Below are 72,089 nucleotides of genomic sequence, written 5' to 3' on the forward strand. Positions count from 1 at the left end.
AGAGATTTTTGAAGCATCTTTCATTGGTTCTAGGGTCTTGGGTCAAAGTATCTATCTCTCTACAATGTAGTCTTTGGGCTATCCAAAATGACATTTTTGAAGGAATTTGGAGTTGATCTACTGGGTTCTTAGACAACTATTCATAACAATAAATGGTCAGATATACCTTCTCCGATGATTGAGCTTATTATGTTTGGGATGAGATGAAGCTAATGTATATGCCTCAAGTGTATCTATAGCAAAGATTTAATCCATAATAGGTATTTAATGCTAAACCTCTTTTTCTTTAGTCACTACAAGGTTTTGTCAAACTTTAAAAAGAATAATGGGGCAACAACTAGTCTATCATGCAAGGTATTGATCTTGACTATCAAAAGAGGGATTTGATGCATGCTTCTGCTATCATAAACAAGGAATAAAAGAGTTTGTAGGCCATATACAACAGATATACACCGAAGTTCTTAATCTACTACTTGTACTAGATCAATCTCTTAGAGTATTTGCTTGCATACAGAAAGTAGATGCTTGGTCTATGCTTTGAGCATACTTTGAAGACTTTTTGGGGCAACTTGGGAGTGATTTTTGGCTACTATAATAAATAGAACATATAAGACTGAAGTGAAGAACAAACACCCATACAGAGTTTTCATTAGAGTCTATGCATATCAACTCTTGGTCTTATACCTGAATGTCCATAGCCTCTTGATTTGCCATGTTTTCTTCGATTAGCCATGTATTTTGAGGTGCTTAGTATTGGATTAGTTTATGTATACTAGAGACTTGAGTTGTATTAGGGTCTTTACTAAGTAATATTCTCAGAGTGTTTTAGGCAAAAGTCTCGAATCAGCATTCATGCTTATGCACTGGATAAATGTATGGATGCAGGAAAGTTTCTCTAGTGAACTATACATGAATTAAAGCAACTTGATTGCACCTCTATTCGTGTTTCTTTAATCTTCCACTCTCTGCAACCTTCTTAAGGCCTACTTACCTATATGCTCATATTTTGGGCATATTTTCCCAAATCAATATTCATTTTTATGCACTAAATATATGTATTGGATGTAACAAAGTTGCTCTACTGAACTATACATGAATTAAAGCATCTTGCTTGCACCTCTATCCATGTTTCTTGAATCTGAAACTCTTTGCAACCTTCTTTACCTAAACCCCCATGGTTTAAGCCCTTCTTCCCTATATGCCCCAACAAGGCCAAGCACTAGATAGTGCAAGGTAGATAGAGTCATTGTTTAACAAAATAATTTAGTGCAAAGATAGTTCAAATATAGCCAAGATCTATATGTTGGAGATGTAAATGTTTATAGCACTTAAATACCACTTAAATACATATACACCTAGGCATAATAACCACCTCCGACAAGGTCATAGTCAAAGAGGTGACAAGGTCCGTTGTAAGCTATTGACATGCCCAAGGTTTGGGTTGTGCTAGCCATTCTAGATGCTAGTGAGATCAAGAAGATATAGAATAGAATAAACACCTCTTGTTTGAGTGGTTCATTATTGTAAAAAATGAGGAAATTTGTGTTTACAAACCACACTGCATATCATGATAAGTTATAATTACATGGTTTATCATTATGAATAATGATGACTTTTTGTAATTTGAACCTAGATCACGAAATTTTTATATGACTAGTATAGGCATGGTTTATTATTATGAATAATGAAAAATTTTGTGTGATAGTTCTTTGATACACCCATCTAAAAAACTTTATAAGAGAGCACAATCACAACTTCCAACCTTGATAATTAAATACTTTTGTCCTCAAATAGTCTCATGCATGTTCCCCTACAATTTGAAAGCTCCAAAATAGCTCCAAAATACTCCATAAAATTTGACTTTCTCACTAAAGCTCCAAGTGTAGCCTCAAAAACTCCAAATGAAAGACTTGCTTTTTTAAAACCCCCTTCATCCACCACTATGTGAATATGACTCTTGCTTGTTGTTGGAGTTTCATCTATGTCTCTAGATAGGAAGAGAAGCATAACTTTGTTCAAGACTTCTTAAACATATTATGGACACAAATAGAATATCAAATGCAAGTTTATTAGGACTTCTAAAACTATTGCATTTGCAAATACAAAAAGAAATTAGTACTCTTAGTGTTCTAAACAATACCTCAAAGAGTTTCTTGCTTCTTACAATCCAAATAGAGTGAATAGTCTTTTACACTTGGAGCTTGAATTGTTAGTTGAGTTTGTGATGTTGTTGGTGGGTCCTCCATCCTTTTCCATCCAATTGAAGGTCATGTCCCTAAAAGTAGCTTGCTACTCCTCCATAAGTCAAGGATGGGGTGATTAATTGACTTCTAGAACTAGAACTTCTCATTCTCTAAGTCAATCACCAGCATTCAAATTGAGATGTAAACAATAGAGAATTCCTTTGATAGGAGAGAGAAGAAACCTATTGGCAAAAATATAAAAAGATGACAGGTGTGCGAGAAGGCCATTACTCTACATGGAATGCTTTGAACATTCAACCAATAACATGTTTCAAATTTTCTCGTCCACTTCTTTAAAAAAGTGAAAACTAAATTGGTTTAGGAAAATTAGCATCCCCTGTACATGGGCATGTCAAACAAAGAACTTAAAAGGAAAGCTTTAGGTGGGTAACTGCATTAGTAGAGCTTAGAAAACATGTTTCAAAGGCATGTGGCATATGATCTCCATGCTATTATCAAGTTGCCAAAAAGCCTAGGTTTTGGCAACATCAAAACCCTCTAAAATCTCTAAATGTATGTGAAAATGAAATTAAAACATTGTATCATAAGATAAAATCCCAATACATTATACTAGAAACATAAAACTTTGAGGTCTAGAAACCTATTAAATCCTTTGACCCACAGTGCATAAAAACTTGCCTAGTTTTGTTTCTACATCCTTCTATGACAATAATATATTTATTGATCAATCTTTCACCTTAAAGAAAAATTTTGAGTATGGGACATTTGATTATTTGATCAATTGTTATTATTTTACAAGCTCCTTAGATCTTTTTTAACCATCCCAAAGGTGACCTATACAAGCTTTCAAGTAGTCTATAGTTAAAAGAAAGCCTTGTAACATTACTTACATAAGGACTAAAGTGTATCTCCATTATAAAGAAAACACTTGTAGGATCAAGAAATATGTATCGATTACCCTCATTTCACAAGGTTATGAAAATCATCTTTTAAAGTGTAGAAATTTCAAGGAAATTTAGAACAAATTTGTATAATATCTTTTGTGAATCTTATAACCAAATGAAAAATTCAAAGGATGTAGAGGAGCTTGAGATGGTCCAAATTTCACTCTAAACTCATCATGGAAAACAAGCAATAGACAAAAGAAAGGCATGCATCAACACAATTGCAAGTTTGCTAGACTTGAGCAATACCTTGAACTTTTGATAGGATGGACCATGCTATCAAACAAGACTATGCTTGCCTCACTTTTCTTGGCCACCCAAAGAGGAAGTGAAAAAGGTCTTGTTTACAATGGGTTCACCCAAATGTTTTTGCCACATCCAAATAATCATAATGACCCTAACCTTCTTTCAATTACAATATCACAGAAAATTATTCAAATTCAGAGATGCTTTGCTCTAAATCTTTACTTATAGACAATAAAACCAATACAAGTGAATATAGATTTAACATTTCTAAGTTACACAAGTATGTCATTTTAGCTTAGAACTTTTCAAAAAATGAGCCAATTTCTAATGAATCTTGACTTGATGGGTCAAACACATGATCACATTGATCACGTGTTTTGTAAGTGTGGGGAAGAACGCGAGAATGACAATACTTTGAATTTAACCAACTTGATCAATTATCACCATGAAAATTATTAGAGAGAGAGAGAGAGAGGATAGTTGAACACCACATTGAGAAGGGAGCTGGCCCCTCCCCCTTTATAAGAATTTATTGAAACAAACCATGGGCACAAAGTGCCTGAACCATATACAAAGGGTTGATTTGTTGCAATTCAAAAAATTAGGATTGCATACTCTAATTTATGTATACTACGGGCAACAAGCTAATTTTCTTATTTAGGGCATGGACTAGATCAAGGTATGGAGAAAGTGCTTCTTGGATCCATGATAAATAGGAGAGCACAAGGTATGTGGCTAAAATTTCAGCATGAGAGCTTATTGGAAATGAAAAGAGAGACCTCCAATATACATGTGTGGGCCTTGGGTGTTCAAAAGTGGAAAGTACAAGCTACAAATGACAAGTGTTATTGAAAACAAGAGTAAGGTCACTTGTGGACACTTGTCTCTTCAAAATGATGCATATCTTATTTTAGATGCCACATGTCACCTTTCAAGAGGAAGAAGTTTCTAAATCTTCTACTCTAGAAATCTTTCAGATGGTTAAGAATTTGAGATAGCCACCGTTGAAGACAAAATTGTTCCAAAGCCTTTTGATGTGAAGAGAATTCATTTGAGTAACTTCCAAAAATAATAACCTCCTAAATTTTAGGAGTTTCTAAATTTAGATTTTGGAGAGCTTAATTGTATAGGTCCACTAAGTCATGGTTGTTTCTTTAATCATGAGCATCTTACTTCACTTTTTGAAACGACTCATTATATGGGCTTCTACTCAATGTGACTACCTAAGTGTAATAATTTGAGTTTTCTGTTCAATTCAACCACCCAACTAAACTTTTCATTTCTTATGGGCATCTCATCAATGATGACCCAAGTATAATTGTAGGGTGTTCTAGCCATTGGCCACCCTTCAATAGAAAGATAAACATTTAATCACATATTCAAAAGACTTAAATAATACAAATCACCTTTCAAAGTATATGAATATCAGAATAATTTGAATCATTGGGCCAATGTGTCTTGGTAACAATCAATTTACAAAATTTTGGTTACATCCCTCCCTTGAAATTTGTCTTGTCCTCAAGACTTTGCTTGAAGTATTTATGGTCCAATAGCTTCTTCATAAGAAGTATTTCGAGATAGTCTTTAAAATACTTTTTTAGCATCCATTTAGAATCTAAATTAGAGTACTTTTTAAATGTCAAAAGGAAGTTTCTAGAAATGTTTCTTCCTCATTTTCTAATCATATGATAGACTATCTACTTTGGTTGAAGTATATTTTTCTATTTATCTACTTAAGTGGATCCTCAATTACAAGTTCCAATGGTGGAGGCCCTTCATAAGACTTTAGAATATGAATATGAAAAGCATTGTGAATTCTCCAATGTTGTGGAAGTTGTAACATGTAACAAACATTATTAATATTTTTAGTGACTTGAAATGGCCCATAATTTCGTGTTGCAAGCTTAGTAACTTGGGATAAAGACTTGTTTGAGCTTTTTAGATGAGCTTTGTTAAATTTTTGCCACACCCAATCTCATTCTTGTAAATCAAGTGCCTTCAATGCTTATTTGTTGATTTCTTTACTTTCATTAAGATCTTTGGATAACTCATTTAACTTAGGAAACTCATGTATCCATATCATGCACAAACTCATCTACATAAAATATCTCCTCCTTTATTTTAAGAATATGTGATAAGAGTTTTTTTTCATATATGATTTTAAATGGTATATGAACTATGTTGTTACAGGCATATTCTGCCAAAGGTAAATACTTTTCCCATTGTTGATTGGCTTCATGACAATAGCACTTCAACAGATCAAATATTTTGAGATTGGCTATCTCACTTTGACTATCTATTTGGAGATGATAAGAAGAAGAAAAAGTAAGATTTGTTCCCAAATTTTCAAAAAGATCCCACCAAAAGAGACTAGTGGTTCATGGATCTCTATCACCCACAATGGATCATGGCAATCCATGATACTTGAAGATTTGTTGAATAAATATTCTAACCACATGCTAAGACATTATGGTCTTCTCCAAGATATCATTAATTCTTGGAATGGAAAACCTATTCCAAATTATAATTTTATTGAGGGCTCTATAGTCCACATACATGCAACAATATCAATCTTTCTTCTCCACCAAGAGGACTAGAGAGCAAAAAGGTGAGGACTTGGATCTTATTAGACCCTTCTTCATCAAGAGCTCATTCACCTGATTCATAATCTCCTCTTTTTGTATTGGACTTATATGATAGGGTGGTCTATTTGGAGGTGAGCTCCCAGGAGTGAGGTCAATGTAGTGATCTTCTAGCCTCTCTAGTGGTAACTCGTCGGCTCAAGTATTTGCAAAACAATCTCCATACTCCTTTAAGAAATCCATTCTAGGCTGTTTGTTAGACCCTTTGCAAGTACAAGGAAATAGACTCTTTCATTGCTTTACAAATGTGTACATGGGATTCCAATCAATGGTTGGATCTATTCTTCTATACTAAGGTATTCCTAATACAACATCATGATGACAAGATCTCCCATGAAAAAACGCTCATGATCTACATAATCTCCTAGCTCAATTCATAGTTTCTCAAAAATGAGACTAAATTCAAACTCCAATCCTTGAAAACCAACACCTAGCATTTCTAGTGTTCAAAACCTCTCTTTTGGTAGATGTAGAGCTTCAACAATTTGAGGATGGATATAATGTTACATAGTCCCTATATCAAAATGAATGAGAATAGGCTCATTAGAAATCTTATCCCAAGCCATAAAAAGCTTCCTTTTCTCTAACAGAGTTTCATCCTATTGCAAGGATTCCTTAGATATAGCATTCACTTGAGGTGCTTTTGAGGCTGTTTTTTCTTATTTGCCTTGTTAGGACATTAACCAACCATGTGTCCTATTTCTCCACAAGAGAAATATCGCCCTTCTCTTGTATATGTTGCTAGTACTGATATGTTAGCTTCTTTTTGGATGGCAAAGGTAGTGTGCCTCCATCCTTATGCTTTGGTTCTTGTTTATCTAACTTCTTTTGGTCAAATATGTTGGCCTTCTTTCTTTGTGATTCTTCTTTTGAGGCTTTACCAAGCATCCATGGCATATGTAGCCCTTCAACTTCTAGGGCCACATCTTCGGTAGCTTCCAAAGTATTAGGCTTTGTCATCTTCACAGCTCACCTTATAATTGAATGTAATCAATGGATAAACTTTCTCATCTCCATATTGGAAGGAACTTCATTAAGATATGTAAATTTAAAATAAACACCTACAAACATGTTGATATAAGTTTAGATATGTAAATTTAAAAGAAACAACTACAAACCTATTGATATAAGTTTCAACATTCTCTCATTGGCCTTGCTTCAACTCGACCCATTCTTGTTGCACATCAGCTTCAAAGGATGAAGGTAGAAACTTCTCATTGAACATCTCCTTAAACTCTTTCCAAGACTTGGCTTCCTTTCCCTCTTGAACAACTTTAAGCCACCAATTTAAAGCAACATCCTTCAAATTTAAAAGAAACAACTACAAAACTGTTGATATAAGTTTCAACATTCTCTCATTGGCCTTGCTTCAACTTAACCCATTCTTGTTGCACATCAGCTTCAAAGGATGAAGGTAGAAACTTCTCATTGAACATCTCCTTAAGCTCTTTCCAAGACTTGGCTTCCTTTCCCTCTTGAACAATTTTAAACCACCAATTTAAAGCAACATCCTTCAAATGCATTTTAAACATCCTAATTTGATTTTTTTGTATAACCTTCACCACCAAAAGCACCATCAAATTATCTAGTAAAAGACAACATTTTGAGAATCTCTCTTGCCATAGAAAATATCAAACTTTATGCTTTTATGTCTAGGCTTGAAGTCTCTTTTAGCATTATTTTCCTTTGCTAAATGCATCTGTGGAGATTCCGCTACCATGAAAATAGCCAGCTCTTTGACTTTCTCCTTGCCCTTCTCCATGGTGGGATTCTTTTTACAAGGGAGGTGGCTTGTGTATGATGAGAATTTGAAGTCACCACTTGTGCGGGCCCTCAAATGATAGGTGATGTGTTACCTTTCATAGACTTAGTTGCATTGATAATATTAATACCTTCATGCTAAGGTAGGCCTTCGCAACAGCAATACCATCTATCTCAAGAGCCTTCTTGGTAGGAAAATCTTCAAAGATCTTTCCTTGAGTCTGTACTTTAGCCCTTCTCCCCATCAAAGTTTAAATTTTTGGACCCTCTTATAGCTCCTTATATCTTTGTATTTTCCCATAATTAGAGAAGCATACAAATACAGAGTGTTGGGAGCCTTCTGGTTGTTCACCAAAATTCTCATCTTCACCTTTTGACATGGTGAGAAAGTTGAGTCAAAATATTGTCGCGCAAGAAAAGTTATTGCAAAGAAAAATTCATTATTCTAATACCAATGTAAGCATAGGGAAGAATGTGAGAATGACAATACTTTGAACAAGTTGATCAATTATCACCATAAAAATATGTAGACAAAGGGAGAGAGAGAGAAAGAAGAAAGTGGATACCACATCGAGGGAGGAACCACACATGTCCTTTACAGGAATTTGTTGAAACAAACGATGGGCACCAAGTGCCTGAACCATATACAAAGGTCTAATTTGTTGCAATTCTAAAAATTAGGGTTTGAAAACCCTAATTTCTATATACTCCGAGCATTAAGTTAATTTTCTTCTTTAGTGCTTGGACTAGATCAAGCTAAGGAAAAGTAATTCTTGAATGAGTGATAGATAGGAGATTATAAGGCATATGGCTGAAATTCAGCATGAGAGCTTATGGGAAATGAAGAGAAAGGCCTCCAATATAAAGGTGCAAGCCTTGGGTGCTCAAAAGTAAAAAGTAGAAGCTATAACTGACAAGTGTTACTGAAAATGATAAGTGTAAGGATAATTGTTCCTTCAAAATGACACATCTGATTTTAGATGCCACATGTCACTTTTCTAGAGAAAGAAGTTTCTAAACCTTCTACTCTAAAAATCTCTCAAATGGTTAAAATTTTGAGATAGCCACTAAAGATAAAATTACAGCCTATGAAATTTCGAAGCCTTTGCCATAAACAGATTTTTCATTTGAGCAACTTTCAAAAATAGTAACCTCCCAAATTTTAGAAGTTACCAAATTTAGATCCTAGAGAGCTTACTTGTATAGATTCACCATTTTATAGTTGTTTCTTTGATCATGAGCATTTGGTTTCACATTTTGAAAGTGCTCATTATATAGGCTTCTAGTCAATGTGACTACCCAAGTATAACAGTCTTAGTCATTTGAGCTTTTTGCTCAATCCGACCGCCTAACTAAACTTTTAATTTCTCGTGGCATCTCATCAATGACCACCCAAGTATAATTAAAGGGTGTTCTGTATCCTTGAATAGAAAGATGAGCATTCAATCATATTTTTGAAACACTCAAATAATAAAAATCACCCTTTAAAATATGAGCATCAAAGTAATTTGAATCATTGAGCAAATATGTCTTGGTAACAATTGATATACAAAAGGTTGGTTACATTTAGCACATTTGCTAAAATCTTATATTGACATGATACTTTTATTTTTTCAAAACCATAACCATACCAAAACATGCTTATATAACAGCATTTTGGTTGTTATGCATCTTAAAGAGACATATGATTTCAAACTATTTCTGTTGGCTCAAAGGAGGAAGAAAGGTCTTCATACCTAATGCAATTAGCTTTGAACATGCATTCCCTATAAAAATCAAAGAGAAAGGTGGTAAATCTACCTATATTACAATAATTTATCACCTACTCAAATAATCCTTTGAGAATATGGAATAATGTCTTGAATAACATTCAAGTAGGGTTACTTGTGCAAACATTAAGAGAGGAGAATGAATCAAACAATTACTTTTGGATAATGTCTTAAAAGCTAATAAGGGAAACACTTCATGTTCTTCTCATCACACTAGTTTTGAACAAAATGTAAAAGCTCTAAAAGAAAGCAAACAAGGTCAACTACATGCACTAGCACAATTAGAAACCGATGAGGTTAATATATGGGTGTATCATTTTAAACTTGGCAAAAAAACTAGGGTATGTGAAAAGTCGATCATGTCAATATTAGACAAATAGTTAACATATTGCAAAAAGATGAAGATAATGAAAAATTTAGGTGCAATAGATGTCCTCATGGTAATTCTTTAGATTTAGCGACACATGGCCTTCATCTAGATTAAAGAAATGTCATTATTGAAGGTAGTAAGAAGATACATGATCCAAAATGGTCTCAAAGAAAAGAGGAGAGCTTATGATAGCTTGTGAAAATCAAGAATGTAATGTTTTTACACATGCCCATATATATTGTATAATTCCTTAGGTTTTTAATTCCAAAGATGGCCTCACGTAATCATTTTCATGTTTGAAATTATTTATCAATAGTACATTGCATCAAAAGGCTATTGGAAGCCATTTTATGGCTTCCTTCCATCAAACTAAAGTGAACATAATGCATAAGGACTCCCTTCATCAAACCAGTGTAGATGATGTTGCTGCATGACCCAAAATAAAAGTTTGCACTATTTCACATTATCAAGTTTTTACTACAAAGGATTTTGAAACCTCTATTACCTTGATAGGTTAAGTCTCTATGATTGAGTCCTTTTATTATTAGCACCTCACCTTTGAAGATGGTGGCCAAAGCCACAAACGTGTTCTTGTATTGGCAAAAAGAGGGTAAGAAGATACATTCTAGATTATTGGTTTATATTGACTTCCTAGGTTGGACAAGTTGCAATCTCTTTAATTGGTCTTATTAGTTTGTGTGTAGCATTCTTCACATGAAAACCAAGTTTAGTGTCAAATAAATAACCAAGGCCATGAAATAAAGAAATCTTTGGAAAGAAATTTTCATTTTGAAATGTAGCATTCAATATGACTTATGGAAAAACCTATGACATGCAATTAATCAAGGTTGAAGACATTTGCATCAACTCTCAAATATGTGTTCTATGAACAATTGTTTAACTATGAAAGTGCACATCTAGATACAAATAAGCATAAGATTATCACTATTGTCAAGTTATACAACTTACGAGAACAACTAGACTAAACATATGATAATGTGTCAATGGAAAGATCAAACATGAAATTGTACCATTGTGTCATCAATAAATGTGAATCGATTAATAGGCTTTAGGCTCAATATAGTAAGCATGTATTAATGTGGCATATAACCCCCAAATTTTCAAGGCAAAAAAGAGGCATGTTCATGAGTGTAGACAAATGCATTGCCATTGAGGTTGCACTCAAAAGAGACTCAAAATTACAATTCCCGAGTTCATGATGCTAATATTGCCAAGTAGATAGAGATACAAGAACACTTGAATCATTCATAGAGGGGAGAGTCTTTCTTAGCTCTCTAGGATACATATACTTTCTTCTAGTGAAGACCGTTCATGATATAGGTATACCTCATAAAATTTCCTTTCCTTTTTTGAAAAAAAATCCAAAAAACATTATAATCAATTGTGATGTAATGGTTAGAAGTATATTTTCCTAAAAGAACATGCAAACCAATTGACCACTATTCAAAGAAAACGTAAAAAAACAAGCTCTAAATTTAGGTCTTTGAACAAACTTTGCACAAACCTTTGTTTACAATTAGATAGATTTAGCAAAACTAAACAAGATGGTGAGCGATGTGGTGATCTAGACCAATGTGTATCAAGTATACATATAGACAAGATGATGACCTAATTATCTCAAGTGAAATCCAAGTGCAAAAACTAAAGTTTACTCTACCCTTGCCTTCTAACAAAGCAACCTAAGAGGTTAAACAATATTAATTGGGGAGGTTGATAGACATACATGTGCTTGCTTCAACAAATCCATGGCTTCATTACCTTTGTGACTTGGGCATTCTATGCTTTCTCATTGTCGTTCATTCTCTCTTTTGCTCTAATTCACTTTTTTACTATCTATTCAATTATATATTCTTCTTCCTCAATAACCATCTTTCCAAGCAAATTAAAGACACACCATCCATTACTCCTTGGTGATTCAAAAGTAAGAAACTTGTGATAGTTTGTTGTGACATGACCTGTATTCACTTAACTAGATGTAAGTGTTAAATGCAAATAAGTTTCTAGTGATAGAAATTCATTACAATTAAAATCCTTTTTCAATGGTCACATCTCATCATGTCAAAAACTAGCGTTGCAACATCTACATCATCATGCCGCATGGACAAATTTGACGACCATTAAAAACTATTAAATCATGGGCTTTACACAAGGAGATACAAACTTTGTATCATCTTATAATAATTTTCATATGGATAGATTTTATACCCATACTTCCATATCGGTTTGATCACATCCACACGTCTAGTTGTTATACCTCAAAGTCCTAAAGAATACCCAAAAAAGTTCAAATGAGCATACAAAACACGGAAATTCCATTGCCAAGGTAGTCATTCCTACATCCTACTATTAGAAAGAGAACCGTTACATAGTGGGTCTTCACAGAGACTGAAAAACATACACATACCACATGATGAATGGATAGGGATGATCATCATCACTCCAAGTTCACTCATTTACTTCTATATTAGTCCTAGGTCATCGCTGCTCCACTCCTTCACCATCATGCCATGTCAATCCATTGAAGAACAGCATATCATAGCATTACTTGAGTATCCTTCACATCATGTGATTAGGAAAGATGGCCTCTTTCCTAATTTTGCATGGCTTAATGGGGACCTTGGGAGGGTAGGAGTAATAAACGACGGAAGCTATCAAGGATCAAATTAGAAACAAATCAATCATAGCACAGGGGAAAGGAGAACAATAGTATGGCACTGAAACACCTCATTTTTGTTCAGTTGTGCCTCATATGTATTGTTGCATTGCTTGGAATGTTTTCCCTACCCCATTTGCTACTAGACCTTATTATCCTACTTGTAAATTGCTTACCAATTTTTGAGATTTTCTATTAGCTGTACAAATCAAGTTTTGTACAAGTCTACAAACACCATGATGCCTAGTATACATACAAAAGGCAACCAGGCAAACTACTGTACTTTCAATACCAGCAGGCAAACTACAAATATGTACATTCAATACCAAATCAATCAGGGGTACACAGTTGAATTCAACTGATCTGCCTAAGATGAGTCATTCTCTGATTCGATATCTGCTTCTCCAGTTATTACTTTGATATAAGCCAACTGTGCCAACAAAAGAGAGAACACAATCCCATAAGATGCCAACTTTGAGGCACGCATACATGTCCCTGCCATGAAAGCTGTTGAGGAAAGACATTAGAGGGAGAATATACAAGAACAAAAAGGAAACGATCTACATAAAAACAAGAGACTCAGAATCAAATATGATTGTTCTTTTCAAAATAAAAAGTAAAAAGCATATTTTCCTCACTAGAACAAACCAACAAGCCAAGTAAAAAGCATTGCATGGAATACATTCAATGAAGCTAGTAAAAACCCTCTTTAAATTATTAACGAATACCACACAATTTTGCCTTCAGGGCAAGAATTCTGTGCATCAGCTCCTATTGCCCATGTGCTCCAAGCTGAGATGAGAGTCTTAATTTATTTGCTTGAGCTGCATAGTGTTTCAACCAAGAAACTTCAGCTTATCATTTCCCCTCTAACCTTAAAGAAGGGATCAGTGACCTGTTCTCTCTTTGTAAATCCAATTTGGCATATTTGCTAACAAAACCTCATGCCAAAGCAATCACATAATCACTTGTAAATGCAATCAACATGTGCAAGCACAGTCAACAGCATCTCATGACTCAGAAATTCTGTATTGTTACTGTTCCTCTTTCAGAATCTCCAGCTTTTCCAATACTTCTCTAGCTTAGTTTTCCACACTGGTATACAAGAAAACCACAAAGGTCTACCAGGAAACCATTTAAAAAATGTGCAGCACTGGTGTGATGATCAAATTGACCTTTCAATTTGACATCAGATGTTAGACAGTAAGCTTGAAGATCTTGGTCACATTGGGCAGTTAGACGCGAATAAATACCTGAACCTGAGCTCCATAGAAAGGAGACCATCACAAGAGAGAGTCCTCCATAAAGTAATTGGCGATAGCTGGAACTCGATTCGCTTATTGAGCTTGTTGAAGCGGCTGCTACTTTCTGCACATTTTGTAGAACAAAGATTGATCAATACCAGAACTGTTTAAAGAAATAAGAATCCTGAATCTGTACAACAACGAATATAAGGCCCAATTACTAAGGACCACAGAATGGCTTCAACAAGTTGAGTCACTGTCAAACCCGTGTCAATCTAAAATTTGTTGCACACAACCAACGGCAGCTTGATGGGACCACTAGCAAAAAACACACACACACACACACAAACCCAAAAAACAACCCCTCCTTTCTCCTTCCCGGGGCCTAGATATGAAATTAATGTTTGTCATATCCTTTTTCAAAATTACTGGGCTTTGAACCATTGACTTCAATTCAACTTCTTATCCAGACTACATGTCTATATATCATCCATCACTTCCATGTTTTCTATTTTCACAATAACAGTGGCAGCCTAATCAATACCTGGAACTCAATCAAGAGATTGGCCTACATGAATGACCATCTGTGACCATTCCATTCAACGCCGGGGTCAAATTACATCAGCTCAAGATCAATCAAGATAGGGCAAAGCAGGTTGGAATAAAGAGGAAAGAACCAATCCATTAGATTTTCTGCTTGAAAAGGAAGGCTTGGTAGAGTTAATGACTATTCAGACCAGACATGCTGAGAACTCTTCCTCTCGGAGATCCACAGACATAAAGAAGCTCTTGTCCTAGCCTTAGTCTCATCAGTCATGTATTATGGAGAGTTAATGAGTGAACAAACAGAGGAAAAGGAAGAGAAAAGTTGAATACAGCAGCATGTCACCCATAGAGAGATGTTGGACATGTTTGAAAGGTGATGGAGCTCATTGTAAATCTCTGCTGTGCAATTTCTCCCTAGAAGATAGCCCTGTAATGTCAAACAGTATAGTATGCACCAGAATGTGGTGCCATTTGGGCTCAATCCCTTTGATCCACCACAGATATATAACCACATTGGATCGTGATGCTGTCCACCAAGTAGATGTAATCGCATTGGGTCATGATGCTGAAAGAGGTGATACCATAGTCAGTAATAGTCTTGGTCCCACTAAGTGCTTCAAGCCTTTTGTAAACATGGTATGTTTTAGCCAATTTTGTTCTTCCCTCTCATATGCTTAAAGTTTGCCGCTCAGCTTGAAACAAGTGCAAGTATAAGTGCACTGCATTCAATTTTGATAGAGATACAACCTTCAAATGTCAAGGCAGAGGTCATAGTCGTGATCAGATCTGTCAAATCTGACTCAGAATGCATGGCAGAGCCACAACGCAGCCTGCAATAGAAGATTGCCACATGACACAAGACAGCTGTCATCTGCTTCAGTACAGCTAACTAATCCTTTTGCCTTTGGGCATATCCATAGTTCTTTTTTTAGAGTGCTAGATGACACAGTTGGATTCCTCTCAACTGGCCAGACGTTCCTTTCTCTGTTGCTGCGGTTTTACTGATCTAAGCAAAAGGGCTGCATACAAGTATAGCCCCTGCAGATGTGGACTGCACCATGTCAAGGAGGGCACCAGACTGCACCAGGACAAGAAGAGATCTGACTGAGGAGAGAGGAGAGAGGAGAGGAGACAGCAGTCAGAAGACTGCAAAACGCAGATGTCGCTGGAAAGAAAGGCCTGTGTACAGCAGGATGATCACGACCAGCATGTAAATTGGATGAGCACGTGATAATAAAGCAAAACTGGAGGCTCCCTATAAATAGGGATACAAGGCAGAGGGTCGACGTGCTAAAATGCTGGTCAGACCAGTATCTACCAGCCAACTCCCACAAAAGGTGCTGCCAAGTAAAAAATATGGGCTCAAAGTGTCCACCCTGCTGGAATCTGCCTGCCTAGCCTACAAAAGGACCGCCCAGCCTACAAAGGGCCAAAAAAGAAGAAGAGAGCACACTAGAACTGCTGGATGAGCAGTGGGCAGAGCAGTGGACAAAGCCCAGCACAGCCATGGTCAGATCTGGAAGAGCAGAGGACAATTCTGATAAACCCTAATGTCCATCTAATTTGCCAAGGGTGAAGGCTGCTGTAATACGCAAAGAATCATCCTTGCCAAACTCTAGAAAGATTGCATGGCGCAACATACAGAATCTGAACAAGGAATAGAGAGTACACAGCAAATAAGAGAAGAACAAAAAATTGATACAAACTTCAAAGATGGCTCTATCCACCTGAGCACACTATGAAGATTAGATAGCAATCTAGACACATGAGAGGTGAAGAGCTTAAGGTTAGCTAGAACAACTCAAGAGATAGATGATCATGGGTTCTGAAAGGGTCTCCCTTTTATAGCCTGTGAAAAGCTATCATGTCAACCTAACCAACCTATAATATTATCATTTATGGACCTTCATTAGTCAGCCCTTCAACACCCACTAGGCACCCTTATTTTTTGTGGGAATAGGGGAGCTTTAGCTAAAGACCGCTTTCTCGACCTGTGGACCCCGAAATAAGGATCCCTAATAACTCCCACACCTTGCAACGCGATGTAATGTGCCTTAAGTTGTTGCTAGCTTAACTACTCTATCTAATCCAAAGGTTAAACCCCCAACGGTCACCTTTTTGTCATCCAATCACATAGCCTTATCTAGCATACAAGTCACAACCCAACCAATGTCCAGGCTCACACATCGCTTCTCCTCATGATGGGGGACTTACAACTTTGAGCACCATGGATCATTGGTGGCACCTTTCAAGGGCAGGGTATTGAGCATATCTAATACCCCCCTCAATGTCCACCAATGGGTATGACACATCTTAGCACAATTGGTTCTCCATCATGCACTCCCATATACCACAAGATCCTCCTTAACCATACTGCTTTGCATACAGCAAAACAAGCTGCCTTGTACTCTAGTTCAGTCAAAGACAATGTAGTATTAATTCAAGAGAAATTTTCTAAAATCAAAAAAAACAATAACCAAAAACTGACTTCTAGAATCAGTGTCTCTACCCAGTCTGAGTCACAATCCCCTACCAAAAAAAGTTCTAGAATTATATGCAATACCATAGTCGAGAGTTCCTTCAAGTATCTAAGCATCCACATCCCAACTTTCCAATGACTGGTTTGCTTGAACTTTGAGAACCTGCTCAAAACCCCAATAGCAAGATTATAATATCTAGCCTAGTGTTGCACAAATAGATGAGACTATTGACCGACCTCCTGTACCTCCCAATGTCTACTAGTCCTAATATATCCTCAATGAATAACTTTGCATTGGTCTCCATAGGTGTAGCTATTTCCTTGCAATTGGTCATGCCAAATGCTTTCAAGATCTCCCATGCATACTTTTTCTAGGAGATGAAGATTTTTCCTAGCTCTTGCCAATCTTCAATTCCCAAACAACAATGCAGCAAGCCTAAGTCTAACATTCAAACTCAAAGATCAAAGCCTTACGAGTCTAATGAATATCCTCAGAGTCACCAATAATAAGAAGATTGTCCACATATAAGACAATCACTACAAAATTTTCACCATCCCTATAAACATATAAGTTAGCATCTAAGGCACAAATTTTGAATTTTAAGCTTAAAATAACTTATTTATCCCTTAGTACCATGATCTAGGGGCTTGTTTCAGCCATACAATGCATGTTCCAACTTACAAACTTTGTTCTTGGAATGCAGGCCTCAAATCTTGGTGGCTAAGCAACATATACCTCCTCCTTGAGGTCACCATTCAGAAATGTTGATTTAACATCTATTTGTTAAACTAGCCACTTCTTATGAGTGCCAACTAAAAGTTTTATGTGAATAGTAGTCATTCTAGCAATTGGAGTAAATGATTCTTGAAAATCAAACCATTCAGCATATGAAAATTCCTATGCAACCAATAGAGCTTTGTACTCTTCTAAGGTTCCATTAGCCTTGTACTTTACCTTCCAAGCCCACTTGGTATCAATAACCTTCCTCTTAGCTACCAATCTACTAGCTCCCAAGTATCATTCTTTAATATGCTATCGTACTCAACTTCCATAGCTGATCTCCATGCGAGATCTACAAGTGCTTCTTCTAAGTTAGCTAGTTTCTTTACTTCTCTCATAATCTCAGCCATCAAGGTCATCTTGACTACATGGACAAAAGCCTTTCTTTGCTCTTCTATTCCCTTTAACCTCCTTGGTCCATCTATTTTCTCCTCAAAAAATATAGACATAGGATTATTTCTTTTCAATAATAGAATTGCTCTACGCATCACAACAATGGCTCTTCCGATGGCATGATAGCAAATTGGTGAACTTTCTTTCCATCATCTAAAGACAATGCTTTCACATTCTTAAGGATAGGAATAGCTCTTGAGATAGGTTCATAGTGGACGACTTCTTCACTTGATAAAGTGGAAAAACTTGCATTTTCTTCCACTTTATGTGGATATTTCTTAAACACCACATCATGGCTTCTACAATCCTCTCTACCTCTTGGTCATACAATTTGTAAGCCTTTTGCTTATCACTATAAGCAAAGAAGATACATTTTATGCTTTTTTATTTTAACTTGTTCCTACCTATCTCGAACGCATGCCAAGCATTCACATCCAAAAGTTTAGAAGTGTGAGACAAATGGTTTTTTACCAGTGTAGGCTACATAAGGTGTTTTTCCCTTGAGAGCATTTGTATAGCTTCAATCGAGAATACAGATTGCAATATCAACAATTCCAGCCCAAAACTAGATACGCAATTCCTTGCCCTTAAACATACATTTTGCCATTTTCACAATGGTGCAATTCTAGCATTCAACAACACCACTCTACTAAGATGTGTCAAGCATTGTCAATTGACGCTTGACCTCTTTGCTCTTACACAAGACTTCAAACTCGTTTCCGTTGAACTCACCACCACCAACTGTTATTTCTTCACATTTTCCCCTATTTTATTTTCAGCAAGTCTTAGTCATTCTTTAAACTTGCCAAAAAGATTGAGCCTCATCATGAAGTACGTACATCTATATCTTTCTATCGTAGTCATGGACGATCAATATGAAATAAGAATATTCTCTCCAGGCTTGTCTAGGTTATTACCGCATAAGTCAAGATGCACCAACTCTAGATAAGCCTTTTCTCTATTCTTGCTCTCTTGTGGAAATATCTTTCTCTCTTACTTACCTATCATACAAGCTTCATATGGTTTCTTCATTTGAGTCTCACTATAGATAGGTAAGTAATCATACCTTGCTTATGCATCTCCTTTGACACTACAAGCCCAACGCGACTAAATCTTTTATGTCAAAGTTTAATTATGTCCACTCTAGTAGTGGTTGTAAGAGGACTTTGGGTCATACTAGTTGTTCAACCATATTAGTCCTTTTCTTCCCTTTACTTTTTATGGTATCATTATTTTCATATATCTTATTGACATGACAATCTGCAATTGCACGTCCTAGGTTCTTGCAATAGAAACATTCTCCTTGAAACTTTTTCTTACCACCCTTTTCCTTTTTATCACCATCACTTTTGGTAGAGAAACCATCCTACAACATCTCCACTCATATTTCCTCGAGCTTTAAGCTACAACTCATGATGCACAAAACTCCTCAAATATCAAAGATTTAGATCTCACTTAGGTATTAAGAGCTGCTTCCAATCCATTACACTTTGGTGGATAAATCCAAAGACACCACCAAGCTAGCTCCTTACTAGTCTTTTGTATCCCAACACCCGCCTCAATGTTTGAATTACCAATATAGCAATGTCACTTCCTAATGTGGTAGAACTACTTTCTAGTGCGCCAAAGCTACTTACGGAAATCTGCATCGCTCCTTGCTATTGAAGCCCTTACCTCTTGCGCATACAATTCTTCCAATCTAGCATATGCAGAATCCAAACCTTCAATGTTGAAGAGCAAGGCATCAGAAATCGATAGCTCTATGGTTAAGCGTGCAAGCTCATTTAACTCATCTCAATCATCTTGATCTATGTCTGCGGGCTTTGCCCCTTTGGTTTTGATTGGCTTCGCCTGCTTCTCTTTTCTAACAGGATATTGTAGCACTGCTTTTGCCAAACTGCAAAATTATGTGCGCCTTCAAGCTTCTTTATGTGCATCAGATTACTGTTGTCATTGCTGCCAGCCATGATTTTCAGCCCAAATGTGACCAAAAAACCAGTAAATGCAGGCCCAAACTGTCACCCAAGTGACCAAGGTAAAAACAAGTACCAATCAGCAATAAATGACCACGTAGAAGCACAAATTTCAGATCTGTAATTAAATTTTCAGAAGCACCAAACCATGTGCTACAGCATTATCCAACTGATAGCTGTTCCAAGGGCATGTGCATCACATTACATGAGGGATCCCAAAATTTCAGCTGCAATTTCTGTTGCACATGTACCCACGGGCATAAAATTTGACATGAACGGTTAAAAGCCCCAAAATTTTGTACTCAAAGCATCAATCACACATCTGCATTTTCTCTGTCATGCATAGACCAGTCCAATTTTGCCAAAATAGAGCAATTTCAGCAAAACCCCCAAATTTTACCAAGTGTTGATGTCCAAATTGCATGGAATTCAACCTGCATGTACGTAAAATGACCAAATGCTGCACAAATTTTGCCCAAACTACAAAAGCCCCAAATTGCACAGGGTCCAATGTGCATCAATGTCGAGAAATTGGGTAAATTTCAGCTCAATTTCCACATGCACATTAAAAGCCCCAAATCTCGAGGACAAATTGTCACAAATTCCTGCAATTTCCGAGACATATATCACTGTTGCATCTTGCTCGCATCAAATTTGGACAAATCCCCAAATTTTCCAAGTCCTGTGTGCACTAATTTCAGTGAAATTGAAAGAATTTCACTAAAATGTGAAAAGCCCCAAAATTCCCGAGCAAATGTGCACCGACTTTGCAATTTCTGAGTCAAATTGTCCAATTTTGCATTGAGATCCCCAAATTCGAAAAAAGCCCCAAATTTCTGGCTCAATTTGGCACAAATCTGAGGTCTATGCCTCCAACACGTGAACCCTCGATAGGGGGAGAGGCCTTTCAAAAATTTTGAAGAAGAAAAAAAATGAATGACGGGCCTGTTGACCCATCAATTGTGCGTCGTGAGCCCTGCTGATGGTTCCGTCCGTCGCGCACCTGCCATTGCGTCTCGTCAGTGCCCGCTGGTCAACACCCCACTGACAACTGCCCGCCGTGACCAATCTCGCCGACTACTACCCATCACGTTTCTGCACAAGTCAACTGACTTGCAGACGCCGTCCGTCAGCTCGCCTGCGACTACTCTTCAACAGTTGCTGTTGCCTGTCCAGCCCGCCTGAACCTTTGGCAATCTGCGCCTGCCTGACGCCACACGTTGCCTTCTGCCTCAGCCCAACACACAGGACGTCAAGAACTCCAGTTGTCTGCTGGTCTTGTCAGATCTCGGGAAGCGCACAAAACCTGATGGCTCTGATACGAGTTTGTAGGGGCCGATTAGGCACGAAGATCGAGATAGACTGTCCTACGCGCAGTGAGAGCCAAAGAGAGAGAGAGAGAGAGAGAGAGAGAGAGAGAGAGAGAGTAGAGTAGAGAGTGAGCCCGTTTTCAGGTACAATGACGAGTGTGTACCTTTAGGTTTTTAGATAGATATATATGTGTAAGTACAAGTGCTAAGGGTGTGTTCACACCCGAGCACATTTAAAGGGCAGGAGGCCTTTATTCCCAACATGAGGTAGGAATGCACTTGTAAACAGCTCAGGATATTAGAGCTATGCAGGACAAAATATTGGCTCAGAAATTCAGTCTAGTAAGCAAATTGGTTGTTAAAAGTTTATCACGTACAAAATCGATATGGAAGCCATTATATTGGGCAGGTGTCGCAAACTCCTTGCCACACTAGAAGGGGAGTGGTATCTGTCCTCGAATGGCTGTTTGCAGAAGCTCCTTGCTCTCCCCTGCAAACATCCCTTCTTCACAACTTCTTGATAATTAGACATTCTTCAAACTCCATTGCTCCAGGATCGCATCTTGCATTGCAAAGATCCTTGGGAAGTCTATCATTTGGAGCCCCCATGATTAGAAATGAGGAGTAGATGCTAGGACAGATTTGTTATATGGAGGGGTTATTCACATGATGTGGCCGCACAACCCCTTTTTTCCCTGGTGGATGGCCCCATTTAGCAGGCTTGGAGTTCCCCCTCGTATTTGAAGGCGGTACGGAGATTTTCCGAGCAAAAGTGTTTCTAGTTCACATGGTAGAATATGATCAGGGGGTAGTTTGACATCCTTAGAGATACCTCTACAGAGAGTTAATAGCAGTGAGCACTCATTACTGCAAGAAGTTTATTCCACCCAACATCTGTACAACAAAGGAACTGGCTAAATAATGATCAGCAATGAAGACCCTGAAGAGAAGTTTTGAATTGACAAGAAGCTCTACTAGGACTTACACAGTAGGTCAAGGACAATTGACATCCTTAGAAGATTTCATACATCTTTTAGATCTCGACTGATGGGTGTTCTTCCAATTAATAGTTGGCTTGTTCAACTAGTAAGGACTGTAGCTGTTATGATTGCCAAGATTCCATCATGGAGATGAACCAACATCACTTGTGAAGCCATCCCGCAGCTTAGTATATCTAACATGCAAAACAAAAGATTGCTCAGAGGATTGCTCAGAGGATAAGGATTGTACTGCCATGATTGCTAAAAGAGTTGGCAAACTTAAGCGTGGGGAAGGTACTCATGGACCAAGATCAAAATTCACACTCACCTGACAGCTTTGATGTGCGCATGCAGGCAGAGCTTTGAATGGACTATAGCTTCCATCTGGCTAGGGATTGTTCATATACATAGTCCCAAAATCAACAAAGTGGTCCGCATAGATTTTTCCTAAAGGTAGCAGCATGTCTTTTTCAGCTAACCTTAAACTGGAATTATACACTACCCAATATTTGTTTGAATCTATTCCGTGTGAAAGGATCTCTAAATTCCATCCATAATGGCTGTAGTTGCATCAAACAAATCCTTTCTTTGCACAATGTAAACCATATTTTGAATCTCTTTCATCTCCAAGGTGAGTCTACTTTCTGAGGAGAGCTCTCATGAATTTGTAAAGCAAACAGAGGCAAGACAACAAGGTAATTGGTGTTCTTGACCACCAATGAATGAGCTCTTAATTTCAGCCACCTGATGGCTGGCCCCACGTGTGCTGTGCTCAATGATTTGTATGCAAGACTGTCAATCTAAAGGAAGCCTCTGGTGGCCCGCACAGTGTCTAGGTAATCAATGTGGGGTTTTAAATCTCTCCCAACAATGTCATATAGATTCAAAATCTCAGTTCATAGTATATAGCTTTTTGGTGTTTTACTTAAAATGTACCATTTGATGTTTCCAAATTATCTCAATGGCATCCCACTTCTTCTCTCATAATTTTTCACACATCTTCCACTTTAATATCAGTATAGAGTTACTGTGATCTTGTAGGCACTTAAACTTCTGCATGGGCTCACTTATCTTTGACTTGACGGACTGGGACTAGAAACACACCAAAAAAAAAAAAAAGAGAGCAAGTATAAGTTCTCATTTAAATGCTAAAAGAATGACTGTAGTGAAACTAAACATCAAAACACGTTGTCTCAAAGATTATCCCTGCAAGTCGATCAGCTATAGCTTCAGCACTATGATATGATCTATTTAGATTTTTGGAACAGACATAAATAGTATGCATGTTCCATTCAGCGCAAGAAACAACTAAAAGAGTCAGTTATGAACATTCAGACAAGCCAAAATCTAGGTTTTTAGGAGCATCAACAGATAGAAGTGTCTAATTAGTATTGAAGATAAAAAAGATGGTAAGTTTGCCTTACGTTTTCAACCTTGTTCATTGATGAAGCAGAACGATACAATAAAGTTCTTGGAGCTTTGTACAAACTTTTAAAGAAAAGACCTTCATTCCTTGAATATGCCATACGAATTTGATACTCTTCAAAATCTCGAGATTCTGCCTGTAAGGTTCGAGGGGAAAAAGGAAGTCGCTCAGCTTGAAACCCAAACTTTGTAGCCCAAACAAAAACACAAACCCCCTGCTCCCCCTTTTCCTTGTGCCTTTCCCACCCTCGAGGAAATGTTAGAAATACTACATTCAAAAGTAGTAAGTACATAAGGACATCAAGCACATGTCTGCAGAGACTGCCAATAAGAACTTGACTGAAAACTGAATACACACATAAGATGATGCCATTTAGTTGAATAAGTAACTGAAGACTGCCAAAGGTGCCTTAGGTTGACTGAAACCTGAATAGAACATGCCTTGCCAGGGAAAGCCAGAAAAGCCACTGTGCTATGAGAGACAGAATTACTCTCTCTTAACAATCAAATAAGTGCTCAAGCACATCAAAGTGGGAGGAGAATGTATGCAATGCAATATGCAAGCTGTCCAGACTCCAAACTGAAGACATAATGATTGCATACTTAAAGCAGCATGATGTTTTTCCAAAAAACTGAAGACATGATGATTGGCTGTCCAGACTCCAAACTGAAGACATGACGATTGCATACGTAAAGCAGCATAATCCAATTTCCAAGAACTGAAGACGTGATGATTGCATATTTAAGCAGCATAATCCTTTCATCTTTTCTTTGAAAAGGGATTGTGCAACATAATATACAAGCCATCTAGAAAGATCATGCAAACAATGATAGCCTATGAAAATTTCATAATCCTTTATTTTGAAAGATAGTGTGCTTTGCATCCACTCCGAGACCATGGACCCTGAGAAAAGACAGAGGGGACCAGGGGTGAGAATGGGGACAAGGGTAAGAAAAAGGATGGAGACTGCAGATGTGGAGATGGGGACACATAGGAGAAGTTCTAAAGTGCATTATGCAGGAAGAAAGTGCATGGAACCAGAAATCTATGCATTAGAAATCTAAATTGTCATAAATGACAATCCATGCAGAATGGAGAAATCTGAAATTATTGCTTAGTAACTTTCTTGGAATGCATGATATACTTGCAAAAACTAAAATGTGTGCACATATGTATAGAAGGATTCACGCCACAGTTACAAGAGACAGGGGATGGGGATGGTGATGGGGACAGGGGTCCGGGACAGCATTAAAAAATTCAAAGTGTTTAAAAGATTAACAATTTTTTTCCTTAACTTTGAAATTCAGAATGTGGATCATCAAAGTAACATAGAAAGGCATAACGTCAACAATTGTAGCCAAGCTTGGAACCAGCTTCTTGCAATATGCAAAGAATTATGTCTAAGAACTAGTGGACTAGGCTATGAAAATCAAAAGCCACCAAAAGAACATCAGCTCTCAAAGGGTCTTGAAACAGTCTCAATAGTCAAGGGCCTAGCTGTTTTGAGGGGTTTGAAATAGTTTTAGTAGACAAGGCAACAATACTCAAACAGTTCTGAAACAGTCTCAATAAACAAGGCCCTGCCAGCCTTGATAGGGATTGTGTTTCAAGACCCTCTGAGATAAGGCCCTAGTTTGCCCCTCAAACAGTTCTAAAACAGTCTCAATAGACAAGGCCCTGCCAACCTTGAAAGGGACCAATCACCATGGAAGGGACTACTGAAGAAGAACAAGACAATGAGGAAGAGGATAAGGATTTTGACAATGATGACAGAAGTGAGAAGGGGGAAGATGATGATGATGATGATGGGTCTGTCACCCGCCCCAAATCCGTCACAAACAAGCATCCCGTCACATTTTACATCCCTATTCCATCACTTTGTGATACATGCTAAAGTGATGTCACTTTGTAAGTGACGCGTCCTATCACAGATCTTTACGAGGACAGCATCCCAACATCCCAAGGGTCCCGTCCTACCTATCACTTGACTATGATTCGCACATTGGGTGTGTGCGTGTGTGTGTGTTGTTGGAGAGCTCAGCTGGGGATGTGCAGTAGCAGTTCGAGTGTGAGAGTCACGGCAAGAGTCAAAGAGAGAGAGTGAAAGTACGATTGATTTTGATGTACCAAAAATGTGTTGGTACACAAAGAATAAAATGTATTTATACTTAGGGCACATAAGGATGCATTCACATGTACAATTAAATAATGTGCGTGTACTTTACACAGAGGTCAAACAGGCCTTTATCCCAACAACCTCCCACTTAAAGGTCCGAAGTGAACCTCTAACCAACACCCACTAGTCGTATGCAAAGCTCATGCTAAGCTTTGCTTAGACTTTTAGTGAGAACATATGCAAGGTTGTCATGTGTTTTGATCTTGGTCAATGTGATTTGACCATCTTCCACAATCTATCTAATAAAGTGATATCACACATCTATATGCTTTGTGCATGAATGATACATGGCATTCTTAGCCAGATACACAGCACTTTGGCTATCACATCCCAAAACTACAATACCCACAGACATGCCAAGATCCTCTGCAAGTTTGCTCAACCATATAGCTTCCTTAGAAGCTTCAGTAGCTGATATGTATTCAGCTTCAGTAGTACTCAATGCGACGATGTTCTGCAACCTGGAACACCAAGAAATAGCCCCACCAGCAACTGTAAAGACATACCCGCTGGTGGACCTATGAGTGTCCAAGTCACCTCCAATGTCTACATCACAATAGCCCTACTGTAAACGCCCCGAACAACGTAGTATGCTTAACAATTATGATTTTCGCTTGTTTTCGAGATTTAATATAAAAGAGAATGAACACTTAAGCTGAAAATGAAAATTACTCACAAAATTACAGCCATGAAAATGTAAAAGTAATGGAGACAAGATTGAGGGTTAGATTGAGGGTTGAAGATGGGCAAAACCCCCCCCCGAAGGAATGTATTTCTGCTCAACCCAAGTCCCTTAGGGAAGAGCTCAGTTACAATCAACCTGAGAGTGAGGAGAAGTAATTCTCACTCTCACAAGATCATGCAAAGATGTACAAACACACATGCATTATCTATTATGCGATGATAAGAACTGATTTCTTTACAGTATGAGAGAAGAAAGAGGGGAAAACAGCCTTTCTCCATCATTGATCAGCAATACATGGATAGGGCTTGCTTCTTGTTGCTAAAATGAAAGAAAGAGCTCGAGAAGGAGGTACTGTAATGAATTTACAGGCTTGCTGTCCTGTAAAACAGCAGTGATAGAAGAGGGAATATGGAGGAATTTGATAATGGAGAAGTGGGGGATGATGATGGGGATGGATGGGGCAAGTTTCTCGCTATCTGTGGGTGTTGTACATGAGTTTACAGCAAAGAAAAATGATGCTGAATGAAGAAAAACGACCTCTTATTTTTAGGAGAAGGAAGAGCTAGTACAAAAGGGGAAAGTGGAGTAGCACAAGACAAGTGTCCAGCCACATGTCATGAGATGTGACAAGTGGTGGGACACTTGGAAACTTGTGTGACAAGTGTCTTGACATTTGTCTCTTCTCTATAGCCTTCCTTTTTGGGCTGAATACTATCAAGAATAGAAACAATCAAATTTAGTAAGCACAGTCAGAGTACAGAATTTACTATTTTTAGAATGACATCCCTATTTTTTTAGGACTAGCATTTTTAGGCTAATTCGAGGCTCCTAAAATTTAGGGATCTCCTAAAATTTAGGGACCCCCCAATATGGGTGACATATGAAAGCTTTTTCCATGTACATCGCAAAAACGGTATCAGAATCTTCATGTGACTTTCCTATGCAAAGAAATGTGCATTTCAAGCTTTCAACCCACACATGCACTTTGTACAAGCATTTCATGATCATGCCATCTTGTTGATTGTAACTGTCTGTTCTGGCGGATCTAGCCCACACTTCAAGGCATCAATCCTTTCTGTGTGCGAGTCTAACCCTGATATGCGTAAGTTCTGGTCACATGCGTCCAATCGGGCCATATAGGTGAAAGTGTGATCTATCTTTTCTCTAACCCACCGCGTGGGTCCACCATAACCTGTGACCACTCATCAGTGGCCAGCTCCAATGCACTTTTCTTTATATCTAATTAGTGCAAAGAAAACAAATTTAATAAATCATTATATAGACAAATTAATGAAAAATGATACAAATTCTGTTTCTATAGAGTTGTGATGTGTGTGTATATATATATATATATATATATATATATATATATATATATATATATATATATATATACAAAGAGCAAAAAAAAAAGAAAAAGAGAGAGAGGAACCTTATTTTAATTAAACAAAAAGTTTACATTAAAAAGTTTAATGAGAGAGAGAGAGAAAACCTACGTCCTACGCATGAGAGAGAGGAGGGAGGGGGAGAAGGAAAATGTTTAATTAAAAAAAGACTATTCTCTTTTCTCTTTCTCCCCCTTTTCTCTCCGTCTTCTTCTTTTTATCATTCTTCTTCTTCTTCTTTTATCTCTCTCACTCACTCACTCACTCACTCACTCACACTCTCTCTCTCTCTCTCTCTCTCTCTCTCTCTCTCTCTCTCTCTCTCTTATTTTATCTCATTGTGTGAAAAATTATGTTCAAATAATTTTAAATTAAAAAAGATTTTAAAATGTTTAATTAAAAAAAGTTTAAATTAAAAAATTAAAACTAAGAGAGACACCTACAAACTAAGTGCACCCTGCCCATAGCAAATACACTTTCTTTGTGTACCCTTTAGATATCGAAGAATACACTTGACAACCTCCCAATGTGTTTTGCCAGGATTTGACATGAACCTGCTAACAACTCCCACTGCATGAGTAATGTCTGGACGAGTAGCAACCATAGCATACATAAGAGAGCCACAAGCTGATGCATAAGGGACTCCCTTCATAACAGTTGCTTCCACGTCATCTTTTGGGCTATTGGCTTTACTAAGCTTAAGGTAAGGAGGTAAGGGTACCCCAAAAGGCTTAGCTTCAACCATGTTAAATCTGTCCAATACCTTTTCAATGTACTTTTCTTGAGATAAAAACAGCAATTTCTGCATTCTATCTTTGCGAATCCTCATACCCAAAATATGCTCTACATTCACCAAATCTTTCATGTAGAAAGCTGATTTCAACTGATTTTTTAGAGCATCCAAGCTAGTCTTCCTTTTCCCAGCTAGTAACATATCATCCACATACAAAACAAGTATGATGGGGCTGCCATCTGTATCCTTTTTCATGTACAAGCAATGATCTGCATGGCTGCATGTAACCTCATGACTCATGAGATAGCATAAAAGCGTCAAACTTTTTGTACCACTGCCGGTAAATTTCCTCATCAATGTCACCATGCAAGAAAGCTGTTTTTATATCCATTTGGTTCAGCTCTAAGTCCAATACAACAGTGAGAGCAAAAAGCACACGTAGAGTAGTCATCTTCACAACAGGTGAGAATACCTCTTGGAAGTCAATCCCTTCCTTTTGTGCATACCCTTTAGCAACCAGTCTTGCCTTGTACTTGGGTTTCCCATCAACTGTCTTTACTTTGTAAACCCATTTGTTTGGAAGAGGCTTCCTTCCTTTCGGCAACGACACAAGATTCCAAGTATCATTTGCATATAGAGATTTAATCTCTTCCTCCATAGCTAGCTCCCACTTATTGCTGAATTCGCAGGACTTGGCCTCTTTGTATGTAAGAGGCTCACCCTCATCTATAAGCATCACATAATGCAAGGAGAGGTCAAACCTATGCAGTTGCCTTCTTGCATGTGTAGACTTGCGTACCCAATGATCAGCATTTTCAAGAATTGGGTCTACATCTGGAGGTATGTTATTTTCAGCATTTATTGGTTGCTATAAGCCATTTTCAACATGCTATTCATGCTGTACAGCACCTTCATTTTCATTACTAGCACCTGCAATTTCATAATCAGCAAGTCTATTTTGCTGTCCATGACCTCCTTGTGCTCCTATTTGCTGTCCATCGTCATCTAGCTCAAAAAATAACCGGCTGATCATCAGTTTCAGCCTGTGGTACAGCACCATGAGGCTCATTTTCTGAAGTAATAGGTGGCTGCAAACTCTAAAATTTGACCTTTTTCATATCTTCATTAGAGACTAAAGTAGCTTTCAACAATTTTGCCTCATTAAACACAACATTACGACAACGAATAATTTTCTTGGACTAAGGTAACCACACTCTGTAGCCAAATTCACCCTCATCACCATAGCCCATGAAAATGTAGAGGAGCTGAATGAGATATTGGTATCCGAGCAAATTTTGGCACATAAAGAGAAAAGGTCAAAGGTAAACCTTCCATAAGCTATTGGGTGAAGTTTCACAACTATTCACCAATGGATGCTAAATGGATGAAAGAGGATGACTTGGCAGACCATCGTCAATTGTTGCAGCTTTACCTTGATGCCTTTCAGTTAGAGCCGACTTTGGATCGGGCTCTTTCAGGTTCAGCAGGGCAAGGGACTAGAGTACCACCTGATACTCAAGGGGAAGGTAGCACTTCCACTCCTCTAGGAATGGACTGCTCTCGTGTATAGTGGATCTCGGATGTATTCAGCATGCATCCAAGGTACTGTGCTGACAGTATGTTTGCCATGAGGTCACTATTCAGTATACTAGTCACTGTAGTATGTATGCAAATGGGTATGGTTTTCACTGCAACTCTGAAACTATACATTGCATCAGGTTATGATCATGAGAGACTGATTACCGAGTGCTGGTTTTTAGTGTATGATCATTAGTTTCAATGGTATTCAGTTGGTTCTATGGACAGCAGCATGTGTATTGAATGCCATTGACAATTCAGCCATGGTTTCAGCTCGGTTTATGCTTTACTATGGTTGTGTAGTCAGCACTGTTGAGTAACAAGAGTTTGGGATGCATCCGATGAGTTTCTGGCAACAATTCTTGACTATTGTTGAGCTTTATGCTATGTTTATGCTGGCGGGAAATTTTCAGCAAATGGTGGGCATATGAGATAGTTAGCCAACAGTGGCCAATGTTGTGTTGAATATGATGCCTTGTGGAAATTCCAGTGCAGTATTGTTTACTTTGACACATTACAGTGCAATCGAAGATGATTGCAAGGATTTCAAGGGGATGGTCTGTCACGAGGACATGAAAATTTGATGCTTTGTTTATGTTTAATTGATATTTGATTAAAGGATTAATCAAATGTGCAATTAAAAGATGCACATTTGTTGCACATGTGAGGTGCAAGCTACTTTTTCACAGTTGAAGGCCGATGGATCCTATGAAAAAGATGGGTGTCAAAGGCAAAAGTTATAACAAGTTACACTTGTTAGATTCTAGGTGAATTTTGGTGCCAATTTGCCCCTAGGACCATTAATTGGCCATTAAGAGTCAATAGTAACACTAGGGACTAGGCATTAATTAATGGATTATTGCTTGTCCAAGGGTCAATTAATGCATGGGACCACTTTGGGTTGCAAATGGCCTAGCCAATTAATTTTTGGATGGGCAAGGTCAATTTTCTGGGCATGGATTAAGGGCTGAATTCAGAATTAATTAATTCTGAAAATTAATTAAATGACTAGAAATTGCTGAAAATGGATTAAGAAAGCTGCCACTTGGCAAAACTTTCCCATGCAAGTGGGGGAAAGGCTAAATAGGGCTGAAGGGAGAGGGAAATCTCGTTTTTTCATTTTGGAGCTATTGGGAAGAGGTGTTGGACTGTTGCTGCCAGCTTTTGGGGCCATTTCCCAGCCATTGGAGATTTTGGTGATGGAGATTGCATATTCTTGACCTTGGGAAGCTGACAATTGCTGCTGATGCACTTTCTCCTGGAGATCACAGTCTCTGATGCTCCTATTGTTGTTGGTGCATCCATTTAGGGCTGGTACAGCAGGGCGGCAACTGATTTTGATCAGTTCTTCGCGACAAATCTCAGAATTTTCTCTCTCTACAGCATTTTCTCATCTCCTTCAACCTATGCTCAGCCATTCTCAGTAATTCTTCGCCATTCGGAGGAGATCTTAGCCATTTTTTGTGGGCTGATCTGTAATTTTTGCAGTAAACCCTAATTTACAGTAGAAATTAGGGTTTAGCAACCACCTTGGGATCCATGCCAGAGATTGAAGGCTCAAGGGATTGAAATCAGCAGCTGATAATTGAAGATAATCAAGGGATTTCAGGAGCCAACCCATCCTGAATTGATTTGGGGCAGCATTTGGCCAGCCAAGGGTCAAATTGGAGAAGAAGTCTTGGGTGAATCGAGGGGCAAATGACCCAAAAGGCTTGCTGGTCATTTATGACAGCAAGAGCAATTGGTCAACAAGGAGGAGATTGAAGAATCTCAAGTTGTACTCCTTCCAATTGAATGAAGCTAAAGCAATACCGCAAGGAGCGCCAATTTTGGGGCCAACAGGGAGTCAACTGTCCAAGAATGTTATGGTAAAGTATGAATTTCATTTTATGTGCATTTATTTATTGCTGTAATTAACTCTTAAATTAGGTTATCACCACCCATTCCAAGAAGGAAGGCTAGTTTCACTACATACATCAAAATGCACCAAGTCCAAGACATTGGACTTACGAGAGACACCAGAGTAAAATGAATTTTTTATTTGCTTTCCAAATTGACACTCATTACAAAAGCCACGTTTAGAGCCTTTTCCATTAACCCTCTTCAGAGAGGTAACAACATGAAGTCCTTTCTGGCTCATATGGCCTAATCTATTATGCCATAACTCAAGTGACTGCAAATTTCAGCAACTGCAAGAAACTTGCCATTCAAAGCTTTACAGAGCAAACAATACAAAGTGCCCTTCTTGGTTCCTTTTGCAATCAGCATGGAACCCTTTTTCACTTTCCACAATCCACCACCAAACAGTGTAGTGTAACCATGCAAGTCAAGCTAACCAACAGATAGTAAACTCTTTTTAATGCCAGGCACATATCTGACATCTTTCAATACAAGCTCTTGCCCATTGTCTAAAGACAAGTGTATAGTGCCAATCCCATCAATGCTGCAAGCATGGTTATTTCCAAGATACACCTTTCCATAACTGCCTGCATTGAACATAGCAAAACACTCCAAGCAAGGAGTTACATGGAAAGAGGCACCAGAGTCTACAATCCAAGTCTGAGTGACACCATCATCAACTGACAAAAGTGCATCAATCACATCAGCCTTGGTAATCTGCATATCTTGCATGTGACATATAAGGGCATCATAGTCAACTGCACATAATACATCAGCCTCTATATCTGAAACCTCCTTTATGACCACACTAGAGGCCACATTGGCCTTTTCCTTGCCTTTGGTTGCCTCAAATGCATCTGTCTTATCCTCCTTTTTGTCTCTTGCATTCTTCTTTCTCTCTTGTTCCTTCTTGTAATACCTGCAATCAGGTTTCTTGTGGCCCTTCCGACCACAGTGATAGCAAGTAATGTCACTCTTTTCATTTCCTTTGCTCTTGCTCCTGTTTCTCCGTCCTGCATTTGCATTTTTCGTTTCATCCCCATCTCTTACATTATAAGCTGAGTTGTTGCCTTCTCCACTAGACATACGTCTAATTTCTTCATTCAAGATTGAGCCTCTCACCCCATCATATGAGAGATTGGGGTTATTGCCAAGAGAAACCACCAAGGTCTCCCAAGAGTCAAGTAGTGTCATGATCAAAAAGATCGCCCTCAACTTATCATCAAAGTCCAACTTTGCATCTTTAAGTTGATTTAAAATCCCTGTAAATGCACTCAAGTGCTCACCTGCAAGCTTTGACTCATCCAGTTGCATATTCACCAACTTGCGCATTAAATGCACCTAATTAATAGGTGTGGTGATCTCATAGGTAGTTTTCAACTTCTCCCATATTGCATGCAACATAACTTATATCTAAACCCTTAAATGTCAGTCCAGATGTCATCAGTGACACCCATCTTAATGTAAACCACAGCCTTTGTATTTACTCTGGCCCAATCTGCATCAGACATTAGTGCAGATTTATCTTCCTGCAAAGCATCCTCACAATCCTTTAGAAACAATTCAATGTCAAGAAATTTTAAGAGTAAAATTCTGACAAATTTGGCAAAATCCCCAATTTAATTGAGGTCACCACACGCAATGCCTGCAATTTCTTACCTAAGTGTCACTGCCAGGCATGGACGAGATCAAAACCAAGAAAAGCCCTAAATTTTTTGGCCAAATTCGCACAAATTTGAGGACTATGCCTCCAGTGCATGAACCCCGTTAAGAGAAGGAATTTCCAAAGAGATTTGAAAGGAAAATAAAGTTTTGATTTTTTTAAAAATGGCGGAATGACCAGGGGAGTTTCCATTGGCCCGTCATTGTTTCCACGTGTGCCTATCCCCTGGTCGTTGCATGCACACTGGTCGCTCCCCGTCCGCCGGCCTGTCAACCGCGTGCTAGTTCCGCTGGCGCCTAGTCATCGCGTGACCTACCTTGGCAACTCGTCACTACTTGTTGTCACGTGCACGCCTACCACCTGGTCCCCTACCATCCCTGCCATCACATTGGACCTGCTGCCTGGACCCCCGACTGCCGCCTAGACTGATCGCCTACCATTGCCCCACTGAGTCGCCAAGAACTCCAACTATCTGCCGGTCGTCAGCTCCGTCAGTTGATCCCGTCAGATCTGCAAAGCACGCGAAAGCTTATGCTCTAATACTAGGTGTTGGAGAGCTCAGCCGAGGATGTGCAGCAATAGTTCAAGGAGAGAGTGAGAGTGACGGCAAGAGTCACAGAGAGAGAGAGAGAGTGAAAGTACAATTGATTTTGGTGTACCAACAATGTGTTGGTACACAAATAATAAAATGTATTTATACTTAGGGCACGTAAGGGTGCATTCACATATACAACTAAATAATGTGTGAGTACTTTACACGGAGGTCAAATGGGCCTTTTATCCCAACATGTGCGTGCATATGTATTTGTATCATGTGTGTGCCCAAACCTATGTCATCACAAAATACTCATGACAAGTAAGCTCATTACTACATCTATCCTTGCAAAGAGTGCTCTAATTGCATTAAAGAATGATTTGTAGAAGATTTCCACGTTGAAGATAGGGGGATACTTGTTCCAATGTTTCTTTATCCCAAAAGGCATAATGAGTATGTTTCTATTTTTTTATCATAGCTTTGTCCTCACAATCAATGACATAATTGACATAGTAGACCTTCTCAAAACAATATTATCACACAATGTCATGGGGTCATGAATGTTTAACTCACTTCATGGGGACAATTAAGTTGGCACATGCGTAAATAAGTTGAAATGTGAGTCACGATGTAATGGGGATGTTGGCACAAGAGGTGCCTAGTGTCAAATCTTGTATAAAGACATTAAATATGCCCTTGACAATGTCTTTTGGTGTCATGAGGTTAGAGAATTAAAGTATTTAATGTCCTGGATTAAGGTTTATGAAAGGTTCAACACTTTCGAGTTCATAGGCCTTAGGATTTTAGAATTGAGGCTAGGTACTGGCCAATTCTTGGGTAGGGCCAAGCATCTATCATTTTTCAAAATTATTATGTGCAGGAAATTTATATCTAGAGGCTGAGTAATGCATGGCCAGGCTTGCCACTCAGCACATACGGAGAACATGCCATGCAAGGCTGAGAGTCTGTTTTGGGCAGTCTGGGGCTGTTGGACAGTAGGAGGGCGTCCTCAGCTGGACAGCTGCTGCAACAGGAGTTTTCACAGCATTAGAGCACCAATTTGCAGTGGTCGATGTGATTCGAAGGCATCCCAGCTATAGTCAACAGCATCCTGGGCAGTATTGGGTGTCAGCGACCTGATTTGGGAGGTGTATAACTACTGGCCACTGCTATTCCTGCCCTTTTTCATCCCAAAATTGAAGACTTCTCTCTAATCTACTGCTCATCTCATACTCTTCCAGAAATTAAAGAATCTCAACTCTGAAAAGTGTGCTTACAGACCTAATTTCAGCAAATTTAGGATTCCAGAGCTGGCTTGGGACGCATGCACAAAGAAACCAATCATGCATGAAAACTTGCTGCTGTAAAACAGGGAATTTGCAAATATGAGTGTTGAAGACTCGATTTGGCTCCCCAAGTGCTTAAAATCAAGGGGCAAATTGAGAAATATTGCTGCTGGTCATTTGGGGCAGCAAGTGGTTCCAGGTTTTGTGGAGATTGTGCTTGATTCACTGAAGATTGAGAAACTTGGGTCAGAGAAACTTGGTTGCATTTCTTGAGCTCTCAGCTAAGGAACAAGGATGTATTCCTTGAGGTCATGGCATGGTCCACCAATTGCTTGTGAATTCGGCCTATCTTGTTGTACTACACAATTCTGGAATAATATTTTAAAAATACAGCAAGGGGTGCCAATTTGGGGCCAATTAGTGTAGGCTGTCTCATTTGGTTTGCAACGAGCTGAGTTTGTTGATTATTTGTTTCTTGCTTGCAATTTACTTGTAAATCAGAAAATCACCACCCTCTCACCCAAGCAAGGCTGGTTTCACACCACCTCTCCATAAAAAGAACTTACTTTGTACTCCCTTTCACATGTAGCCCTTAGTCTCCATAGTTTTCTAAATTGTATGTCATGGCAGCTTCCGCCCCAGTTAGGGTTTCCCACACAATAAGAAAAAGTACAACCCAAATTAAAGTGTGTATGTATGCAGATTATGTGTACTGGAATGCACATAGATGCTGAACCTATGGATGGAATAGGTCTCTCACATCCCACTCAGTATAAGTGCACTTTAGTATCTAAGTTGCAAGATTGAGAAAGGGCACATGCATGCATGCACACCCATGCAGCAGAAAAATCTATATTCTAAAAATTCTCTTCTCTCCCTCGCCTGAACTCAAAATTGAGCACCTGAAGATTTCTTTTTAAGGTTTCGAGGCATTCTGGAGCTGTTGATACTGTCAGATTGGTTAAATTCTGCACATCTAAATTTCTGCAACAGGTGCAGCTCTACCACCATTGACCACTAATTTCTACTCTGTGTGCAATCAGCTGTCACTTAGACATAAAGTTTGATGCAGTAATTGGGAATGCAGCAGGCCCTACATAGTACAGGTGAAGGACTCACCAATCAAATCACTAGATCTGTCATTTGGCATCCCTTTAGGGCTCAGTTAAAATCTTTGACCAAGGAAGGATGGAGAAAATGCAATTCAGAGGTGTATCTTCCCAGGCAAGGGCCTTTTATTTACTCATAATGGAGCTGTTGATACTGTCAGCCTGGTTAAATTCTGCACATCTAAATTTCTGCCGCAGATCTGCAGTTCTACCACCATTGATCACTAATTTCTACTCTCTATGTGTGCAATCAGCTGTCAGACATCAATTTTGACAGTAATTGGGAATGTGGCAGGTCCTACATAGTAGAGGTGAAGGATTCAACTACAGAATCAGTAGATCTGTCATCCCTTTAGGGCTCAGTTAAAATCGTTGACCAAGGAAGCAAAGAGAGAAAATGCAGCACAGGGCCATGGTTTCTTTGCTCATGTAAGGCCTTGGGTTCAATGCCTTGATCCAACTATAGATTTCACATCATATTGCCCTGTATGGGTCACCTTGAAGGTGCTGCCAATTTATTTCACCTTGAATGTTCACTTTATTGCAGCATGTCTGGAGAGGATACTACCATGTTCCAGAAAAAACCGTCTTACCTCCAGTTCAGATGGTAGAGCTTGTATGCTGCAGGGGATGAGCACTCCAACTCCACTCCTTTGATATTTGATTTGATCTTTTATGCCCCTACTACACATGTTTTTGCAATGTTCCTCATGCATGTTACAAATACAAACAAAGTGGTAGCTTCGCTACACAATGCAGAGGGGGGAGATTGCAAGAGAAAAGAACAACTTTGAAGAACAGCAACTGCCAGCCTCCCTCAAGAGGACTCCCATCACCACTTTGCGTCCTAAGGCACCTGTAGTTAAGCCTTAAAAAGGTTTCAAGAACGGTCTCTGAGTAATCAGCAACAAAACTACATACATACTACAAAGCATACAATGGATTCAACTATTCTCTCAGTCTCAAATCCTTTTAGTGCCCAGATGAGTAATGATGATCAACTATAGCCATACTTATGCTATCAGTAATACCTCAGCCTGAAAAGGTTACCACAATATTGGAGCCAGATACCCTAATAAAACAAAATATTCTTCACAAACAAGTATGCTCCTTTCCTCAACCATCCTTGAAAAGTGGACTCTACATACATTAAACCACATTTGGAGGATGAGGGAGCAGTTATCCATCTTTTTTTATCGTTAAGAAGAATCTGATGATGTACTTACATTAAGATGTTGCTCCCTGAATGTATTGACTGTTGTGTTTTCCCTTTTCAAAGCTAGCCCATGGTCTCTAAAGTTTAATAGAGGGATTTTAGGCCTTGGGATCAAAGCTAGCCCATGGTCTCTAAAGTTTAATAGAGGGATTTTAGGCCTTGGGATCCATGCCTTGATCCAACTATAGGGAGGGTACTACATGTTCCAGAAAACTCCATATTGTAGCTTCAGTACACATATTAAAGCTTGTATGTGAAGCAGCAACAATGTCTTTTTCTTTTTTCTTTTGTTTTAGGAAGGCAGGGTGATCTGTCCACAATGCAGCCCATAAAAAGTAGGAGGGGCGCTTCAGATTTCAAACCTAGAGAGCATTCAGTACTAATATCTGCTTCACAAAGAAGCCCAAAATTAAGATAAACAGAACCTGCACGTCATGCACCACCTTATCTTGCTCTTGGTGAGTTTATAAGGCCTCTATTTATTATGGACAACACGAAACTAGGTTCAATTTATTTCCCTTCCATCTGATGATAATGTACCATTGTCATCTGATTTCACTATATGTGAGCACACAATGTGCAAGCACATACATATGCATAGCATGCACATTCAACTCAATAATCCAGCATGGTTTCAGCAGTTAAGAAAACCTTATGAAAACAGAGCACAATTAAGCTACAGAAACCTTAGCACAATACCCAATATACATACCTCTAGCTCAGCTCGAGCAATCCTTAGGTCCTTCTCGATTGCAATTGCATCAACATCTAACTGACGGAGCACCTGCATGAGACTTCAGTGGTTCAAACCATTTTCGGATGATCTTTAGGATGGCAGTGCACAAAAGCATTACTGCTGTTTTTCAGTTAGAGAAACTGCAACAGACAAGAACTATAATACAAGCATGTACATTGCAAGCAACACTGTGGAGAATCAGGACTGTATTATTATTGTGTTGTATTGTTGGAGAAAATGTAGGGCTCTTAATGTAACAAATGCAACTGAGCATAAAGTGCTGCTGGCACAAGAAGCATACTGTTACGTAGTGGTATGGCAGAGCAGATTCATAAATGTGGGATGAGAACTTAAGAAGCTCCTTAGTTCAACCCATGAATTGTCTGAATTGTAGAATTTAATAGCTGGACATTCTTAGTTCCATCTTTCCTTGGTGAATGATTCTCCTTTTCCTTCTTGGAAAGGCTTAAAATTTGTCATTAGGGTACATACTATCATAGATCATGGCATCATTCAGCATAAGTCGGTCCTTTTCAATTTTACATAAATTGCAGACTCATTTCACATGAATGGTGTACATAATACACCCTTGCTTCCATATTCAGTTCTTTGAAGTCCCTACCATCCACCCACTACCAACAACACAATTGTCCTCTCTCTGTAGCCCCATCCCTAGCAATACAATATTGCGATTGGCCAGTCAATCAGAGATACATAATACACCCTTACTTCCATATTCAGTTCTTTGAAGTCCCTACCATCCACCCACTACCAACAACACAATTGTCCTCTCTCTGTAGCCCCATCCCTAGCAATACAATATTGCGATTGGCCAGTCAATCAGAGATACATAGGTGAAACTAAAGTCCTTTACGGCTCCATTCACTATGTGAATGAGGATGATTACGGTTCACTAAAGTCGGCAACTATGCAATGGAAAAACCCGACAGAATAGGAACATTCAAAGTGGATCTTGGGACTACTACATTTCGCTCTCTTGGGGTGATGGTTGCACGATACATGGTTCAACACCACCATCTAAGTCACTTGGAGTTGGGTGCCCATAACTTGCACTCACACTTTCACAAACTCATTTACATGGAAGGCAGATAAGACTGACCTTCAAAATAATGATTTTCTTCCTCCACAAAAAAGTGCCTAATTCTTTGTTAGCTGCTGATGCAACTTTCAACTGCAGTCTAAGATCTGATCCTAGACAGCACAGTGCAACAAGCAACAGTAATTCAACAATCACTAGAAGATGCCCATCCATCAATCCCCAAGTTGTAACCACTTCAGCTACAGGATTCTGGCAGAGAGCCAAATACAGACTCATTAGCACTCCCTCACACTCAACATACACTTCTGTTTATTAACACAAACACACGCCGGCTCCAAAGCCAACACAACATCTACGAGCCTTTCAAAGAAGGTCAATAAGCAAAGTTTTAAAAATGAAATAAAGTTAAGGTCGACACGACATCAACATCAACATGTAATATAATTAACATTGACTATCAGCATTCATATAAGAAATATGTAAGCATGCTTAAACAGGGAGAATGGCATACCCGACTTCCTGTCGCATCTAAGCCCTTCATAGTTCGATATGCAATTTTGTCATACTCGAATAAAGCCTCATCGGCAATGCTCCGCATGTATTGAGACCTTTCATCAACAAGCTCTATCATCCGTGCTTTACCAACCTGAATTCGTACCATATCTACCAACATCTGCTGGACTTTGGTGTCACCATTTGCACCCTCACTTCCAGCAGAAGCAGAATTGTATAGAGCTCTAACTTCAATGTGATGATTTCTGCTTGCATCTTTGGAAAGCAGACCATGTTTAAAGGGGTTGACACATAACTGAAAGCTCTGGAAATCTGATGCAAGTTTTCGAGTAGACAAAGAACCATAAAGACTGACTGTTGTTGAATCAAATGGCCTCTCAGAATAGCAGACTAAACATCTCTCCAAACAACCATGCATAGTCCACGCTTTGTTGACAGAAGTATAAACATTGCAGAATGCACCTACAACTAGATCATTCTTGATTCCATTTGCAACATCCAAACCCAATGAATGGTGTCCAACAGGCGCCATAATATGCTTGCCTGGCTACCAGGTAACAAACTGAACAAAACAAAGACATCTGTCAAAAGTAAACAAAATTCTATTACTATAAGCCACAGAAACAAAGATGCCGGAATACATATTTTTTACATCTTTTTGACATATTTTACCATCTCATTGACATATTGTAAGCTACAATGCAAAAGCAGGATGCGCGATAGAAATGAGTGTAGTGAAAATAGAGTAGAAAAGCCCAATCTCTGCCAAAACCTGTACAGCAGGACTGACTTACATTAAAATTTACTCTACATTTATCTTAAATCCAATTTCCAAATAAGATCACCAATAGGCAAACAATTTTCGTGTACATGGAGAAAGACACAGCAGATTGGAAAATTAAATAATGCCAAGACAAGTAGCACAGAACAATGCTCGAAATATAATTTTCAATTGCAATTACACTGAAAGTCGCATGCAATGGCAGATGTGCTGTCTGTGCAGCATATCAAAGCCAGGTTTAATGTAGACCTTGGTGGAGGATATCTGACAGCTAGAAGGCAGGAAAATAAGTAATGTTGGACCCATCAGCGGCAGCCTGAAAGCCAGTAACCAGGGTCTGCCAGGAAATCAAAAGAAGTGATCATCCAGAGTAACTGACCCTAAATCATCAGTTGGCACAGTGTGGTTTTGTCCCCAAAAAAAAAAAACTATCACTTGCTTCGTTTCTCTCCAACTTCTGTCCAACTTTTTAAATTAATAATCATCCCAGGTACGATCAGCCTTGTACCATGTTCTTAGAGCAGTTTTACTCAGAAAAATCACCCCTCAGCCCTTGAATTGAGAGCATTCAAATAGATGATGTTTCTGTCTCCTGTGTTTTGTTGTTGACTTACTCCTATGAGCTTCATGGAATTGCTAGGTGGGACACATGTCCCAAGTTATGCTGTCAATCCATAATTACCGATCACCTCCATCAATGGTGAGCATTGGTCTGGCATTAACCATTATCACATGCCTATTGATGTTCTTGAGTTACTCCTCTGAGCTTCATGGAACTGCTAGTAGGTGGGACATCCTTCCCAATTTGTGATGTCGATGCAAAATTACTGATCACCTCCAACAATGGGAAGCATTCGTCCGTCATTGATCATTATCCCATGTCTATTGCCTGGCATGGTAGTATAACATCGGAGAACCTATGTATGTACTGTCTGGGATCTATGCCCTGCAAAGATGCAATCTCTGTGATTCTTTACGAAACGTGAGCTATACTGTGAAAATCCCCAAACGAAAAAGCCATTAATCTTAAAATTAATTACATGTGGAACAAAGGTTAAGGAACGAGCACATAAGACTGTGGCAGACAAGTCACAAGATGACCTTTTCGCTATTGACTAATTCACTCTCTAATTCTCTCTCAGACACACAGGAGATGTTCGTATCCGCCGTTGATCGGCTACCGAACAACCGAGATCCAAAATACACACACACACACACACACACACACACACACTCTCTCTCTCTCTCTCTCTCTCTCTCTCTCTCTCTCTCTCTCTCTCTCTCTCTCTCTCTCTCTCTCTCTCTCTCTCTCTCTCTCTCTCTCTCTCTCTCTCTCTCTCTCTCTCTCTCTCTCTCTCTCTCTCTCTCTCTCTCTCTCTCTCTCTCTCTCTCTCTCTGTAACACGGGAGGCGCCACGTCTCAGCCGCCGATCGGATTCCGTACAACCTAAATCGTAACTCTCTCTCTCTCTCTCTCTCTCTCTCTCTCTCTCTCTCTCTCTCTCTCTCTCTCTCTCGGCGCCATGTCTCAGCCGCCGATCGGATTCCGTACAACCTAAATCGTAATACTCTCTCTCTCTCTCTCTCTGTAACACGGGAGGCGCCACGTCTCAGCCACCGATCGGATTCCGTACAATCTAAATCGTAACTCTCACACACACACACACTCTCTCTCTCTCTCTCTCTCTCTCTCTCTCTCTCTCTCTCTCTCAGAGAGACACTCACCTAGACTTGGATCGACAGAGCTTGCTGTTGTCGCGGGTGAAATGTCTTCGGCCGTTGCTTGTAGAATCTGAGAAGGAAGGGGAGACGACCACTCGATGAGAAGGAGCAGGAGGAGAATCTCAGACTGGACAGTGGATTCTTTTTGCCCTTTGCTCCCCGTGCTCGCGTGTGCACGTCGAGAGAGAGAGAGAGAGAAAGTCTCCCCCGGACTTGGGGAGTTTGTTGTTGAGTTGGAATGGCCAAACAGGCATCGCGTCCGATTCTTTCACGACGTGTCAGAACACATTTTCACCCCAACCAAACGTTAATGGTAAAAGGAGAGCCGGTAAAACTCTAACGAATCGAGGGAACGAAGGGGGCCTCTCACCCTTGAGCACCCTTTCTCATTTAAGATGGTAGTGGACATGATGATGATGAAGCATACCCAAGCCTCCAACCCCGAATGGTCTACCCATCAAAGTGTTTTGGCAATTTATTTCAGGACACGCTACATTGGGTAAGAAAATCAGGGTAGTTACTTCCGGATTTCAATGGAGGATTAATGAAGCTACTCCCTAGGACAATGGCTAGAAACACACCGTCTCACTTGAGACCACTGATGATGCTTAACTTCTCGTGTAAAGTGTTAGCAAAGGCTCTTGCATTGAGGATCAAACACCTCATTGCTAAGATCATCCATCCACATCAAGATAGATTTGAGTTTAGGCAAAAGCATACATAATGCCATCTTGAATCTAATCCTCTCCATGGATCAACATTCATGGGCATTATTAAGCAATGCCTCCACATGTATTAGATCAATAGTTTGGTCTCTTCACCCATTGTGCTAAGAATATCTCTTAGGAAAAGGGTGCCTTCTAGCCCCCATCATAGATCCACTAGTAAGGAAGATTGACAAGAAGGTGCAAAATGGTGTTATCAAGTGGCTCCCAATGTCAATGGAGACTCATTTACTACCCAATTCTTTAATGATGATAATGATATATTGTAGCAATCAAGAAGTAATCCTTTGAAGGATTGTTGAAGATCTATGTATTTGTTGCCCTCTCTACATCAAAAATAAACCAGACGAAGACAAAGCCAGTCTTCCTTAGCTGTAGGGAGTCAAGCTATCATTGATGATTTCCTTCGAGCATGGTAACAATTGGAGCAAGGAGACGAGAAAGTGAGCACATGTGTGGACCGTGGAGTGTGACTCGCCAAGCAAGCTATGACAACATGGTAGGTATTTGTCACTCCATTCACTACATTTATATGTGCATGTGAGTAGGCTAGGTGAGAGGTAGCCATGTACTTTGTGCATCAAAACCCTTTAATTAATAAGGGTATATTCATGGTCCTGACATTCATCTTATGAGTTCAATAGGTCCACCCAATGGCCTCAGTTAGTGAGCTCCATCCCTAGTCCCCTAGTCCTGCTTCATATTCCCCTCACACAAACTCAAGGCACATCAAGGGCATGACACACCTAGAGAGTCACAGCTCACCTATAGACCTGTCTCCCTGAGTCACTAACATAGTTCTCTTCATTCCTCTCTAAATCTCTCAATACCACTATTACAATATTGGAAGCACGACAGCAAACAAGTCAATAAATAACATAGAGCTACAGTCTCACCTAGTACTATAATCTCAACTAATTGACAATTTGTACAAGACATCCTCCATCGAACTCCATGACCATGAGCTCCAAGTTACTCAATATAGCTTGTGGTTCTCCTCATGATTCTTAACTTTCCTATCCCTTGGCATTGGTAATACTTCCCGCCCTTTACCCATCAATTGGTGCCTTACCTCATCAACTGCCGAATATAAAAGGAAACCTTAAAGCTATCTTTTATATAATAGTCTATATAGGCATGTGCACTCACATATAGTAATTGCACTATGACCTACACACAAATTGGGTCCTCAACTGCCGAATATAAAAGGAAACCTTAAAGCTATCTTTTATATAATAGTCTATATAGGCATGTGCACTCACATATAGTAATTGCACTATGACCTACACACAAATTGGGTCCTCACGTGTGGGACAACACTCTAGGCTTACTTGGAGTTCTAATCCACCACTATATCTTCTACATGCAAAAGAAACAAGCACTCCCCTAACGAGAGACCATACGAGAGGTTTTTCGTTGTAGGTACAAGCAAATATGGTGACTTGCAACTCCTACCCCGAACTAAAATCTTCCACTAGTAGAGTAGTTTCAACCACCCCATTTGACTTCACAACAACAAATCCCCATCTAAACACAATCACTACTTCCACTTAACATTTGATTTTCCAGACAAATCCAATAATTACATCAAGCTCTAATGACAACCACTGCTCTCCTCACAGTGGCTACACCATTGTCTTCAACACTCCTCATTTGTCATGGAAGCTAAAGCATACTACCTTCGACGATAACTGCAAAACAAAATGGGCAACAAACCAACAAAAAACCATAAATGACAAGGGCAAAAAGGCAATAAAAGCACAAATCTAGTAAAGGTGCAAGGCACTGAGAATATTTAAGAAATAAATTCTTTCAACCCATTCATAGTATGCTTGTAATATTTTTCAATTAAGACTACAACCATGCAATTATTTGTATTATAATTTTGAGAGTTGTGTCAATACCCATGTAAGTTGTAATATTCTTTGAGGTTGGAAAGAAATACCCATAGCTCGATAAGAGCACAGGCACTAGCTTTTCATTCACTTCTAGGAGTTTGGCCACTGTCAACTAAATATATGTGTATGAAGCAAGAAAGATTGGCCAATAGCTAAAAAGGAGGATGGGCTCCCAACTTTGAGTGGAAGCCCAAACTCAAAACCCTACGTAAAAAGGTTGAAAAAGTGAATGGATAAGCTTGTCCTTACAGTGTGCAACCTTGAGAGCTCTCTTCTCCTTCTTGCTTCTACTCTATCTTCTTGTGCGTCATCTTGATAGTGAGGAAGAGTGAGAGTATGAGAGTGAGGGACTTGGGGAGTGAATCTCCTCTCTTGATTTGCATTCTTCTCTTCTTTCCCTTCTTCTTGGGTGATAGGAGAAGTGGAGGAGAGATTGGGCTTCTTCTTCTCTTCTCTGCATTTCCTCTTGAAGATCAAATACTTGTTCTAGATCGAATCAAGAGCTATGGAATAGTGGAGGCACATGAGAGAACGAGGAGCACCACTCGAATCATGGAGCTGCTTTGCAAGCCTTTGGGTCATAGTGTCGATGCAAAGATAAGGAGGTGAGCTCACTACACCTATCATTGGAACTTCAATGGATTCTTCAACAACCATGGATCTTTAACAACTTGCAAATGTGGTCTCCCTAGGGGTGTGTCTACCTTACTATGTAGTGCTTATAGTCATGCTCGTGTATATTTAATTGCAATATGGGTCAAGCTCCAAGTAGGCTTGGCACATTGTCCCACACTTGGGGACCACATTAGTGTATGGTTATTGTGTAGTGAAGTCTTAGGGTGACAAGTCATTTGAGCAAGTCTAGGGTATCATGCGCTTGTCCCCCGAGGCTGTGTTGTGGGAGAAAGGGCTAGGGGTTTTAAAAGCTCTATAGGAAACGATAGCTCTAATCCAAAGGGTTCTAGTTCTCCTAGCCCTACAACTTCCAACTCCTACTCTTTATATCCAAATCCCTTTAAATGGTGTCTAAGTGCTTCTCTAGTTAGGGCTTAGGTTGAAAGATAGAGTTCTTAGCTAAAATCCCATTTACTCAATGTTGCCTTGGCCAAGCTCGATTGTTGTTTCAACTCTGCTATGTGAATGTGCATGTAGTGGATGGAGACTGTATGGATGATCTTTCTATAGAGCTCCTATTCTTATGACATTACAAACTTATACACATATGCTTGTGCTTTAAGTTGGCTTTCTCTACTTAGTAACTTAAATAGTTTATAAGTCAACTTCCTCAATGCTTCCCCCAAGTTTTTCTTTACTTCATTTTCAATTTGAGCGATGACTGCTTTAGCCATAGGTTTGTATCAACAATTTGTTGTAGACCAACGCAAGCTACCTTCGGTTGTTCTTGAGCCTACTAGTTCCTCTAGATCTCTCTTTTGCACAAATCCATCTTAGGCTTCTCATACTCTAATTGTACTCTCAGATCTACCACTTGAGCTTGCAGTTCCTCCTGTTTCTTCTTTAGCTCTTCTAGTTCCTTCTCTTTTGTTTCTAATGCTAGGTCTTTTTTCGACAAATATGCATGGAGATCCCACAAAAAAATGATTGGTTTGAATTATGAAGCTCTTATAGAGCTCCTACATGTCTCCTAATTTGTCCAAGAACTCGTATTTACTTTGATGTGCTTCCATTTTATCTTTTTGAAGTTCATCACAAAGCAACTCCAAGGCATTTAGATTCCCTGTTACACTTAGTGCCAGACTATGCTCCTATGAGCTCGAGCTAGACTGCATGGTGGTACTTGTCACCTTAAAGTTTATATGATTTTGTCAATGGGTTTATCTTCTCAAGACTAATGATTTTGTGTTGTAAGCCTTTTATTTGCACTGTCACCTACTAAATAATTTCTGAGCCAAGGTTTTGTGAACTTTCAACAAATTTATATTTTTCCTTACTCGAGCTACCTTCCTCTTTATCTATCATGGTTGCTTGAATTTGTTGGAAAAGCATATGGCTCATTTCCGATCTTTATGCAGCAAATGATAGCAAAATGGTCCTTTAAATATTCTCAATGTGCTCCTTCATCTTGGCTTCAATAATTTTGCCTCCTTCTTACTCTTTTTTTTCCCAGCCGAGGATGCTACTCATCCTTCGGTGTCATGGGAATTTAGTCTAAGCTTTGAAAGTGGATGATTACTCATACCTTGTAAAGTTTTATGCGCTGCCTACAATACATGAAGAGAGGCTTATGGGAGGTTTACTCAAACCACTAACATGTTTAACAATAAGTTTTAAGTGTCGGGAAATGGACTTTATAGTTCAGTCAAGAGAAGAACTTGTTAAGTTTGTTTTGAAAGTGGCATGATGTATGACTTTGGGAAGAGCAACTTGTGGAACTTAGGCAAAAGGGGTAAAGGAGGGAGAAATGGAGTTGAGGGCAGTAATTTGGCTAAAAAGTAGCACAATCTAGGCTAATATGCCCTCCTCCAATCATGGACAGCAAACATGAAGAGATGGCATGCGAGTTCTTTGTCTTCTTCTTTCATCAAGAATAGGGAATTACAGGGAATAGAACAAGCTAGCTTGCTATCCATAGAGATTTAGCCTCTTTCTATTGATTCTAGGTTCATCTATGCAAAGGATCCCACTCTTTACTATCAGGGGATGATTCATACATGTGAAAGGAAAAGTCTTGATACTATTTGGAGCAAGGCTAAAGTATTAAAAATAGGCCCAAATAGGGTTTCCTTCATCTTTAATCATTTCTACCGATTTGTATTACTTCTAGGTGAATAGGGGAATGCTTTGTACTTGTCACAGATATAGTTTTGTGAGATTTTGGAGCAACTTATGAGCATTTACATTGTGATGTAATATGCAATAAAAACATGGCTAAAGTACAAAATTTAGGCCCACACACAGTTTCTTCCATCTTTAATCATGTCTACCATTTGGTATTGCTTCAGGGTGATGAGATTGACCATCCCCCACCAAAATTCATACACGTGTATTGAGATTTGATGCTTTTGCCTATTGCATATGTTTATGTATATGAAAATTCCGATCTTTTGTTATTAGGATCAAGGTTTATGTTAGGCAATTGATTTTGAGTTGATTAGTTGTCTCGACAAGGGTTGGATTGATCAAGCACTGTTGTTCTTAACAGTAATACAAAGGCTTGGCTTAAGAATCATTTGGTGTGTGATTTATTTATTATTTCTATTTTCTTCTTCTTACCAACCACTACTCTCTCCACCATTATTTCTAAAACCCCAGTGGTTTTGGCTTTCATCCCTTTATTGTCAGAAGTGGTGCAGCAATGGAAGCGTAAAGAATATGCTGAAATAAATGCTGAAACACAAGACAGAAGAAAGAAAGAATGAATGAACACAGTAGACAGATGAGAACTCAGATTGTATGCTCGGGAAATGGAATCCATATCGAACACGAGACAGCAGCATACAACGGTGAGTCACTGGCTGCGTGGGCTCCTCAGCACCGGCTCCTCTCTCCCAGAAGGATCTCCACTGATGGCTGAAGCACCAAAGACTGTGGAGGAGGAGCCCTATAAATAGCCACAAAAGTGGGGAGCATAAAATGCAGGTCGGCCAGCAACAAATGCTAAAAATACATCATAAATGGCCACAAAAATGTGCCATAAAATACTGCATAAAATGCTACATAAAATGCCCAGCCTCTGCACACAGACTCACACCATGAGCTGACTAATATCTGCTAACATTTATACCCCAACGTTTAGTGAACTCGGTGTGAAATCCATTGACAGGGTGCAAGATGGTGGGAGATGCATCAAGATTTGGTTCAAGTAATGCTATTTAGCTCTTTGATGCAAAATATGAATGATTTTGCAACACAACAGTAGCAACAACAACAACAATATGAAAGGATGTATGCATATGCAAAATTAAAGTCAACTGTGGTAAAGGCTTTGCAAGCTGTAGAGTAAGAGATGAAACTGGTTTGGAATGCATCAAAATATTTACATTTGTATGCACTGAAGATGGAATTCTATGGGGTGGCTCAATTTGAAGGGAGCCAATATTTTGTGTAGGAACTAAAGGCACAGATTTTATGGAGTTGTAGTTGCAGGATGTTGATTGGCATGAGTAAAAGAAGGCACTCAAAGAGGAGTTTTACATAGAAGATGCCGAATTGGTTATTTGTAGAACATTTCAAGAGTGGGTCATGAAGCCAAATAAAGGGCTCCCCAAACTAAAAACCTATGTATAAAAATTAGGAAGTGAATGGATAAGCTCATTTTTGTAGTATGCAAACTTGAGAGCATGCTTTTGCTTCTTGCTCCTATTCTATCTACTTGTGCTCCATCTTGAGAGTGAGGAGGAGTGAAAGTGTGAGAGTGAGGGAGAGAGTGACGTACTTGAGAGGTGAATCTTCTTCCTCGGACACACTCTTCTTTTCTTCACCTTCTTGGGTGAGATGTAGATTAAAGGATAGATCATGTTGTCTTTCTTCTTCTTCGCATTTCCTCTCATGGATTGGGTGGTTGAGGATCGGGTTGGGAGCAATGGAGTAGAGAAGGTAGATCAAGTACCATTGTGCGGATCATGGAGCCACCATCGAGCATTTTCTTCACGGCATTGACGATAAGGTAAGGCTCTATTGAATTGCTTTTAGAGTTTGAAAGCAGATTTGAGTAGTTGGATATTGTAGAGCAGCTGTCTCTTGAATCCCAAAAAATTGAGATGTTTTTGGATGTTGCAGATCTTGCTTTGTAAGAGAAGTTGGATGATTTGTTGGAAGATCAATGTACTAAAATGGGGGTAACAAAGCATAGAAGAAGGGAACGATTGCATGTTGGGGCCTTGCCTACTACTTTTGGCTAGCCTAGTGAAACTGCTACTAAGCCACATGTGTTTGTGGTTGTTTCTAAGGTTGAATATGTTGTTCAGATAGTAAAAGAGGATGTTATGGGATGAGTTGGGAAAGGGAGTGTGCAACCTAAAGTTGAAGATTGCACAATTGGATGGAAAAGGGTGAGTATAAACCCTAAGTCTCAATAGGAGGGCTTTGTGTGTAGATTAATGTGGTGTGATAGCTCTTAGCAGGAGAGACATGACAATGGTTTGTACCATGATACATTAGAAAGGTAACTATCTTTTGGAAGGATGGTAAAATCCATGCACAAGAGACATGTTTACCAGTTGCTTTGAACTTTGGATGGTTTGTAGATAGAGAAAGTACTTGAAAAGATTATTGATGTCATGAAGGGTTGACGGGCGAGCATTGGCAGAAGCTCCATTGCATTCTTCTTGATGGGCACTTTCGTGTGTTGATATTTGTCATAATGTTTCACAAATCTTCATTGTCCGTAAGTGTGGGTATACACATCTTCTTAGCACGTCATCTTGCCTTAGCCTATGCAACTATCTTGCAATCAACTAATAACGCCTTGTTTCTATGAGTAAATGTGAAATTAAAGTGAAGGGAGCTCTCTTGCTCAACCCTTGAGATCTATGAACTGCTTATTGGTCAAGCATTTCAAGTTGAGCAGCCATGGCTACCTCTCACATAGTCGACGTGCTCTCCCTAACCATGGGGTGTAGTGAGCTTACCTTGATGCTTAATCGAGTACCCTCCTCTCTCGTGCACACCGGTAGCTCCACGATCCTCGATGCAAGCTCGAGCAACCTCAATCCCTCTCCGTCAAGATCCATCCTCCATAGCCATGTGAGAGAAGAGAAGAGAAGAAGACAAAGAGAGGAGATGGGGAGCTTTTTCTCCTCGATCCCTCACTCTCACACACTCACTCCCTCACTCAAGCACACACAAGAAAGCAAGAAGAGGAGAAGAAGAAGATGAAGCTTTTTGCCACACACCAAGAATGAGCTTCTCATTCACTTTTCAACTTTATATACAAAACCATAAATCCCTTTTGGGTGGTCATCTCCTTATCCCCTTTTTTACATGGCTAGCCGTGGCCTAGGCCCTTTTTCCCATTGTCCTCCTAACTTCCTAGCTTCCTTCCTACTGCCCATCTACCTTTACAATTTACACAGGTGAGAGCCCGGTGCTCTTTTACAAAGATTTTGGTTGTGCCTTTATATTTAGAGGTGCGTCTTCTTGCTTTTGGCTCTTTTGCAACTTCCATGGTTGCACCTCGGACTGTTACTAGTTGTTCCTATGCTTTTGGATTTTTTCTAGGTCTTTTCCCTTGTGAAGCGCCTTTTCCTTTTTTCCACCTTGAGCTTTTCCTCTCGATGCCTCTTTTTCCACTTTCTCTGCTCTTTGCAGTAAACATTAAGCTTTTTGTATTAGACATTTAGGTAGTTTGTTTGTTAGTATATCGATAATATAATAGGGTGTTAGGTTAGCTGTAAAAAGTTGAGCCTCTTGCTATAAAGCAAACAACTAGGAATCTCGAAGATCATCATCGATTTCAATCACCTTCCCTCCACTCTTGACATGTGATTTGCAATGTAGTGTTGCTTGCTTTTCCTCACAATAATGCTAAAGTCAAATTCTAGCCACAACAATAGTAGCCATCTTGCAATGCATCCTATAGCACGTGGCTTATTCACCAAATAAACACAAAGAAGGTGAAAGGGATGGCAATGAGATAATGTCAAAATTTCTTCATGGCATACACCATGCTAAGTCCCTCATGTTCTATGGTTAAGTAATTCATTTTGGTTTCTATGAGCTATTGACTAGGAAAATTCACAAGGAAGTCCATGGTGTGTTCTCCTAGTTGGCAAATCACAACTCTAATAGCAATTTTGGATGTGTCAATGTGCATGTAGAATGTCAACTTCTAGTCAAGGGCTCATAGGGTAAGTGCATTAATTAGAGCTTTTTTCAAAGCTTCATAATCCTATTAGCATTCATCGGTCCATTTCCAACTTTTCAAGAGTCTGTACAATGGTCTTGCTATGGACACATAATGGAGCACAACTATAGTAATTGATGTGTCTGAGAAAGCATTGAACTCCTTCAACATTTTTTGGTGGCAGCAATTCCACAATGACTTGAATCTTTGACGTTGTAGTTGAAATCCCATTCTTAGATACAATATGCCCTAGAATTATGCCATGCTTGAACCCAAAATTGACATTTTAGTGGATTTAAAGATAGTTGATATTACCTATACTATTGGAAGACCACTCAAAGTTTCTCTTATTGCTCATTCCATGATGAATCAATGTAGATTTCATTGACAGACACTTCAAGTCATTTACAAAACATGTCCTTAAAGATTGTACACATTAGGTGTTGGAAGGTTATATAGGCATATTAATCAATCTAAAGGGCATGACAAAGTATGTAAACACCCCCCATTCAGTGGGCAAAGGTAGGTTTATGTTGATCATTAGGGTGTACTTGCACTTGATTATATCTTGAGAATCCATCAAGGAAGTTATAAGCCTCCTTGCCTACCATGTGAACTCTACCTTGAGAAGCTTATCCAGTTCTTCTCGTATGAAATGCACATATCTCAAGTTTATTGGGTACGACCTTTGTTTTGTGGGTTTGATATTTGCATTTGTCAAGATAGTATGGGTGAGCAAATGGGGTGGCACTCCTTTAAGGTCAATGTAGCTCCATGCAAACATATCTCAAGTTCATTGGTAAGGTATTTGTTTTGTGGGTTTGATATTTGGATTTGTAGAGATAGTATGGGTAAGCACATGAGGTGGTACTCCTTTAAGGTCAATGTAGCTCCATGAAAACATATCTTGGAAATTCTTTAAAAAGTACGATGAGTTTGTCTTTGTCCTCTTTCACAAGATCTTGTGACAATATATGTGGGTTTAGGAGGCTCCCCTTCAATAGGATGACTATACAATTCCCTCAATTTTTAATCAAGTGAATATTTTTGGGAGATATTTCAACCTTTTTTGGTTGCTAGTGTTAGAGTCTTTACTTCTTTGGGATACCTTTAGCTTTTCTATCATATATGCATTGGTAACTCTGCGTGCTAGATTAGCTAGAGTTTATTGTGGAATTTTCAGATCAGAATCTATATTATCGTTTGACTTTGAGATCGTCATGTTTGATTCCTGAAGTGAATTCTTATTTCCAGCTTGCACTTCATCAATCTCGAGTATTTCAAAGATTGGAACGAGGTCTGAGGGGTTGAAACACCATTTGATTGTGATTGATCACCTCTAAATATTCCAACCATTCTAGCTCCAACTTCACTAACAACACTAGAATCTATAAGCAGTTTATCTATCCTTTGGGCTTTAGTATTTGTTACAATTTACTTTATGGTTTTACCATTCGAGTCATAATCTTTGGACTCATCGTCTTTGTCATCTTTCCTTTTCAAATTAGTGAAGCTTTCTCCAGAATTACTTACTTCTTCCTCTATGGCTCATTGATTTTCATCAAAGATGCAATGGCGTGATAATTGATTAATGCTTGATGCAACCTTGCTTGCTTCCATTTGTTTTGCTAATGAAACTCTTCAAAGATCAACAGGTTGTCCTTGGGGTATCCTTTAGACACCATTGCCACTGAGTGAGAATTTTTCTCAACTCCAATGGTTGGTAGGGATATTGAATTGTACAAGTTTGGTTGGGATGGTCCTGGGTTCATCAATAAAAATATGTATTGCTAATTCGAAGGTGCTAGGCTCAATTGCATTTGCAATGAGTTTTTCTTTGCATACTTGATTCAACTTACATTTTTATACTCTTCTTCCTCCATAAAAGGTAGATCAAGCATGGCAAAGATGTGCACCTAGTCTTGCTCATTATCAGGGTAGGGAATGTATTTTTTCAAGGACCTTGTGGGGACTATGCAATTTTCATAACTTTTAAGCACATTTGATATGGTATCAAGGTGCACAAGCATGGTTTTCCAACTTTCCAATTCCACCCTTATTGCATCTCGCTTGTTCCCCAAGAAGACCATTATGTTACTTGAATCCTCAGTGAGTTGGGCATTCTATATCCAAGGATGGCCTAGAAGCAAGTCATAATCCCCTTCTTTCATAACCAAAAAATTCAATGTGAATCTAATTTATGCAATTTTAATCGGCCAATCTTTTAATACACCCAACAGTTAGACTTTATAGCTATTGGCCATTGTCATGTTGAAGTGAATGCTTTGAATGGGCAAATTTCCCAATGTTTCTAGTACTGATTGATTGATTATGTAAGCTCTAATGCTTGTATCAATGATTTCTCTCTTCAGTGAGTCTCCTAGAGCTCTCATAGGAAGAATGGTGTGACACTCAGCTCCTTCCCAAAAGATGTTAATTTCAAGATCTCTTGGAAAATGTTTAGTTGCTTCAATGCTTGTCTTGTACCCTTGAATTACGTGGAATACTTATTCTTGTAGTTCTGCCCCATCCTCTATCCATCGCTTGAACACTTTCCAAAGGTTAGGGGTACTATGCAACAATAGCCCAAGTGAAATTGTTTCACCAATTGAACTCAATGTGGCAATGAGGCCGAGTTCCATACCTTTAGATTGAAATTGATGATTTTCGTGCTCAAATTGTGAGACTTTGGCTTCTCCCAATTCTAGGTGGGTCAAAGGCTTTTTCGAATTCAAGTCCTTGTCTTGGGCAAGATAATGGCATGTTGCTCAATACCCAAATAGCACTCATATCAATTGTGGATTTTGATTCTTGCTCAATAGCTTCCTAGGTTTCTTGAACCCACTTCTTGACTTTATCTATTATTTCCGATTGTGACTCAACATTGGTATATTCCTTTGCCCTTGAGGTCACAACCTTCTTAGTTTGAGGAGTGACTGTGGTGCTCTCAGTGTTGAATGTGAGTCAATTTGTTTAGTGGTTGTAACCCCTTGACTTTGCAACAAAAGTTTCTTATTTGCTCTCTTCTTCTCTTTTTTGTGGTATTAGTATGGTGTCCTCATCATGGATAATCTCTACTCCAAAGAGTGTGTGGGTCATTGATGGGACAATTGCCTTGCTTGTGCTAGCTTTCCTCCTTGGACAATAAAGATACATGTGTGTGATGCCATGTTCAAGGCATTGTTGGTCAGGTTGACCATCCTCGACTTGTTGGTTTTTTGTGGACATCTTGAGGACATGTGTGCAAGTTATCCCCACAATTTCAATATTCAGTGGGGTCTTTGAGTTGAGTTAAAGCTCTTCCTCTTCCTTGCCCTAGCACCATGGCTGATATGAGTTGATAGTCCATAAGGACTACATTGCCATCCTTGTCATAGGTTGTGTATAGGTTTGAATATTCATATTCTTCAATTATATCCTTTATGCGGTGGGAAAGAGCCTTTCTTGGAGGATGATTGATTGTGGGAGTTGGGGATTGAGGTATGCTTGAGAGATTGATTTCAACGATTGTTTTTTGTTCCTTCGAGGATGCAAGGCTAGATGTGGGGGCTTTGGATGGTATTGCATCCTATTCTACTATGGGTATGGGTTGTTGTTGAAAGGGTTTGCCTAAGGCAAGAGTCTAGGGGTAGGCAATAGGTTGCATCATGTCCAATACGTCGACTATTTGTATATACTTGAGGAGGCCTAGAACACTATTAGAGTGTGGCACATGGATCCGGTACTCGTGGCAGCCTACTTAATAACAACATGTATTTTGCAACATCGAGAAGCATGGTACATTGTCCAAGTCTACTTGCCACATGTAGCTCCTCCTCAGTGAGAACCTTATCAGCCAGAGGGTTCTCTTGGCTAGTTTTGATCAAGTCCATTTCTTGAATGGCAGTCAGTACTCGGAAGGAAGTTGGCGCCATATAGGTTGGGTCTCTTCGAGACTGCCATTTGGCCAATTGCTCCTCTGAGATTGTCATAATCTGGGCTCCCAGTTCGGCCATTGTAACGTGGTTTTCAAACCAACATTTTTTGAATTGACTTCGACCCTCTGATTGTCGCTTTAGTTGCTCTATCTTTGAGAGATTTGGTTGGAAAAGTGATTCATTGAATGTCACAGTTAAGCATAATTCGTCAACCTCCTCCTCAGAGATGAGTTGCATGCGTTTATGTAGGAGCGTGTCATAGTGCTCATTAAGATATTCTTGCTCTTCCCAGGATAGAGGAAATGGCAAGCATTCCTCAAGCTGCTCCTTAGGGAATGTACCCATGTCTATGAGGACGTAGACACGTGAGAATACTTTGAGTCTAGCATCCGACTCAGTTAAGCATTCTATGACACTTCTATGTTCTATGAAGGCTTGCTTGATTGCTATCTCATGCAAGGTTCTAGGAGTGTCCCTAGGCTTTAGCATAGTGGGGGACTCGGGCTTCTAGATGAGTGAGATTGGTCAATGCTAGGATTGCTTATGTCCTTGGGGTTTTCCTATTTCTCCTAAGGCTTTGTTGCTATTGTGTCATGGTTCTCCCTGGATGTGGCTGGTCTAGTTTTGTCACCCTATTGTGACAGTGTTATATCCACTCTTGACTGGTCAATGTAAGTTCTGTTGTTGATGGATTGAGTGTTGCAAGCAATCGTTGATGGTAATGGTTGCTTTGACTTATCAGAAAGCATATGGATGTGCCTGAGGTTTCACTATTGTTAGGAGAGATGGCCATGGGTTCCTTAGTGGGTAGACTTGACGCTTCATTCTCAAGCCCTTCCGTGCTCTTGGTCTCCGTCTCCTTGGTGTCCCCAATTGCTTGCAACTGCCGTTGTTTTCCCTATTTTTCTTTGGTGTGTCCTCATGGGACGTAGCTGCGACCTATTGGGCAGCCTTGCTAGGTTGATTGGTCAGATGCACCATCTTCTTGGCGACATCTTCCAGAGGTTTCTCCTCAAGCCTAGGCTTGAGGTGCTTTGACAATGCTAGAGGTGTCAAGGATGTTGATTGCGACACCTCTTCCACGGGTGATTTGCTAAGGACACGTTCTGCAAGAGGCATCCTCAAGGCCAAAGGCTGTGATTCTTGATTGGAGATAGTAGCGGCTAGTTTAGTGGACTGGCCACTATTGGTAGACTACGGTGTCAAGTCCTTAAGAAGATCGCGAGTGGCCATGTGTTTTGTTGCCCTTTGCGCATTCACTTGTGTAGATCGAGCATTAGTTGAGCTAGTCACGATGGATTGCACAGGCATATCTGTAGGCTAAGAGCTAAGGGTGGTGTCATGTCCCACCTCTTGGACATTTGGAAGCTTAGATGGTGATAGAGATTGGGATTGAGTAGCTGCATTTGATGACTAATATTGTGCTTCTTATGTCCGTTTAGGGAAAGAGGGTGTAGGAGACATGGGACTTCTAGGTGGACTTGGCACTAGTAGCTGGGAGATTTGCTCATGGTTGTTAGATGATTTTGCTAGTTGCTTTGCTGAGCAATCAACCTTGCCATGAGCAATGTTGCACCTAAAATGCTCGTTATCCTCTTGGGAAATCAAAGGCTCCTTGGGCACTAGTGGCTTTTGTGTATACTTGACAAGTACATATGATATGCACTTGTTAATCACGCTAGGGTGAGGGTCTACCCTTCGAATAGTCTCGTTTGGTTTCTTGATTTCACTTGTGAGGGCCTTTGTCACTCTGATGTTTTTGACTCGAGACTTGTTTTTTCATTTAGATTTCCTCCTGCACTTTTTTGCCCTTGATATGTCCTGGCCTTTCGCTGGCAGAGGTGGGTTAGCAGGGGGTTTTGGTACCCAAATCCATCGGTTACCTACATGATACCCTTGAGCATGTAGCAGTGCTTTGGATATCCATCGCGGCGTTGTGTTGGCTCTCCATCGATACCTTTATCTATAATGTTTGGGATTCTCTTAGGGTCTTCTACAATATTTGTAAGTCCAAAGCCTGTCCTTGGCATTGTCTCCCGACCTTCTTGTTTCGAGCATGGCCTCACTCATTGGTTCTCTCGGTTCAACATATGTTTATATTAACTCTTTCAACAAGTCTTTGCTCTCATCACTAGACTTGCCTGGTATGCCAGAACATTCCTTGTCTTTCCCCCGAGGTTTGATGAGGTCACCCTTACTGAAGGTTGTGATTATCCTTACACCCGGTAGTGTCAAGTGTACCCTTTGTGCTATGTAATCAGCCTCACACTTCATCGCCCTTTTGAAGGGTCATCATGGGAGGGTTTCCTTTCCACAACTAGCGCTATTTGGAGGAACATGGAATAGGATAGGTAAGCTTTCAGCTTCAATAGTTACCAGGATTTTGCACTTTCCTATGAGTGCTTGTGGGTGTCCCCCATATGGACTAAGAGTTGCATTAGTCGGTGTGAGCCTAGCAAAGTCCATGCTTCCTAGGTCAAGTTATTAAAATCTTCTCCTTTATCGATGAGAGCATCAACACTATGCTCTCTTTTTTCAGTGAGTTTGACCCTAAGATAAGCAGGCGGTACTATGTCTTCATCTTTCGGGTCTTGGCTTGTAAATTTAAGCCTTCTGATTCATGCCCATGGGTCCCATACTACACAACTAGATTAGGATTCTCTACTGATGTCCTGGGTGGTCTGTGCAGTGTCGTTCAAGGTGCATCTCTTGTCAGGACTATCATGTCTAGCCATCCTCGAAGAAGCTTGATGTTGTTGCATTCTGTTTTGACTAGATGCAATCCGATGCAACTTGTACATATTCTTATGGTATGGTCTTTTTGCCCTTGTTGGATAGATTGGCCCATTGAGGTTCTAGGGTCTATTGCTGCGTCATCTTACTCATGTTAGCTTCGCTTCGGGGTCTATGACTCCAATGGCTGCTGCTACAGCAATTATTCTCTCAGCGACCTACTCAGGCTACTGAGCAACTGTGTCTTGCAAATTCACCTATTCCTTGCACTACCAGAATCGAGTTTCGGGCGTTGGTATGGTCCCAAGGTTTGCGCGGTTGAGATCTAGCTAAGTCTGATGCAATGTTCTAAGAAATTTGCAAAAATTTGACTTGGCCCAACTCGTTCGAATTGCATGGGCCGAGTGGTGGACTAGGACAACGGACCGAGGGCTGAATATTAAGTTGGACAATCATCACTCTTGGCCTCTTATTACCCTGCCTAGGCTTGCATTTACCTTAGTCTTGCTCCCCTTACCAATACTTAACCCAAAATTTCATTTTTTGCCCTTCTTTTTCCTGTTTTAGCATGTTATACAGCAACATAAAACCCTACTATGTGCTCCAACGTTTTACTCCTATTCTACCTAATTGCAAGCAAAAATCATAAAGGAAATACCTACACTACTCCAACATGCTTTTCCAAATCCAAAAATCCAAAAACCTATTTGATAAGGAGATTGAATACCTCTTTAAACTCCCTCGTTTCCTACCTATCTAACTCAAGCACTGGTTTGCGAAAACCCTAGTTCGATGCTCGATTCGAAGTGCACAAGCGCTTAAGGCTTAAATCCGTTGGTCTCGGAAACATAACCAAAATGTAGAGGGAGCTCACGCTCAACCGCCAAGACCCACAGATTGCTTATTGTTTCAAGCATTCCAAGCCGAGCACTAATGGCTATCTCTCACATAGTCGACGCGCCATCCATCTCTACAGGTGTAGTGAGCTTACCTCCATGCCCGGTCGAGTTACCTCCTGAGCACTCTGGTAGCTCTACGATCCAAGTGCAAGCTTCAAGCGAGCTCCATCCTCAAGCTCCATGCTCCAAGCTCCATTGCTACTGTGAGCAAGAGAAGAGAAGAGAATAGAAGAGAAGAGAAGAGAAGAAGAGAGGAGAAGATGGAGAGCTTCTCCACCCTGGTTCCTCACCCTCACACACTCACTCCCTCATACTCTCACATTTCCTCTCTCAAGCACAAGCTCAAGCGAGCAAGAACAAGAAAAATAAGAAGAAGAGGAGAGGCACTTTTGGGCACACACAAGAATGAGCTTCTCATTTACTTTTTAACTTTATATACAAAACCCTAAATCCCTTTTGGGTGGTCATCCCCTTATCCCCTTTCTTACATGGCCGGTCGTGGCCTAGGCCCTTTTTCCCATTGTCCTTTTATCTTCCTAGCTTCCTTCCTATCGCCCATCTACCTTGACAAATTGCATGGGTGAGAGCTTGGCACTCTTAAAATAAATCATGGTGCACCCTACACTTTTTTACAAAAGTATTGGCTTGCACTTTTTCTCATGCACCTTTCTCCTTGATTTAGGACTTTTTTACACTTCTTGTGTCTAAATTCTTCTTGGTGTGCCTTCGTCCTCTATTTTACTTTTGCCTTGGCCTTGTCTTCTACTTTAGATTTTTTGGCTTTTCCACCTTTTTCATTTGAGGGTTAACACTCACGCTGTCAAAGAAGAGATCGATAAACTATTGAAGGCCAAATTCATCTATGAGATTGAGCACATGGACTGGGTATCACCCATTGTGATTGTCCTGAAAAAGAATAGAAAAATCTGAGTATGCGTAAACTACAAAAAAGTTGATGCCATGACTAGGAGAGACAATTATCCATTGCCTTACACAGAGCACATGCTTTGAGAGAGTAGTGGGAAAAGTAGCCTATAGTTTCCATGATGACATCTTGGGCTATAACCATGTTGAGGTGCACCTTGATGTTAGACACAAGAAGACAACATTCACCATGGAATGGGGCATGTAGTCATGCCATTTGAGTTGACTAATGCACCTACCACCTTCCAGTGTCTAATGTGCACCATCTTCAAGGACATGCTTAGGCAAGAACTAGAGGTATTCGTTGATGACCTATGCATACACTCTAGTTGGGTGAAACACCTAGATAAGCTATGCATGGTCTTTGAATGGTGTAGATTGTATAGTCTCTTTTTAAGCCCCTTGAAGTGCCAGTTCTAGGTAAAACATGGATGTATCCTAGGGAACGTGGTGTCCAACAATGGCATTGCCACTAACTTCTCCAAGATCAAGGTTATTGTCAACTTGCCACCACCAACAAATTATAAGGGAGTTCATTGCTTCCTAGGACACACAGGGTACTATTGGAACTTTGTCTTGAATTATGAATTGATTGCTAGACCACTTTACAAGTTGTTGATGGTATTCAAGTGGACCGAGGTGTGCCAATGTGCTTATGAGGAACTAAAAAAGGCTCTCACTACCACACCTATTCTACAAGCCCCAGATTGGAACATAACATTCCACGTGCTCATTGATGCATCAAAGTTTTCCGTGGAAGCTGTTTTGTGCCAGCCTAGTGAACACAATCTTGACTATTTGGTGAGCTTTGCTAGCAGATAACTCATTGATAAAGAAATAAACTACTCCACAACGGAGAGGGAAGGCTTGGCCATGGTATTTGCTGTAAAGAAAATTTGGCATTATCTTTTGGCTACACCTTTCACCTTCTTTATGGACCATTAAGCTTTGATTTATCTTGTAAATAGACCCTACACTACAAGACACATAGCTAGATGGTTTCTTCTGCTTTTAGAGTTTGACTTCTCTATGGTAGTACGCAAGGAAAAGTAGCATTAAATGGTTGATCACATGTCCCACATACCCATATGAGAGGCCATTGGACAAGGGATTGTAGACGACCTACCTGATGCGCACTTATTCAGCATGTCCAACAAAAAAGACTTGTTCAAGGTAGACTTAATGCCATATTGGAATGATGACATAGTTGAGATCTTAGAGAATAGATTACCTGAGAGACCTATTGAAAATGCCAAGTTAAAGCACCTTATCCTTAAGATTTGGCCCTATTAGTTAATTGCCGGCCAACTCTATAGGTTGGGACAAGATGGCTTATTGCAAAGATATGTGTGTGTGCATAAAATGCATTATACGCTAACTGAAGTGAATGGTGGAATTAACGGAGGGCACTTGAGCGGAGATATCATAGCTCGCAAGGTGCTACAATCTCAATTGTGGTGGCCCATCCTATTCCGCAATGCTGCCAAATTTGTAAAGAATTGTGACAAGTGCCAAATGACCAAAGTCCCTGTTTGTAAAGATAAGATGGAGTTGACCCCGATCATAGCACATCAACCCTTTGAAAATGAGGAATTGACTTCATTGGGCTGATCAATATTCCACATCATAGAACTCCCAAGCCGAGTACATCATAGTAGCCACTGACTATCTCACAAAATGGGCCGAAGCTCGAGCCACCAAGAAGAAGGGCACTAGGACTATGACTAAGTTCCTTTGAAAGTAGGTGATCTCATGATTCGGTTCCCCATTGAGCTAGTTAGCGACTAAGGCATGCACTTGATTAATGAAGTGATCACTCATTTGCTATCCACATTTTTATCATCCATAGGAAGTATCACCTTACTACCCTTAGGCCAATGGTCAAGTGGAATCCACAAATAAAATCCTAGTGAATGTCCTGACCAAGGTGGTCTCTACCTTGTGCAGTGATTGGGATAACAAGATCATGGCATCACCAAATGGGCCTATAGGATAGCCTACAAGAAGGTAGTGGGGCAAACACCCTTCAAGATGACCTACATGACTGAAGTAATCTTGCCGGTAGAGTTTTTTGTTCCAAGCTTGAGAGTGGCAGTACAAGAGAGATGGGATGGAAAGGAGGCATGGACAAAATGCCTAGTAGAGCTAGAACATCTTTCTTAGATCTGGCTCTTAGCTACCCATGTGCTAATCTGTGAAAAAGCAAGACACAAGAGTTGGTTTGACAAGCATGTCAAACAATGTGATTTCGAGTAAGGTGACCTTGTATTGCTATACTTTGTGAAGGGTCATAAGCAAAAAATAGAGTTCAGAGGTTTAGGGCCTTTCAGAGTCCACAACATTAGTCAAACCGAAAATGTCAAGCTCAAGACCTTAGAGGGCAAGGGCATAAGCTTCTTCAGTGGTAGTTACCTCAAGAAGTACTATCCCCCAACCCATCCATTGCATGAGCTACCAATGTTGCAACCACCTTTCAACATGAGACTAGCCATCATCACCGAAATTGAGGATATAGATGAGGAAGTAGTGGAACTTGCTTACAAGTCACAGTCATTGCTCAAAAAAATGCACACCTTTGACGTGCTCATTGATGAAAGAGCTGACTTCAACATCCTTACCCATGAGCATTGGACTCTCACTAGTCAGCCCTAGTTGCAGCCCACTAATGCAACCTCAACCCATTTGGGGAACATGCCTATCCACAACTAGGAAAGTGTAAAGTCGTAGTCTCTATCGAGATTGAAAGCCTACATATGATATTCTATGTGCTACCTAACTTTAAGGCTATTTGTAAGGAATAGTTGCTAGGACACACATTTAAAAAGCAGACACATTGCAATGTTGACTATGACTCATAACACATCCACCTAGCTATTGGTAGAGTGTGCAACATAGTGACAGCTTTTAGCAAGGGTAGTGTGGTTCCATTTAAGCTTGCAAAGCCACTAGTAGGGGAATCTAGTGCAAAGTCTCAGGAGAGGAATCGTGACACATCCCACCTCACTAGGACAAACCAACCACAACCCAAATAAGGCATGGCCCAAACCATTGAGCCATAGCTCAAATGAACCGCTAAGCGACAATCATGACCACCTAAAAGCTAGCATGCATGGATTTATAATCCACGAACATCATGCCTTATGCCTAGGCGACAAAGTCGGTGGTATAGAACCAAATAAATAGCCAAGCCATGATGCTCAAGGATATTATGAAGGAAACAACTAGATTTGTTGCCTAAGAACATGAGTGGCATGCATGCCCCTCAGCCGCCAACTCCTAGCCTATCTTCAAAACCTTCTAAGCCACCTAGAACTGAGAAATTGCCTAAACTAAAAGCCACCAAACCCATAGAGCCTCAAAGTGTCTATCGACCAAAACCGCAGTTGTTGCCCCTAAATCAACACAACCTGACACTCTCTCGGTGTCCCTACTGTTCCACAAGCCAGAAGTAGTGCAACCTTGAAGCCCCCTAGAAAAGCCCCTCACACAAGTTGTTGATAAGCACTCTATTGACCAATCCACACACTAGGCATCAATTGTTGAGTTATCTAGCCCAATCAAACTCCAACCTCCCACCACAATCCTTAGATCCCCCAATGAGCATTGATCTATTCTCACTTTGGCCTTCGATGATTTAGCCATAAACATGTGAGATGACTTGGTCACTTGCATTCACCATTTTTTGGATGCCACCTTCACTATGCTTGCTAAAAACTACAAGCGGTTGGACTTAGGTATCCTAGAAGAACCTTTGGAAATTGATGCATGCGCGCTCCCGTGCACTTGGGAAGAATCTAAACTCATGTTCATTAAAGTCACCATGGTAGCTGAGGAATTGATTGCCACTGAGATTTCTTGAGAGCAAGCTCATAAACTAAGGCTAATCACCTCCTATAGCAAGAGTAAAGCCTTTGTCACACAAGCGAAAACTAGAATAACTTAAAAAGCTAGTCATCAATGATGACTCCTTTCTATGTAAATGCTACACTCTCCATCTTCAATGGGAACAAGAGGGCTACCCAATCATGACCAATGCCAAGCAAAGACGTGCCATCAAAACCTCTGAGTATGACCCTACTTATATAGCTCCTACCTCCTTTAGAATATTGGCCATCACTCGCGATGATCAACCCTTAAAAGATCATAACATGGCCCACACCTATTTAGATCAAATCCTTACCAAGGAAGAGCTACACATCGCCGGCAAGATCAAATTTGGTGACTTCCTAACTGATGTCTTAACCTACATCCATGTAGGCATTCGACCTCATGACATGGACCGAGATGCTCACTTGGAATACAACCCACACTTTTACACTTGGCTCATGCAAAAGTGAACCACGGTAACATGCGCTTAACGCCCTTAACCATTCATCCTCTAATCCTAAGAAGTATTCACATCATTCTCGAGGGGGAGGGGGTAAGGTGGAAAAGAAGACATGTCTTAAAACTTCAACCAATTTTTAAAAGCTAACTTTAGGAATGGTTGTTGAAATGTGTGGATTACTTGAAGCGAAACTTTCATTCTAGAATTAGGCATCACCTTTCCATAGCTTGCATTCAATATCTACTTATGTTGTCACAAGGAGTTGTCTCAAGAAAACTAATGATGAGTTGTAATGTCATAATAGGAATCCAACATGGCAGGTCAAGACTAAGGTAGCAAGCTTCCATTCACAGAAGAAGAGTAGGCAAAGTACGGCCTAACGGCTGAAATAAGGGCCTTTAACTAGTTCAAGTTTAGGAACATCATGAACTTGGAATATGTGGTCATGGAAGAATAAGCTGTGAAGTGCATTGTCAACCAATGCAAGTTGAGCAAGTACACAGAGAAGGTTAGACAAGTTGTGGATTACAACAAGTACACAGAATTCCTACTAACCTTTGATGCTAACAGGAACTGTGGCACTGTAACGGTGGGACAAGGAGAAGAAACCTGCAAGGTCAAAGTCAAGAGTTGAACTCCGAATTGGTGGAAAGAGCATCGAGCTTGGTCAACAAAATTGAGAGGCGACCTAAAAGGGATGTCTACAACATGCTAGGAATGGACAAGGCCCTAGTCAGTGCACCAATGACGGAGTCAACATAGCCGACATCCTAGGCCTTGAGGTCAAGTTGTAGGCAAAGACTCTTGGAAGAGAGGGGGAGAGACAAAGTGGAGCGAAAGATGAGCCTCAGCTCATTGTTGTTCTTCTTCCATTATTCTTCCATCATACTATAACTGAAAAGAGACTTACACACATAGGTATGACTAACCAAGACTAAATGTGGTTAAGTCACTGACTACACTGACTTATTGAAAGTCACACACGTGTATAGCTGTATCCAGCAATGTTGGTCACAAACATAACGATAGACTGACTGAAGGGTAACAGGATCTTAATATTCTAACACTCCCCCTTAAGCTCAAACCATCTGATAAAATCTAAGTAGCTGTCTGAAGTATATGAGCTTTTCTTTTCCAAGTGACTTGGTAAATACATCTGCTACTTGGTCTTCAGATTTGCATGAATCAAGTCAATCTGCCCTGTAAGAGCCATTTCTCTGATGAAATGGTAGTGAACCTCAATATGTTTAGACCTAGCATGGTAGACATGATTGCTAGCCAACATAACACTACTAAGGTTCTAACAATGCAATCTCACTCTGCTTTCTAGCTGTATTCCCAAGTCTTTCAGCAGTTTTATCAACCAAACTACTTCGCAAGCTGCTAAGGCAGCTCCTCTGTATTGTTGAGATGACAAGCTCAACACATGCGGACATTAATGATGGACCGCCTGGTTAGATGGGTCCACACGTCTACACTTAGCACGAGTAGGAAATAAGCATCACAAATACTTCAACCTTGTAGGTATATTGTTTCCAAATTCAGGGCAGCAACTAGTTCACTGTTTCCAACCTGCAAATAAGCTCCAAAACTGAGGATTTAACACTCAGCCAATAGATAGAAGCTCAAGAGAAGAACCAAGATCAAGTGCCGCTGTGGAAGAGACGGATCAAGAACCCATCATGTTGGGCAAGGGAAAGGCCCCATTGCACCCACCATCTCTTGCCTTAATTGTCACACCTGCCGCCACTCAAGAGACCTCACGAGTCCAGGTGGACCAAAGCAATGTGGTGGCATGGGTGCAGAACTTGTTGAGCTTGAAGCCACTAGGCCTAGTGCCCACCAGTGGTGGAGATCTTGTGTGGACAAAGAGGCCAGCTACAAGGGATGCTGAATCAAGGAAGGATCCCAAGAAACCCAAGGTGGACACATTGGCAACATCCATGCTGCTAGCCTTACCACCAATAGCTTAGTATGACGAATATGTAGTATAGGAGCTCCAAGGATAGCTAGAAAAGATCAAAGAGGAAAGAAAGGCCGCCATAGCAGAGTTAGAGATAAAAAAAGAGGCATTTGCTACCTATTAGCTTGAAAAGACTAAATAGGTGACCGCATATTAGAGGAAGTTGAGTGACATGAAGAAACAATTAGAAGCAAAGAAGGAGGTGGAGTTGAGAAAAAAAGAAGAAATCACATAGAAACTCCGGTTAGGGTAGGCCAAGAAGCTTCCCTTGGAGAAGGTAGAGGAAGAAACCAACTTGGGGATATATTTTTCAAGCCTCATGTAGGGACAAAGGGACATGGAAGAGGTCCTAGAGCAACTCAGAACAACCGTGGATGAGCTCACAGAGGAGTTGAAAAAAGTAAAGACTCAAGCCCACGCACAATACCACAAGGAGAAACTCCAAAAAGAACTACTACTCAAGGAGTTGAAGGAGGTTAAGGCCCAAAAGGATAAGAAGTCAACCAAGAAGTTGCTAGAGGTAGAGAACCGACTGCTCGAGACTCCCCAAGAGTAGGAGAGACTACAAAAAGAGTTGGCCCACCATAAATAGGACAAAGAAAAAATGCTTGACACTTGAAAAGAGCGAGAACAAGTGTGGCAATGCTCTTGAGAGAGTTGGGTGACAATCAAGGAAGGATGGATGAGAAGGCCAAAGCTTGGGAGGAGAAAAACATTGGAAGGGTCAAAGACCTAGCAGAACACCTTGCACTAGTAAAAAGTGGAAGGATCATGGTAGAGGCAAGGGCTGAGGCAGTAGAGATGGGGCTAGAGGTCCAACAACAGGCCTTTCTAAACATCGTGCTTCATGTGACTCAGGCAAGAGATGAGGACAACATAGAAGGCCTAAAGAAGAAGCTAGAAATCACATGAAGAGCCATAAAATACAAGCTCTAAGAACACACCCTCAAAACCAGCTCAAGCTCAAGCCTAGAGAAACAAAGGTAGATTCTGCTATAGGCAAGGCTCTCTAAAGAAGACTTAGAGTATTTGTTGGGAGTTGGAGACCAAGAACAATAGGAAATGGCTAACCACCACCACCCAAGCAGAATTACCAAAGGGGGAAGGTCCAAATTGGGAGTTGCTCAATGACCTCGAGGGGCAGGTTGTGGAACAAAGCCCACCCCCACCTCCATCAATAGAAGTAGAAGGCCAAAAAGAAGATCCAACCACTACAGAAAGAATCATTGAGACCAAAAGAAGACAAAGAGAGCTGGCTGATTTCACAGCGAGGAAATTTAATGCCAAGCCACAAGACATGCTCGAGGTTTAGATGGATGCCGCAAACTGAGGGACAACTACCAATCAATTGGGCACTAGGACTAAACCATTGAGAGTAGTAGGAGAAGGGGGGCAGACCATTTGAATTGGATTTCTTCTACCCTACTTCCCTAAATCAAGTGCTACCCCCTCCACCAATGGTTGAAGGAGCCATTCAAGTCGCAAAGAGACTGGGAAAGTGGTGGCCAGAGAAGAGGGCAAGGGAATCCACACTATGGAGAAGAGAGTATGCTTGTACTGGGAGGACAAGGTCATGGAAGAGCCTAGAAAGGTCAAAAGTTATGAAGTCCAACCTAAATGGTGCCAAGGAATTTGGGACAACAATTTTGAGGCATGGATGGCATTTTGCAACATGCTAACATATGAAAGGGATGACCCCACCTATATGGCTTACCTGAGGCTCCACGTTGTGGATTTTGAATAAGGGAAGCATGGAAGGTATGACTTCCCTTTGATCTATACCTCTAGCCCTAAATAGTGCCTCATTTTTGGAGCTCAAGTCCTCCCACCTTCCATCACCCACTTCCTCGACAAGTTGACAACATGCCCGGATCTCACCTTCCTTTACCACTTGTAATTACCTCCACCTCTTATGACTCCTATTGAAATAGAAGCCAGTACCACAAGAAGAGCGCTTGCCATCGCTCTATTTTGACATCAATGTAGGGATAGATAGTTGTGCAATGACCCACCTAATGTTAAGGGCTGCTCTCTTGCTAGCATTTTGCTCGAGTTTCTTAGAAGATATGAGTGATAGTACGTTCTTGAAATCTAACTATCCTTTCCTATCTACTACCCCACTCAATGTAAGGATTAATCAGAAGGACTACATGTTAAACCATGCATTCCTTAGCAAATCCCTTAGGCCCCTACATGAAGCTCCTAAAGAGCATGAGGATGATATCTAGCTTATCTCCTCTTACTTGTACCAAAAAGAAAAAGAAAATAATAGAAAATGAAAAAGAAAACAAAAAAGGAGAGAAATGAAAAGAAAAGAAAAATGAAGAAAAAGGGGAAAGAATGAATGAAGTCCACTAAAACATCAGAGTGCCACAACCACTGTACTTAGGGGTTCTCAAGTTAGGTGCATCTGGTGGCCTCAATCTGCCAGCTCCATACCTAAACTCCTGGCCCTTTTTTTCCCCCACTTCACACTTGGGGTTCATCAAGGGTAGGACACACCTAGGGAGGTCACACTCACCTATCGTTAGGCCTATGGTTAGAACTGTCTCCCCAAGCTACAACCACTGCACCTCACCTTACACGAACTGGGTCCTCAAGTGTGGGACAACACCCCAAGCTTGCTTGTGGTTCTTGATCCAACTCCTAGTTCCCTTGGCATGGACACAATGCACTGCACGCCAAGGTAGACACACCCCTAGGCAGTAGTGTACCTTCTTTTCCTTTTAGGTGAATTTTACCAACCACAACAACCCATCGATCTCGAAGGCCCTATCACTCACTCACTCCACTCTCGGCCTCCACAATCACAACCACTTTGATATGCTTCTTTTCCATGTCCAATCCCCACAAGGTCCCATCATTGACCTCCATGACAACCCTTTAACCACCCAAGCCCTCATCAACGAACCTTGCAAGTGCCATGGGACTGACACTTGACTAGGAGGGGGGTAATGTTAACCCCAGTGCAAGAAATGAAAAATATAAAAAGGAAAAAGATAAAAAGAAGGAAGAAAATGAAAATTTTAAAATACAGGGAAACACACCTTAAAAACCCAAGGCGAGTGCAAAAATGGAAGAGGCCCATTTTAAAATACAAAGGTGTCCCTAAATCTTTGTAAAAGAGTGCCAAGCTCCCTCCTGTGCAATTTGAAAAGAGTAGATGGGCATATGTAAAGCCACAATGTAAATATAGGGAAATAGGAAAAGAGAACCTAGGCTAAATGGCCGGTTATGTAAAAAAGGAGTTGGTGCCCAAAAGGGATTAGGGCATGTATAAAAGCCAAAAAGTGAATAGAGAAGCTCATTCTTGTGTGTGGCCAAAACTAGCTCTCCTCTTCTCTTCTTCCTCTTGTTCTTGCTTGTTGAGCTTGTGCTTGTTGAGAGAGGGGGTGTGAGGGAGTGAGTGTGTGAGGGACAATGGTGGACAAGCTCTCCATCTTCTCCTTTCTTCTTCTTCTTCTCTTCTATTCTCTCATCTTAGGTGCAACAATGGAGCATGGAACTTGGAGCTTGAGGATCGAGCTTTCTTGAGCTTGCACCTTGGATCGTGGAGCTATTGGAGTGCTTGAGGGAGGAGGCAACCCGATTGGGCATGGAGGTAAGCTTACTACACTCATAGGTGTGAGAGCGCATACTACTATGTGAGAGGTATCCCCATTGCACTTAGGTTGAGATGCTTGAAGCAATAAGCGGTACATGAGTCTTGGTAGTTGAGTGAAGGCTCCCACAGGTAGGTTCAATGATAGTCATGAAAGGCAACTGTGTTTGATAGGTTGCCTATTATACATGTGAATATATTATTGTAGAGTACCTTAAAAAAAGTTAATCCATTGACCCCCATCCCAATAAAGTAAACAAGTTCACCAAATTCTCCATCTACTTTGGCTCCCTTTTCACTATTATTAGACCTTTATAAAGATGAAGATGATGGCACAAGGGAGAGAAGGCCAAGGCAAAGAGAGAAGAGATTAATACATGCAGTTGTGATGATGGGTATATCTTGTATGTTTCCTCTTCTGTTGATGCATTCTTGGTCATCATGGATGATAACATATCAGAGAGTTAGAGTTTGGACCTAAGAGTATCATTCCATGTCACTTTGCATAAGGATTTTTTCATTATTTATGGTGGTAGGAGACCCATCTTGGTAAAAGCTATGCATGTGGCATTATTGGCATAGGGGATGTAAATTTGCAACTAATTTCCTTATGGAACTTTTTTGTCTCATAGAATACACATCATGTTTCAAACTTGAAAAATAGTTTGATTAGCACTAGACAACTTAGCGACTATGGTAGGGTGATCTTTGGAGATCGTATATGGAAAATTTGCTTTGTATCCTTTTCACGTTTCTAAAGTTTAAATACCATATTGTAGATATCACCAAACAACTATCATTTTCTTAATGGCATCTTCATTTGGGCCACATGCTAATTACTAGAATGAAAGCTTTGTACCATTTGAATTATATTCTATGTTTGAACTTCTTTGATCTTGGTTTTTATGAGCATCGTCTTTTTAGTAAAGAAACTAAATTATCACACAAGAGAGGTGATGGTACTAAAAGGTCAAAGTGTTTGGATTTGGTTCATGGTGATTTGTGTGGACCTACCCCCAATCTCATTGAGTGGAGCTTCATATTCTGTCACTTTCATAGATGATGTCACTAAGAAGGATTTGGCTTACCCTCTTTGTAAGAAGAGTGATGTGCTAGATGCATTTAAAAGTTCTTAGTATTTATAGAGATTTTTTAATCAAAAATCTTAAGTGCTTAGAAATTGAAAATGGTGATGAATACACTTTTCATGCATTTATGAGCTTTTGCACAAACTATTGTATCAAAAGAGAGTTAATATCAATAGAGAATCTTACTCAAAATGATATGGTTGAGAAGATGTAGTGTACTTTTTAACATTGTTCTCACTGATGGATTTTGGACTAAAGCAATAAAGACAACATTGCACTTGAGGAATAGGTATCCCAACAAGCCCTTGGATGGTAAACTTCCATAAAGTTATGGTCTACAAAGAGGCCTAGTCATGATCACTTGCATAACATTTTTTGTGAAGCATTTATG

The 72,089-nt window shown here is 39.9% G+C and overlaps 1 protein-coding gene across 5 annotated transcripts; it reads right to left on the reverse strand.

Annotated features, from left to right (window-relative positions):
- Positions 1-12,278: 12,278 nt before the first annotated feature.
- On the reverse strand, positions 12,279-43,091 carry LOC148013720 (uncharacterized). Of its 5 annotated transcripts, none has more exons than XM_087668054.1 (7): positions 42,822-43,091; positions 40,989-41,088; positions 40,315-40,878; positions 38,720-38,791; positions 23,741-23,878; positions 13,864-13,978; positions 12,279-13,117 (listed from the first exon to the last, which is right to left on the reverse strand). In XM_087668054.1, the coding sequence occupies exons 3-7, from the start codon at positions 40,846-40,848 to the stop codon at positions 12,978-12,980; spliced, it is 999 nt and encodes a 332-aa protein (XP_087524180.1). In that variant the 5' UTR covers positions 40,849-40,878; positions 40,989-41,088; positions 42,822-43,091; the 3' UTR covers positions 12,279-12,977. The 5 variants fall into 5 exon arrangements, with proteins under 5 accessions (XP_087524180.1, XP_087524179.1, XP_087524181.1 ...); XM_087668053.1 differs by having other exon boundaries at positions 40,315-40,897; XM_087668055.1 differs by lacking the exon at positions 40,989-41,088 and adding an exon at positions 41,347-42,043.
- Positions 43,092-72,089: the final 28,998 nt, after the last annotated feature.

The sequence above is a fragment of the Lygodium microphyllum genome, chromosome 26 (assembly GCF_053477565.2).
Source record: "Lygodium microphyllum isolate KBCC chromosome 26, Lygodium_microphyllum_v1.1.10, whole genome shotgun sequence".
NCBI classification, from domain to species: Eukaryota; Viridiplantae; Streptophyta; class Polypodiopsida; order Schizaeales; family Lygodiaceae; genus Lygodium; species Lygodium microphyllum.

Coding starts and splice junctions, on each gene's coding strand:
- LOC148013720 (XM_087668052.1), bottom strand. CDS start 40,848: ATGGCGCCTGTTGGACACCATTCATTGGGTTTGGATGTTGCAAATGGA. Junction 38,792..40,314: donor TAGATGCGACAGGAAGTCGG/GTATGCCATTCT, acceptor AGTCTCATGCAG/GTGCTCCGTCAGTTAGATGT. Junction 13,118..13,863: donor TCTATGGAGCTCAGGTTCAG/GTATTTATTCGC, acceptor TTTCCTCAACAG/CTTTCATGGCAGGGACATGT.